We start from the raw sequence: 72089 nt of genomic DNA, 5'->3' as shown, positions 1-72089 counted from the left end.
AGGATACCAAGACAAATACTTAAGTGGTTGAACCAAGAGGCAATAAGAGATATTTTGGGGTAAGGCTCCTAAGTGTACGACAGTGGCAAATGACCAGAGGTTTTTTGAAAATTGATATGATTCCAGTACCGATGAAACGAGAAACAAAGAAATTCAATGACCACAGGACAATTAGCGGTATTTCACATGCAGCGAAAGTTAATGATAGTGGCTAAAATACTCGGAAAGCTGATGGAGGAGAACTGGAGAGCAGTTTGGTTTTTAGAAGGAACACAGGCGAAATAGACTCAACAGATCTCTTCAGAATTTCGGTAGAGAGATGTGTTAAAAAGAAAAAAGACTAAGACACGTTTTATAGATCTGGTGAAGGCATTTGATAATAAAGGTTGGAATATGGTTACAACAACAATGAAAGAAAAGTTCGTCACATTTAAATAAAAAAGCAGCAGCGAGAGTGAGAGGAGAAAGTTTTGTATCAGTGAACTAAAGCTCTGCTTCGAAAGCCACTATCAGGACGAAAAGTGAGTACGTAAATGTTCGTAATGCCGTCTGTGAAAGTTGTTGTTGAAACCAGTAGTAGGCAGTGGATACCACTTAACGTAAATGCTCTGAATGCCGTTTAGAAACAATTATCTAGTTGACTAATAACGGTTTTCCCATAATATCATCATCATGTACAGGATGTTTATAACTAAACTTTCTCTATTTGAGAGGGCTCTTGTGAATAACGAGTGATCTTAGCAATGAAACTTTGTGGAAACATTTTCAAGGACTCTCGGAAGATAAATAAATACTCAAAAATGTTCAAATGTGTTGAAAGGTCTCTGTTGGATTCCTTTCATGTTAATTTCTTAAATCTGTTGTCATTTACGGCATTAATTCCTCTTCTAAATTTACTGTGGTATTTCTGACTATCTGGGAGGAGACTGAGCAGTGAAACGTGTTACTTTTACACATAAACAAGAACGATCTGTCACACTACTACACTTTAAAACACAGTTTATATGTAATTCATGTCACACAGTCTCATACGGAACCTACATCCGCTTTATTTTATATACTGTATATGATAAGATACTGTCATCCCCCTTCCCTTCTGTGTGAGAGGATGAATGAGCAAATGTATTTCTAGTTGCAAGCCTGTCTGCTAGAGAACAGTAGGACCAACGTCGGAACAGGTAGCTACGCTTTCTAAAAGCAGAGAGGTTTCCATTCTTAGCATGTTTCTGTCCATCCCTTGTCATGTTGGCATAGGAAGCTGCCTCTCTGGTCACTTCCGTTTGTATCTGGGAAGCACGCTCGGTAGGAGATCAGGTCAGTCTGTCCGCGGCGAGCGTCTGAAGTGGTAAGATCTCCGGCTAAGCGCGTGTCTGCTAAGTCCGTAGGACAATGGATTTCTTAAGTTCAGCCTAACTGAAAATTTAATAACCTTTATTTCAGGTTTAGCTCTAAAATATCTAATGTTAAATTGCAGCGCAGTGTATTTCGAGTGTGAAGTTCAGAATATTCCGGTAGTTGCTTTGTCTCTGCTTTGTGAGTAAAGAGGAACCACGTGTTGATCAGTAACTAACTAAGATCATCAATCTTAAATGCGAATGTGCGTGAGATTATAACGTCTCGTCTTGTCAATATTTTTCAATATAGAAACTTTTCTTTATGTTCAACCCACGTGGGGTGTACTTTGTGAGACCAGTACCACGTGCTTATACAATTGTTTGACCCATCAGGTTAATAGTAAGACGATAGTAACCAGTTCGAGGTTTTTCTTTTGTAAATTCCTTTTCGATCTAATTTATTTTAATTATCAAAATTATTGTGGAGTTACACTCTAGGTGTAAATCAAGTTGACCACGTGAAGCATGTGGTGTAATCATCAAAGTAGCCCCTAGCTATTCTTTTCGGGAAGATTTCACAGAGAGTTAGTATGAATTTAGTATACCAGTGTGTGGTAATTACATGACGGACAGAATTGTGCTACGAACGTAACTTCTTTGGGTGAAAATTGAATCGGTTGGTTGTGGTTAATTTCCTGTTGCATATGTTCCAACGTTCTTCGTGTGTTATTTTATGAATGCAGTGTTGTATGCAGTCTCCCAATCTTGGCTCCATATTTGATGTCTTCCGTAAGATTACAAACTCACATTTTCACAATCCTAAATTAGGCACCAGTCTAATTATGAATCAAGTTTAATATGCTGAAATTTCAATGATCAATGTTAAAATAAATTTCCAAATATAAACTGATTTTTCTTTTTATTTAAATTCTTATATAATATATAATCACCGGTTATCGTAAGATAAATACTAAAAGATTACAATTAATGTTAGTCTGGTTGGGAATATGGTAAGCTAGACTGGATACCTGGTGAAACAGTTGCTCAGTAATGCAAGGGTAACCTCCTCAGATAGCTCACAGCTTTTAAACCGCTTTTATTGTCTATCAGCACCGCTTTCATAGCAAATTAAAGTAACAACATTACAGTGTGTGAAATCTTATGGGACTTAACTGCTAAGGTCATCAGTCCCTAAGCTTACACACTACTCAACCTAAATTATCCTAAGGACAAACACACACACCCATGCCCGAGGGAGGACTCGAACCTCCGCCGGGATCAGCCGCATTGTCCATGACTGCAGCGCCCTAGACCGCTCGGCTAATCCCGCGCGGCTCAATAAATACTAAACGATTGAAAGAAACACATTTTAATTTCCACATTAGAGAGTTCAAATCTGGTGATCTTGGTCATTTCGCAGTCTGGAACGATCGGCCAACGATTTGATTTGTTCCTCGGAGAGACCGACGGCCAATTGCATCACAAGTTGTTGAAGAAGTTCCTGTTCCCAACGCCGAGAATGCTGGACGCAATGTGCGATCTTCAAGCAGCGCACGAACTGTGTCACGATAGGTGAACACCCCATGGTCCAACGTTCGAAAAGTGCTGCGAATTATTGTGAAATGGTATCCGCACAAAATTCACTTTACTCACAGACTTTTGCCACATGACGCATACTCTTACGCTTCTGACAAGGGTTGACGTTGACAGTGTGTGGCTCAAAAGGTTCAAATGGCTCTGTTCACTATGGGACTTAACATCTGAGGTCATCAGTCCCGTAGAACTTAGAAATATTTAAACCTAACTAACCTAACGACATCACACACATCCATGCCCGAGGCAGGATTCGAACCTGCGATCGTAGCGGTCGCGCGGTTCCAGACTGAAGCGCCTAGAACCACTCGGCCACATCGGCCAGCCAGCGTGTGGCCTTGGAACATTTTGTGGAGTGATGAACCACACTTGACGCTCACAGGGCAGTGAACACTCACAACTGTCGCATATGAGGATCGTCACCGCCAACGAACATTCATCAAAATCTGCTGAATAGCGAAAGCGTCACTGTAAGGTGTGACTTCACGGCACAGTTCATGATTGGTCCATTTTTTATTTTTTTATTTTTTATTTATTTTTGGATGAACTAGGACTCCAAGAACCAAAGACACGCAGTGTGAACGGCATACGTTATTGATCTGCTTCGCCAACATGTAATCCTTGCTCTGCGGGAGGTAGGTGCTTTGGACTCAACTGTTTTGATGCACGATTGACCTCCCCCTCACGTTGCTCATGAGGTCACTCGGTTTCTCCTTAACACATTCGGAGAAAACCGAATCATTGGCCGATCGTTCCAAACAGCGTTAATGATCAAGATCATCAGATTTGAACTCCCTTATGTGGAAATTAAAATGTGTTTCTTTCAGTGGTTTATTCGTTATTCTCTTCTACATGTCTTTACAAATGTCTCCAGAAAGTTTCATTGTCCTACGATCACTCGTTTCTCGTGGAGGCCTACTTAAGTAACGAAAATTTAATCATAATCGCCCTATATACTGTCACCTTGTGGCACACAAGATACACACTTGTTCGTCTTATAAGGCAACTGACCGGTGGCTCATTGTCGCCACATATTGGACTTTACAATACGTGTCATCAGATTTATCGATGTATATAAATAATCATGTTACCCTACATACACTCCTGGAAATGGAAAAAAGAACACATTGACACCGGTGTGTCAGACCCACCATACTTGCTCCGGACACTGCGAGAGGGCTGTACAAGCAATGATCACACGCACGGCACAGCGGACACACCAGGAACCGCGGTGTTGGCCGTCGAATGGCGCTAGCTGCGCAGAATTTGTGCACCGCCGCCGTCAGTGTCAGCCAGTTTGCCGTGGCATACGGAGCTCCATCGCAGTCTTTAACACTGGTAGCATGCTGCGACAGCGTAGACGTGTACCGTATGTGCAGTTGACGGACTTTGAGCGAGGGCGTATAGTGGGCATGCGGGAGGCCGGGTGGACGTACCGCCGAATTGCTCAACACGTGGGGCGTGAGGTCTCCACAGTACATCGATGTTGTCGCCAGTGGTCGGCGGAAGGTGCACGTGCCCGTCGACCTGGGACCGGACCGCAGCGACGCACGGATGCACGCCAAGACCGTAGGATCCTAGGCAGTGCCGTAGGGGACCGCACCGCCACTTCCCAGCAAATTAGGGACACTGTTGCTCCTGGGGTATCGGCGAGGACCATTCGCAACCGTCTCCATGAAGCTGGGCTACGGTCCCGCACACCGTTAGGCCGTCTTCCGCTCACGCCCCAACATCGTGCAGCCCGCCTCCAGTGGTGTCGCGACAGGCGTGAATTGAGGGACGAATGGAGACGTGTCGTCTTCAGCGATGAGAGTCGCTTCTGCCTTGGTGCCAATGATCGTCGTATGCGTGTTTGGCGCCGTGCAGGTGAGCGCCACAATCAGGACTGCATACGACCGAGGCACACAGGGCCAACACCCGGCATCATGGTGTGGGGAGCGATCTCCTACACTGGCCGTACACCACTGGTGATCGTCGAGGGGACACTGAATAGTGCACGGTACATCCAAACCGTCATCGAACCCATCGTTCTACCATTCCTAGACCGGCAAGGGAACTTGCTGTTCCAACAGGACAATGCACGTCCGCATGTATCCCGTGCCACCCAACGTGCTCTAGAAGGTGTAAGTCAACTACCCTGGCCAGCAAGATCTCCGGATCTGTCCCCCATTGAGCATGTTTGGGACTGGATGAAGCGTCGTCTCACGCGGTCTGCACGTCCAGCACGAACGCTGGTCCAACTGAGGCGCCAGGTGGAAATGGCATGGCAAGCCGTTCCACAGGACTACATCCAGCATCTCTACGATCGTCTCCATGGGAGAATAGCAGCCTGCATTGCTGCGAAAGGTGGATATACACTGTACTAGTGCCGACATTGTGCATGCTCTGTTGCCTGTGTCTATGTGCCTGTGGTTCTGTCAGTGTGATCATGTGATGTATCTGACCCCAGGTATGTGTCAACAAAGTTTCCCCTTCCTGGGACAATGAATTCACGGTGTTATTTCGATTTCCAGGAGTGTATATAGAAACAAACGGATTACTGAATGCACAAACACTTCTACGAAATCATAAAGATTTTGGTTTTTAAGAAAACAAATAGTAAAGTAGTGTTTCATTTACATTCGAAAATTTAAATATGTACCCGAATGATGGGTGTAATAGAAACAACTTTAATTGAATTATTTTTCATATGTTCGATTTACTTCCAAACTGTAATTACATTTGAAGTCATTAACATTGAAGCTGTTAATTACAAACTTTTAATACAACACTGGTAAACAATTAAAAATTTTCAAGAATGGAAATGGGTGTTTCTTATGTATTTCGAACCCACAAGCACGAATGTTGTTTGCTTCTCTTTTAGCACCCTCAGTTTTACAAATACTTCATTACGTACGAATGGTTAAAAAACGCAAATAGGTAGATTTCTTAAGAAATGCAACCTATTGAGGCTGCGCTCATGACACGACTACAGGACAGTTTTCTCATAGTTAATCTTTGCTACACGTCAACAGTGTTGCTCCTGAATACCATGTTCTTATCAGTCGTGAAGAAATGTTTCCTTTATTTGGCTGTTTATTCACGAGTATGAGTAGTGCGATCTATACATCCCTTGTGCTGAGTCTTTCGTTATGTTTTAGTGGAGCATTTGTGTTAGTGTTTGTATGTTTAAACCACCCAAATAATGTTTGCAACATATGTGGGGAGTATACTATCAAATCATGCAAACGACATGTGACGTCCATAGCGAAGAAATTATATGCCATTTATTTCGGGTGCAAGTTAGGTGAATAGGACCGAAAACAGACGCCACATATCGTCAGCGGAAAATGTTCGTCTCGAACCTTTTGTTGAAAAAAATTCAATGTAACAGACACAAGTGGCAAATCTGTGCTGACTTCAAAGTAGTTGGGACACTTACAGGATTAAAAAGGCAGTATTCAAAATATTGCTTTTTTTCTTTGCGAATGGGATAGCGGTGATCGGAAGAGTCACTACGACAGTCGGATTTGGCCTGCCCATACACAAATGGAACCTGGTTGGAAGAATGTAGCAAACGTTCCATTCGGGAATTTAGAAGACATTTTGCCATCAACACCTCACATAAAACTTGGGCTTATGAAGTTATTCGTTTGTGCAATGGACGAAGGTGGATCTGGTTTTATGTACTGACGTCAGAAATTCACTGTGTTGAGTGAAGCAAAAAGTGAAAATAATTGTTTTTTGGCCCTCAAATTATACAGATTATTCACGATCCTGATTTTGTCACAGCTTTGAGCTCTCCTGAACTGGATTGCTGGAATTCTTTCATAGAACTTTGTTGCGATTTATTTGGAAACAAGAGAGCAGACGATAATGATATGTTGCTCAGCGGATTACTACAGTCTTACCGTAATTCCGGTTGTAACAAGTCTTGGAAACCGCACGTTCTCCACTCACACATGATTTATTTTCCTGCTGGATCTCTCCGATGAACATATCCCCATTGTAGCAAAGCTATCAGGGGAATTGTGCAACAAATATGATGGCTGACTACTGATGAACAGTACTGCAGGATAGTTGTACCACACATAACAGGCGCAACAAACGTACAAGTTCCAGGTTTCACAGTGGTAATTTTCATTCTACACTTGGAAGTTAATTCAAATTATTCCGTGTAATGAAATCTGCGAATGTAACTACGCACCAATGCACTGCTTTTCTCACATAAATCTCTTCTGAAGAGAAAGTATAATTTCTGATTAGTGTAGCTGTTGGGACTGTCTATAATGAAAAATGTTTAAATTTAAGGTAATGTGGGAACATTGAAATGACCAAAGGTGAAATGAAGATAATAAATAAACAGATGAATGTATTTTAACCACATAGTCTTCTTACCTGAATATAAAAATCTGATCACACTATCTAGACGTAGAAACATTGTTTCAGTGAGCCATGTTGTTCTCGAAAGGCCACCAGAAACAAATGAGTAACGTAGTTTTTATTAATCTTTTGCACTCATATTGGCTGCACTATGCTAGCATTGTCGTTGCTGAAAAGTGCACTTGGATTGAACGACGTCTATAGATGTTTCAGAATTTTGAACATATAATTGTTTTATGCAGCAACAGAAGGGTGGGTCGGAAGAGTAAATCTTTGTTAGATACCGAATTACTTCTGATCCATAATACGTCTAGATCTTCCGCTATGACAGTCCGTACAGTGTTATGAGATCTGGCTTTGGGAAAAAAAGAAAATGGATGGATTTGCTATTAGGATGACGCCTAACGTTACCACTAGCATCAGACTTAATATTTCTACGGAAACGTCCAGTAGTTCCAGAACAAATATCGCATTAATTACGTTCTTTTGAGGAAACTGATTTTATGTACAATAAAAGGAGCCAATAATCAAACTAACAAGCTGATCTTCTTTGAAACAGTGTCAACCCACCACCTGCTACACTCGTGTAACATCAACACGAACAACCAGTCGGCAATGGTACAAAATGCTCCCTCTCTCTATATGATACACCACTTGCTACCCAATCTAAACATTTCTAGGAAGCGGAAATGATTTTGTGCACTGAACCCGGATACCCTCCAACATACAGAGTGACTGAGGTGACCGTACCGTTGTCGTTTTATGCAACCCGCACTGTTATATCTGGCCTTCATAAAACACGAGCAAGATTTTCCTATTCTGTCGCTCGCTATGCGTAAACTATTAGTCCTACAGTACAAACGAACAGACACAGACCTTATTGCAGGAAACTTAATGAAGTTAAATTTTGTGCTGGGATATTCTATTGCTGGAGGCCACGGTTTTCCAGTTATTCAAGAAAACGGTATAAAAGTGACCCTCAAACGCACCTCCACCCTCCACACCAGGTAGGATTTCTAACATATTGTTCGTGGCAGTTCCTCCTACCACTGAACAAAAATTTCCGACTACACAAACTCTTTCCGATAGTGGACCTTTTTGCGTCTCTATTGATTGGGCCTTTCTTTACGCCACCAGCATAGCTGGCTATTTCATTAACACTATTAATATAAACGTGCCCGTGAGGGTAATGAAAGAAAAACGACTTTCGTAAACATGATGCTAAAACTAATTACGTTGACAGTTCAGTGCTAACTGAACCCTTACAGCAGGCCTGACGAACACAATGACGTAATTCACAAAATTGTTAGGTAAAATTTACAAAAACAATTTTACAATTTGTAAGTGCTTGACTGAGGCGTTGGCGTAATAAGGCTAGTCAGTGAAGCACAAAATACGTTGAATGTGGGAAATGATTCGTGTAGGCGCAATTTTTTGTACAACTGTATGCGGAGGTGCCATGAACAACATACTAGAAGTCCTGAACTTTGGGGGCTGAGTGTTGGAGTGAGGGTGCGTTTGAAGGTCACTTTCGTACGTCGTTCTTGAATAACTCGAAAACGATGGCCTCCAGCATAAACGTATCCCAGCTAAAATTTAACGACATTAAATTTCCTACAAAAAGATCGTGTTTATTTTTTTCTGGAACTAATAGTTCGAGCGTAGTAAGCGAGAGACTATCAGAATCTCGCACGTGGTTTAGGAAGGCCAGATATAACTTGCGGCTTGCATGGAAAGACAACAGTAGGGGTAGCTGAATCACCTGTATCACGACAGTCACCTAAAGTCCGACTCTGGCAAAGTACAAATCTGTGTGTACTATCTGTAAAACCGGAGAGACTGTGATATGCAGAAAGGACAAATAGGGTAAAACTTGCCACCGTCATACCTTCGAAGCTCACTACTTGGATATAAAATGTTAAATGTGTCCCGGAACACCACCTACCTCTAGTTCCCCAACTGAAGCTGTAGTGTGCGAAATAATGTCCTCTGTAAGCATATCTTCGCCCATTGTTATTCCGTATTAAGAAACCAAGCACCTGTGTGAATGAATTTTACGCAGGTCAGGCAAACTGTCACTGCTGATTTCTTTCTCTCCTTTCGTTTAGGGGTGGATGCAGTGCCACGTGTAATTCCTTTAGTGTGTACTAAAAACGTCACAATCTAACGTATCCTCATAGTGAGAAGAGCAGTTTAACAGGAAGATACGGAATAAGTACACATTTCAAAGAATTCATAAATAGCGTTGCGACGAATGTAACTAAAGAAAGGTTAGTGAAATACAATGTAATGAAACTACTTGATTGAGCGTCCATCATGAAATGAGCTTTATCTCCATGGAGCAGCGTTCAGAGTACAAGGAAAGAGATAATACAAGTTGCACATGAAAGAACGTCATAGCGAGAAATTGTTTCATACGACACGTGATACATCACAATCAGGCTGAAATTTTAATGGCGGACGTTTGCGGGAATCCGTACTTTTGGGTACTACAGCAGCAGACTTTTATGCTTTTCTGTCTTTGCAGCGGACAGGTGTGAGAAGGCGTTAAGATTCATATGTGTGTCAGTGCCGGCGACCATTTTCGCTACCCATTGCAAGCGTCTCAGGCATGGATGTGTGTGATGTCCTTAGGTTAGTTAGGTTTAAGTAGTTCTAAGTTCTAGGGGACTGATGACCTCAGCTGTTAAGTCCCATAGTGCTCACAGCCAGCCACTGCAAGCGTCAAGGTCCGTGGGCAATGCTGCACTCTTCACAACGCGAGAAAGCACTCTGCATGAAGCAGACCGTTGTGTAAACCAGTAGGTCGCATCACACACATCAGTACAAACTTGCCACCGACATTTAATCCACAAATATACTTTGCGTGGGCCTACGAGCAAGCAAAACCGACAGATACGGTGCGCTTCATGGCGTGAAAGAATGAGCGGCTGACAGTATCCACATACAAATCAGATTTTGTACATTATAAACAATTTTTTGAAAATCTGCGGAAACAATTGGTTTGTTTACAAATTACTTTTCTGCTACCAGTAACGATTTTCCTTTTCATATTTTACACTATGCGCTTCGGGAAATCATTCACATTTTCAAGTGGCATAGAACAAAGAGAAGACACACTTGAAAATGGGAATCACTTCCCGAAGCGCTTGGTGTAAAATATGAATAAAAGAAAATCTTGACTGGTAGCAGAAAAGTTATTTGTAAACAAACCCATCAGATACAGATGTTCAGAGAGAGTTCTGAAGCAGTAGTAGTACAGGTGCGCTAATCGAAGCTTATCCTACTTAATAGGAGTGGGACATAAAATTTTGGCAGAAAAACGTTAAGACAGAGAAACTAACCTACTTGCTCCTGGAAAAAATTCAAAATGGGTGAAACTGGTCACTTGTTCTACGTGAAATTGGCGGAAGTTTCATATTTTGTTGACAAAATAGACGACGCCTGAAAATTTCCAGTAGGCTACGTGCGATAACTTCAAATAGTGTGAAAAAAAAATCAGATTTATGTCATAATGGTGGACAGACTGCTCAAACTATGGCTACCGCCTGATATGCCCTGGGGAACATGACTGCACTCAGAATGGAGTTTGGTAGGGCATACCTTGGACTTTGAAAGCTTGCGTCTCACTACAAGACTGACACGTTGCGTCGTTGCAGAATGGTAGCAGACAAGTAAGACCTAAAACCACTAGTATTTTCATACGTTCGGTTTGGAAACGTTGATACGGAACATACAGTGCACCTGCGAGCGTTTTCATATCTACAGCACTATCTTGACGTCATCCGTGCAAGTTTACGGAGTCTTTTTTGGGCACCAGCATTGTATTCTGTCATGATGTCGGTCACTAATAGCCGCCTATCTTGCGGTAGACACAATGAAAGATATCTTAATAAAATGATATGAATGTTCTTATTTATTAAGTTTTTTTGGATGCCCGTGTAATGGCGTCCATTGTGGAACGCGAGTGTTGGGTTGGGTAAAACATCTAGCGTGATGATTAAAACGACTGATTGCGAATTGTTGAAATTGTACCATCAGGTACTGAAAGTGTGATGTAAACGGCTGCCAATACAGTGTGAAGTTTGCAAATATATTGTAATTTTTGGCGTGTATTCTAAGCTTACGTAAGCGTGTAAACTACTAGAAATTTGAAAACTGTCAATAATGTATTTCACATCTATGGTATGAAGAATAAGGCTTTGATGTACACTAGACAGTAACAAAAGTGGTATATGGGAGGAGAATGTTAGTTCCCTCATCCATCGTCTTCCCTTCATCCAATGGGCGCGACCAATGCCGTTACAGTACACGCAGAAAACTCCAAATCACTAGAGGGTGGATTCTTCGCCCACTGTTTCAAGGTTATGATGTTGGGGTGATACTTGAGCTTACATTGGGAGATTACGCCCGCACTATTGAAGTTCTAGTGATCTGGGAAGCTTTTCGATATGTAACATAGTAGTCAACTGATTGACCACCTGAACATAAAATTAATAAATCAAAAGAAGTTCTTTAAACCATAATGTTTTGCTCACTTGTAATAGATAGGAAGGAAGACGATACAAGGGCAAATCGTTCATAACATAAAATTTATTCAAACTTTAAAAAGTTTTACAAAATATAAGAAACTGTCCCGGTGGAGGTTCGAGTCCCCCTGTAACGCCGGAAATGCATATCCTCCTATTTCCATCTATTGTACTATTATTTTTTTCCTTGTTTTGTTACCTCAAGATATGACATTTCTGTCTCTTTATATATTGTAATTGTTTTACTGTTTGTATATATATATATATTTATGCACTTATGTCGATGTATAATTGGTTTGTTTCGTAAATATTATTTGTATTTTTGCGCTGGGTCTTGCCTAGGGAAAACTGCTATCGAACGATTACATCGATAGGTCGTGTGAAGACTCAAAGTGTGTAGGATCTTTGGTAGTGTTAACTCTGCCGCGTGAAGCGCGGGCGGGGCAGTGAGAGTCTGGCGGGAGTAGCGAGTGGAGCAGGTGTTGTGTGACGCTCCCGCGAGTTGCCGCGCTTTCGGGGTTTGGCAGCATGTAATTGCGCTCGACTCGCGATGATAGTTTCTGACATGGTGTCGCGGACGGGAAGCATTAGCTGGCGCACATCAAGAGCCCGTTTCGCCTGGTGACCGTGTCGAGAAGAAGGCGCGCCAACATCCAGCTTCTGCAACAGCGACGGCCGACAATGAGTGACTGTCGCCACCTCCTCGATCGACGGCTTCAAACCTTCAATCAACCAACAAGGAAGACTAAAAGCACGTAAAGTTTCAGAACTGTATGGCAGACCTCAGCTTTTCAAATTGTTCCATTTGCCTCGCAAAATTACAGCAACTTAGCATGAACCTTTGTTGCTCATTGCCCCAATTGCATTGCCAAGCAGGGTCCCTTCCTTTTCCGAAATGAACCCGAGTGTCGTTGAAATTCAAACGCCAGCATTAAAATAATATAATTAGATTTCACTGCTTTAATTTCAAAGTTCAGTAGCTGGCTACAATATTTAGGTTACACGAGCACAAATTTAGAGTGCGAGTTTTGTTAGCATATTTTAGCTTACCTGTGACTGCAGCTCAGCTTGGTACGTACTAAATTTTACTATTGTTAATAGTTCAGAATCATTTAATTCAAGTTCAAAGTTAAATCTCTTGTTTCTAAATTGCGTAGAGTCAAGTTGCTTTTGAAATGATTGTTGAGGTAGTCCAAGACTAACCGTATTTTACTGGATTTCGATGTGCTTCAGAAAGAAAGCTTACTATTAACTTCAGTCACTAAATTAACTTTCGATTTTCCGGTTTTATTAATTCTTTTGCTAAATTAAGTCAGAGTGTAGCGAAATTTATTACTTCTGACAAACTTTCAGTTTTCACACTACACGTGTCAACCTTCAGTTGCCACGCTTCTAGTGTTAATTATATGTGTAATAACCTTTCTTTTTCAGTTACTATAGTAATTGTCCTTAGGACTGGCGACCGTGATTTCCACCAAATCTCAAATATCTAATTACCGCTAGTTAATTGTTAACGTAACGGCCGCACATTTACTTTCTTTATTAACTTTACCCCTTTTCAAAATTAATTTCCACCAGTTTCATTTGCATTTTTTTTTTCATTTAGATGTAACCTTTTCCTCCCTCTTTACCGATAGATTAACTTCGGTGACGATTGCTTTTCCCAAATTTCCATTAGGTACACGCGGTTTAATTTTTCACTGTCATTAAGGTCGATAAGTGAGGGGGGAGGTTACACCCCTCGGGCATGGGTGTGTGTGTGTGTGTTTGTCCTTAGGATAATTTAGGTTAAATAGTGTGTAAGCATAGGGACTGATGACCTTAACAGTTAAGTCCCATAAGATTTCACACTCATTTTAACATATAAGAAACTGTCTCTAACGCCGGCCGGTGTGGCCGTGTGGTTCTAGGCGCTTCAGTCTGGAACCGCGTGACCGCTACGGTCGCAGGTTCGAATCCTGCCTCGGGTATGGATGTGTGTGATGTCTTTAGGTTAGTTAGGTTTAAGTAGTTGTAAGTTCTAGGGGACTGATGACCACAGCTGTTAAGTCCCATAGCGCTCAGAGCCATTTGAACCATTTTTTGTCTCTAACGACTGATCACGTCCGCCAGTGCCTCTTTTCTCACATTCCAAAATCCACAGAAGTTAATGCTGCATGCTTTTAGGATTAGCGGTTTTGAAGGAAAGGGTACTGCGAGTAAATGGCTTAAAAACTATCTACTGGATTATTTCCAGAACGGTTTTTCACTCTGCAGTGGAGTGTGTGCTGATTTGACACTTCCAGGAAGATCAAAACTTTGTGTCGGAGCTGAACTGGAACCTGCCTTCCGTGGGCAACTGCACTACGCCGTGAGCACACGAAACTGCAGAGGGAAAATTCATTGTAAAAATATTTTAAGAACTTTAAAATTTTTCTTTTCATCACCTACAAACAAATAAACTGTTATAAATATACGAATAAACGTAGCCAGTTCTGCTGCCTAAAGTTTTCCTTTGGAATTTGGTGGAGCATTGAAACCAATATTTTATAATATTGTAATCTTTTAAGTTTTCTTAAATATTTACAGAGAAACTCTCTTGAGAATGTTCTTGTACGTATATTATTCCAAAATAAGGGAAGGGGACTGTAATTAGTGTATCCGCTCTTCTGACCAGCCGACGTATTATCTTTCCTGCCAGACGTTCAGTGTTGGCAGCTCTCTCACTCCGCGGTGACCGTATAGCTCTCCGGCTCCCAGCATTTTTGCAGCTGCTGGTGGTGACCCAGCTTACCGAAGAAAGTAGTCATAAATGTTTGAACAGGCATGCTTACAGTACTCATTCTGCTCAGTTAGTAATTTATAAGGTTTCTTCCTCTTCGCAACGCAGCTTTACAGAATATTTAATCACTCATTATCTGCTGTGTATAAAATTTTTAGCCCTTTAACGCTGACGTCAGCTTCTCTGTATAATCTCGGAATCGTTCGCGCGAATGGTCCCAACTGCATACGGAAGTGATGTGTCAGCGCACTCGTGACAAAGAGACCAGCCCCGACAACATGACGTACATATCTACCATCCTTCTTTTGGATGCGGACTTCGCGCGGCTCTGGCTATGTTAGAAACACGTGCTGCTGGTGATTGCTATCTCGCAAATTATTGCATGCTGTTGCTTGAAACAGCAAATATAGCTCACCTAACAAAGGCGTGTACATGTTACTACAGTAAACTCTCTATTATCCGTGTGCGTATTATCCTCGGCCTATTTCTCTCACCTTCTTTCTGACAATATTTTGTTAACCCGGGAGGGGTAGCGAGTGAGCGATTGTCTCACGTTACCGCACAAGTTTAGTAAAGCCGGCTGCTGTGGCCGAGCGGTTCTAGGCGCTTCAGTCCGGAACCGCGGTGCTGCTATGGTCGCAGGTTCGAATCCTGCCCCGAGCATGGATGTGTGATGTCCTTAGGTTAGTCAGGTTTAAGTAGTTCTAAGTTCTAGGGGACTGGTGACCTCAGATGTTAAGTCCCATAGTGCTTAGAGCCTTTTTTTTTTTAGTTTAATAAAGAATGTGTTGCGCGAACCCTGCAAGCACTGGACTGTATTTTGTCTCAAAATAGTGAAAGTTAATGTGAAACTGGATTGTACCGTATTCTCTGTAGGTGCCGAATTTTCACATAATACGATGATTAAAGTAGAATATTTATTATGAACATTAGCTGGATGATTTTAATTTCCACATTGTAATTAATTTTTTAAACAAAGCTAACGCATTACTGTGTATTTTAATCGCAGATTATCTGCGGAATTCGATTAGCCGCGGTTTTCAAGTCCCTAATTACCGCGGATAATCGATAGATTACTGTACTTACATATCAATTTTGAAAAGTAACGTGTATCTATGATCAGCAATAAAAATTATTTTCCGCTTTTGCGTCGGTGCTTGCCAGAACATGGTAATGATATTAAAAAAGAAAACACTTCCTGATGTTCTCCAGAATTATATTTATTTGGTCACGAAATGGCTTTTGACTTCTCAGGCCATCTTCAGGTGACAGCTGAATGTCGCAGACACAGATAAACAAAGCGCGGCTTAAACAGGTATTATTTGTACTAAAGATACAAAAATACATTATAATAATTACACTAACTAAAAAAGGTGTAATTAAAGTTTTCATGTGGAGATACATTTACAAGTAATGAGAAATAAGATGAATTTACAGTTTCTACCTAGTATTTGTAACGTAAACTTAATTTAACAAAGAGAATAATGAAAATCGAGTGGGATCATTTAAAACCAGGCTAGATTCTGTCATGTGTTTGTTGATTTCCAGTATTTCTAGCAGGGTCATCTTCCTGCTTTTCTTGGTAGAACGCAAAACTTCACTTTTCTGCTAAAAGATGATCAGCAAAGATCGAATATTTTTTCCTTAATCGCACGCTTCTCTCCTGTTCACGTAGCTCAAGTGCCACAGCTCTGCCTGACTGACTGACCAATATACACTTTTGTCACCTGAAGATGGGCTGAGAAGCCGAAAGCCGGTTCGTGGCCGAATAAGTATAATTTTACAGAAAATTAGGAAGTCTTTTCATGTTTAATATTAATTAGTTTCTGTATTATGTGATGGTTTGTCGAATCACTGTTTATACATTATTATTACTAATCAGCTTTATTTTACATAAATGCCATTACGCTATTGAACAATCCACCGTAACTATAATTGTATTATTTCATTTCACTATGAATCAACAGAAGAAGAGTTAACAGAATTATGACCAGAAATGATCCTTTCAGTAAATTTGCGTTTATATATTATTTCACTCAAAACGCATCCTGAGACTTCATTTTTCTCAAACATAGCATAATATTATAAAACTTATGTATTGCAATTAGATATTTTGGTTGTCTTATTTTTGTTAATTAGGCTGACAGCTCGTAAAGGTTGCTGTTGTTGTTGTGGTCTTCAGTCCTGAGACTGGTTTGATGCAGCTCTCCATGCTACTCTATCCTGTGCAAGCTTCTTCATCTCCCAGTACCTACTGCAACCTACATCCTTCTGAATCTGCTTAGTGTAATCATGTCTTGGTCTCCCTCTCTTTCTCCTGATAACGACGTCCTCTTGAGTAGTCCCCGCCCGGAGATCCGAATGGGGGACTATTTTACCTCCGGAATATTTTACCCAAGAGGACGCCATCATCATTTAATCATACAGTAAAGCTGCATGTCCTCGGGAAAAATTACGGCTGTAGTTTCCCCTTGCTTTCAGCCGTTCGCAGTACCAGCACAGCAAGGCCGTTTTGGTTAATGTTACAAGGCCAGATCAGTCAATTATCCAGACTGTTGCCCCTGCAACTACTGAAAAGGCTGCTGCCCCTCTTCAGGAACCACATGTTTGTCTGGCCTCTCAACAGATACCCCTCCGTTGTGGTTGCACCTACGGTACGGCCATCTGTATCGCTGAGGCACGCAAGCCTCCCCACCAATGGCAAGGTTGCTAAATACATCTATTCTTGCAACAGAACCTAAACAGAACATCAGATCACATATTATGTACCAATTGCGTCTTAATATATCATTCTTTAGTATCTTCATCGTGTAATATAAACCGCGAAAGTCGTAAATCCATTTGAAACGATTAATACAAAACTATCCAAGCTAAAGCAAAATTACCGAACTGATTTTTGCAGCGTGAACGCGTATGCTCAGTGATAAATTTAGATTTATTGTTGCGTTTAAGATGTATAAATTATAATTAAGATGTAACTTTAACCGACACTATATATCTCTGCAAAATTACGGACGAATGTGATTTCGATGAGAATCAGAAACCACCGCATTTTCCCCTGAAATGATCGTTATCTTCCGCTTCTGATTAGTGTGGAAGGCTTGAAATAGAGTCTTCGAAGAGTCTGTGAGAAGTTAGTCGACTACCTTGGACTTGCCCCGTCGGGGTGAGAACTCGATGCCCCTAAACTGATATGGGGAGCATCACGTCAGGGACTACCACTATTTCAGTGGTATACACAAGCCGTTTCTTTAACTAAGCAACCCTCCATCCACTCTAGATAATCACAGGGAGGATCTAAAACTTTAATGGCAGCGTATCGTTTTATAATTCCGCTTGGAAAATACTGAATGACTTAAATCTTCGTTTCGTCTCATAGCGAGGTCACTGTCTCATTGGTTGTCATATGGTGGGTATCTTACTTAAAGGGTTAAATGTTCATTGATGCAACCTACATTATACTCTTTTTCTATGAGAAACCTGAGGCTATCATATTACTTGCACAAGAGAAATTAGTCTAAAGATTATCCTGTCCCAACGTACTCTTTCTTGGAATCGTGACACAAAAGTCTGCATATTCCAAATGTTTTAGCCATTTTTCTTTTCTATAATAATATGGCGTGATCTCCTTTAGTTCGGTTGGCTTAAAGGTAATTTTAACAACATCCTTGCGACACATGTTTACGACCTTGTACGAAGAGGGCACCCCTGGATATCATTCCTTTAGAGCCACCTGTAAATAAGGGCAGTACTTGTTGATGGGATGTGTTTTGGAGTTTCCAGCTGTTGCGTGCTATTTCCTGACGTTCGGCTGCTATGTGTTCAGTTTTCAAACACGAGCTGTAAGTTGCAGACAAACTCGATCCTTAGCGGCTCGCCACAGGACGCTCGTGGAAGTGGTCTCACAGTGTGGAGGTCAAACAGTTGGCGAGCCTGTTACTGAAGCAGGGCGGGCCTCGTGCTTTACCGCAACAGGACACGCGAGTGGTTAACACGCTAGCGACTCAGATTTAACGCTATTTTTAAACAGACTTCGAGTTACCTGTGGAGGCCGGGAATTCAGCTGACCAATCGATTTACAAAGAAAGAAAAAAAATGTAATCTCTTCTTAGAAAGACATGAACACATACTGATAATTAGTTCTTTTTACCTTTATTTTAGACGTGATTTCCTGACTGATAATATATTTCTCCTTTCCGTGTCACACATTCGTGCAAACATACTTAGTGTACCCCGAGACAAAGGAGCAAAACAAGCAATTGGAAAATGTAGATACTTCGCCGCCGAGGAAATTGAAGATACGATCGTCAGCGTGCAAGGTGTCGGGTAGTTGTTTGAACTGTCATGGTGTACTGCTAGCAGGTTATGCTTGTAAGGAGCAAAACGTCACAAGAGCATACTACAGAAATCTCCTGACTAAGGTGAAAGGGGTCACGTCTTTCGCCATCTTTCATAGTTTGTGGTTTCATGGGCGGCTAATATCATAAGTTTATTGCTTTTGCTGTCTAGCTGAACACGTGCCGATACTTGGGAACAGAATACAGAGGAGGGATACTGCTTTATTTCTTTCGAGATCAGCAAAATTTTCATTTCCACTTGCCTGGCCATGTGTGTCTGTCTGTACGATAAGGATGCGTGAGTAAGTATTTTCCAATGGGATGGGGCACTTAAGAGAGGTTTATTTCCCTCAGAGCGCAGCAATAATAACTTACCCATTTCCGCTCCACAGATGTCCAGCAGCACAGCAGGTTGCAAATCCAGAGCTTTCCAGCTTTTTTCATTTTCGCTCCATTGCCTAGTCCAACGGCGCCCTCCTCTCAACCTCTGCGGAGGCTAGTTTCTTTAGACATTCTTGCTGCTGTCGTATATGTCTGTCACGACGGAACATGGTTTAGTCCAAGTCAGGTTGCTTTATATTTGTTAGAATGTTTTCAGAGATGGAAGAATCTGCAATTTTACTTCCCGTTAGTAATTAACGATGTTTTTCGAGCGATGCTCTTGTTGAAATCTATAAGTAGTTTTGGGTATAAGGTATAGTCTTTTGGTAGTGCTTTGTCTTTAAGTCTGTTTGGACCTACTATGTTACTCAATTCAGTGTTTTATGTCTTACTATGATCATTGAAGGCAACGGCCTTGCTGCAATGGGTACACCGGTTCCCGTGAGATCACCGAGGTTATGCGCTGTCGGGCGTGGCCAGCACTTGGATGGGTGACCATCCAGGCCGCCATGCGCTGTTGCCATTTTTCGGGGTGCACTCAGCCTCGTGATGCCAATTGAGGATCTACTCGACCGAATAGTAGCGGCTTCGGTCAAAGAAAACCATCATAACGACCAGGAGAGCGGTGTGCTGACCCTACGCCCCTCCTATCCGCATCCTCCACTGAGGATGACACGGCGGTCGGATGGTCCCGGTAGGCCAATCGTGGCCTGAAGACGGAGTGCTACTATGATCATTCAACATCTTTGCTTTCGTGGAGTGCTAATCTGGCGTGTACTCAATTTGAATTTGCTTTTATAGTGTAACAAACAAATTTGAATCTGTGTTTTACCGTTATAAATCCTTTCTGTTGAAGAGAGCTCAATGCACTGAGTATAATGAAACTTTATGCACGTGATAATTATCTCCTGTAGCAGATTTTGGTGGCATTAATGTGTTTTATTTTCTGGGGTTGGCTCTCGTTCCCTTATCTATTCACTACAGGTGTGTGATTTTCTCTGGATCAGATTTCATCGAAATAATTTCTACTTACTATTAGTGGCGGACTTGGGTTTCCCCTTCCTCTCGAGTACTGATTATCTGACGTAATTCAGAATTATCCTTTTTTCATTCATCCCAAGGAATCTTATTCCATGTCCTCCCAATCCTTGCCCATTAATTTAGTCAGCTAGATAAATATTTCCAGTGTGTGTAACGGACTCTGCGATGTATTGACTGTCTTTCTGTGTGAAAGGGGAGTTCTATACAATAAATGTCCACTTCATTGGAGCTGACATCCATTTGATTCATTCTCTTTCCACGCCACAATACCGTTATAATTCCGTATGTATTTGACAATCACAACGTGTCATCCCCCAAGAGACATTCTTCTAAGATGAGCAACTGAGTGGTGTGTTTATTCTCGGTATGAGACTATATGAATTCATAAAGAATCTATCACCACCCTACAGTCGCACAGAAACCCAAGCGTTCTTTTCCGTTGCGCCTACTTTAATTACCAATTCAATTAGGGTTTAATATACCATTGTAATTTAGATTGTGCCATAAAAGACTCTACATCTCTGAAAATTAGTACAAGCTTGTTCATACAACATACAGATTTAGTCTTGGTGTCATCTCGAACGAAAATATTGATAGCTCAAGTATTGACTCACGTGGCGCGATAGTACAGAATAGCGCCACCGCAAGCGCTAGTGGCAGTTGCAGTTGCAGCAAAGATGACTTCCTTTATCAGTCCCGACGAATATGCTCGCTGTTTGGTTTGGTTTAAATAGGCGAAGTCTGTGACAAATATGCAATTTAATTTTCGTGCGGAGTATGGTATGGGTACCTCCCCGCCCCCCCCCCCCCCCCCCCCAACCAGCATTCTCCAGTAGCACTACTGTTTATGGGTGGCGTAAAAATTTTATTGAAGCTGAAAGTTTGGTTAGACATGACAAATCCGCGGGGCGTCCCCGTGCACCTGACAACGTCTTAGTTTAAGTGAGACAAAGCTTTATGAACAGTACGAGAAAATCGACCCAGCGTGCTTCTCGAGAGCTGGACGTCCCACATACGACCGTTTGGCGTGTGTTGAGAAGATGGTTGCATCTTACAAGGGGAGGCCGCCAATTGTGAAATTCAGATCCGATTCATACTGCGCATAATAAAAGCTCATGGCCAGAGGTGTAATGTGGCAAAGCACCAAGATGCACTTCTCAGCCGTTGTCGAGAAAATCGACAGTTAAAAGAAACCGTTACAGTGAAATACTCTCTACGGTCAAAAATTTTATACAGCGTAGTAGCGCAGCGGTAAGCGCTCGGGTTCGTAATCCGAAGGTCGCCGGATCGAATCTCGTGCCATGCAACATTTTTTTTATTATTAGTTTTTTGTAATTCAAATTTATATATATATATATATATATATATATATATATATATATATAACTATTAATGAATTGCTTATGCATGTTGGTGAAGGCGGATCGCTCTCCAATTGTACCGCCTCCATTTCTCCGTTTGTTTAACATGGTGTACCAAAGCTCTCACGCCCGGACTGATTTTCGACGATGTTATAAGTTGCGCTAGGGACCGCATCTACCTTCTTTCGAAGTTGGCAGGCAACTACGCTGTTATGCGGCGGCTCGTTTCGGCCCATTCAACATCTGTCCTTCAAGTGTAACGAGCGAGTAACGGTGTTTATATTTCATACCTGCCACAGCAAATTTTTGTTCGTGGGGTTTCTATTCTAATTCGAACGTTTGACTTACGCTATACGTATTCGTTTCGGAATATCGTTTCTACGACTTCCGTTAACTATACGTGGTTAACATTATGAAGACAATTAATAACATTTGTGAAATACAACTTTGTTTGCGGAAAACATAATGATATTCGAAGTCGCCAGTTTTTCCACGACAAACGACTTTCAACAACTTACTATATGCATAATTGTTGCAACTGATCGCCGGGAATTTTTTTTATATATATATTATCTTCCCTGCATAATGCAGTCTCCATTTTTTGCACAAAAAATGGCTTCCTCTCATGTTAAATCAGTGTCCAGAGGTAAAATAGTCCCCCATTCGGATCTCCGGGGGGGACAACTTGAAAGGAGGCAAAAATTCAAAACGAGAATTGGTACCTGGAATGTCAGGACTCTGCTACAAGCAGGAAAACTAGAAAACCTTAAAAGAGAGATGGAAAAGAATCATATGGACCTCGTAGGAGTTGCTGAAGTAAGATGGAATGGACATGGAGAGTTGCAGTCAGATGAATATGTATTCTACTACTCAGGAGGAGAAGTAAAAGGAATTAATGGAGTAGGAATGATTATGACAAAGGAATTGGCTAAATGTGTGGAATATGTAGACTATGCAAATGACCGGGTTATTGGTGTAAGGCTGAAAGGAGCACAAAAAGATTTACTGATTGTCCAGGTGTATATGCCAACTTCAGAACATGATGACCAAATTGTAGAGGAAACGTACAATGTAATAGAGAGAATAATGGACGAAAATAAAAAATGCTGCAAAATAGTAATGGGAGACTGGAACGCCATTGTGGGAGAAGGGAAAGAGGGAAACATAGTAGGCAGTCATGGTCTTGGAAAGAGAAATGACAGAGGTGAATGGTTAATTGACTTCTGCAGGGAAAGGCAGCTGATAGTGGCAAACACATGGTTCAAGAACCATAAGAGGAGGCTCTACACTTGGAAATCACCAGGGGATAAATATAGAAACCAAATCGATTTTATACTGGTAGAAGAAAGATACAGGAATGGAATCAAGAAGGTGCACACATTACCAGGTGCAGATATTAATAGTGACCACAACTTACTTATGGCAGAAATAGAAATAAGAATGAAAAAACTGAAAAAGGCGACAATGGTGAAGAAATGGGATCTAGAGAAGATAAGGTCCAACAAAGAACAAATTACAGAAATGCTGTCTCGGGACTTTCTAAACACATTATGAGACAAAGAAGCACCTGATAATGCCAACGAGTACTGGAATATGCTGAAAGAAGGAATCATTAAAGCAGGACAGCAAAATATAGGATATGTAAAAGGGAAAAGTTCAAAAAAACCATGGGTCACACAAGAAATGATTTCCAAGATGGAGGAGAGAAGAAAATTGAAAAACAAGGACACTGAAGATGCAAGAAAGATATACCGAAGGTTAAATAACGAACTGCGAAGAGATTCAGAGCAGGCTAGGAAAAAATGGCTAAAAGAGGAATGTGATGAAATTGAAGAACTGGACAGGAAAGGAAGATACGACTTACTATACAACAGAGTAAAGACTATGACATGGGAACAAAACAGAGCAGGAAGTGCTACTATGGAAATTTTGAGTAAAGGCGAAGAGGTAGTGTATAAAGATCGTGACGATGTCCTCCAGAGATGGGAAGAATATATAAAAGAGCTATATGACACAAATAGCAAACCAGAAACTCTGGAACTTGAATCACACAACAGTGTAAGTGATGAAGAGAAAGGACCGACCATCATAATGGAAGAAGTAAAGTCTGCTATTGCTGCAATGAAAAATGGCAAAGCAGTAGGTACAGATACAATACCGGGAGAAATACTAAAATGCTTGAACCACAATGGAATAAGAGAAATATTGAGGTTATGTGATAAAATATATGACAGTGGTGAATGGCCTGAGGACTTTTTGACAACAGTAATGATTCCATTGCCGAAAAAACAAGGAACCAAGAAATGCAGCGAGCACAGGACAATCAGCCTCATTTCACATGCAGCCAAAGTGATGTTAAGAATAATTAATAAAAGACTTGAAAAAGTAATAGAGGAGAATCTCGGCGAGGAGCAGTTTGGCTTTAGACGGAATACGGGCACCAGAGATGCAATAGGGCTCCTACGAATCTTAGGAGAAAGGTTTATTGAAAAAGGAAGAGACCTATATATGTGCTTCATCGATTTAGAAAAGGCATTTGACAATGTGGTTTGGGACAAGCTGGCGACTATTATGAGGGAAAAGAGAGTGGACTGGAAAACCAGAAGACTTATAAACTCATTGTACCTTAATCAAAAAGTTTCAGTTAAAGTGAGAGGAGAAAGTACGAACTGGATCAGACTAGGGAAAGGAGTAAGACAAGGATGCTGTTTATCACCTACTCTTTTCAACCTGTACTTGGAAAATATGATTGACCAATGCTCATTAGATGACAAAGGAGTAGAAATTGGAGGAAGAAGAGTAGGGTGCTTGAGATTTGCTGATGACATGGTCCTTCTAGCCACAGGGGAAAAAGAATTACAGGATTTGGTGGACACCATTGCAACTAACGGAAAAAAATATGGAATGAAAATTAACACAAATAAAACAAAAGTATTGGCAATAGGAGGAAATAAGGAACTAAAAATTGTGCTGAATGGAGAAAAACTAGAACAGGTGCAAAATTTTAAGTATCTTGGAAGCAGGATAGACACCGACTGGAAGTGCACCACAGAAATTAAAACAAGGATAGCAATGGCAAAAGAGGCGTTTTATAAGAAAAGGAGAATCTTCTGCAGCGGTAAGGACAGAGAACTCAGAAAGAGACTCATAAAATGTCTTGTATGGAGTGTTCTTCTATATGGCTCTGAAACATGGACTATGAGGAAAAAAGACAGAGAAAGGCTGGAGGCTTTTGAGATCTGGACATGGCGGAAGATGGAAGGAATAAGTTGGATGGACAGAGTAAAAAATGAGGAGGTACTGAGAAGAGTGGGAGAGAAAAGGCAGTTACTAGATGTAATAAAGAGAAGAAAAAGAAATTAGATTGGGCATATATTAAGAAAGAATGACGGACTGATAAACACAGTTTTAGAAGGTTATGTAGAAGGGAAAAGAAAGCGAGGAAGGAAGAGATTCCAGATACTGGATGACATGATGGACGGTACAACATACAGCAGCCTTAAGAAGGAAGCAATGGATCGCAGAAAATGGAGAGGCAAAGGACCTGCTAATATAGCAGATAACTGATATATGTGTGTGTGTGTGTATACACACATTCAAATTACAAAAAACAAATACAAAAAAAAATGTTGCATGGCGCGAGATTCGATCCGGCGACCTTCAGATTACGAACCCGGGCGCTTACCGCTGCGCCACGACGCTGTATATAATTATTAATCGTTGAGAGTATTTCACCGCAACGGTTTCTTTTAACTGTCGATTTTCTCGACAACGGCTGAGAAGTGCATCTTGGTGCTTTGCCACATTACACCTCTGGCCATGAGCTTTTATTATGCGCAATATGAATTGAATCTGAATTTCACAATTGGCGACCTCCCCTTGTTAAATGTCCGCTTTCCAGGTAAGTGGATGGCCTGTGGTGCAGCAATTGCGTGGCTCCCACATTCAAACAGACCTGACATTTTTGACATTTGGGGATTCTATATTTGGCCCACAGTTACCGACTTCTCTACCAGAGATCAGAGCTAGAATCTACTTCGCAAGTCACACGTGATATGGTTGCACGCGTTCGGCAATAAATCCACTTGAGATAACCAACAGAAGTTAATTGAACATGTTTAGGCACAAGTTAAAAATAACTTGTCATAGTTTGCTATACAATGACACCAGAATTATGTCTGTAAGTTAAATAAATAAATTAATACATATTTTCGAAGTTGTAAAGTTCCTTATGACACTGCCCATGTTGGTTCAGTACGATCCTGCATGTATGATGAGTCGCGATACTGTTTAATTAAAGGTAACAGAAATAAAGTAGTTCGTCACGCTTGCGTGAGTAAGGTCTTCAATAGAATGAAATTCTTTTGATATGGTGAAAGAGGAGGCTAGCTAGGAATTGCGGTAGAATATTACAAAAAAGGAAAAAAAAACCTTGGTGATCTCCAGTTACATATCAGCGAAGGAAAGTAGCTAAGGATCGTTTTTCATTACACAATCATTTTAGGTATCGCCTTCAAAATGTAATGGAACTCATTTAGGGTTTAAGGGAAGTTGCCAAAGCGAAGCATTGCTGGGAACCTCGTTCATGACAACTGCCCAATTCATTCTGCACATGATTCAGTGATACACGTTGCTTGTTTGGGCCAACAAATTTTGCCTCGTCCATCCTATTGTGCTGACATTGAACCCACTGACTTCTATCTCTTTTCTCAGATGAAGGTTGGTTCATTCGAGGAAGGGGACCAAACAGCGAGCTCATCGGTCCCATTGGTTTAAGGAGGGATTGTGAAGGAAGTCGGCCGTACACTAATGCCCTTTCAAACGAACCACTCCAGCATTTGCCTGAAGCGACTTTAGGGAAATCACGGGAAACCTAAACCAGGGTGCCCAGAAGCAGGTTTGAACCGTCGTCCTCCAGAATGCGAATCCAGTGTACTAATCACTGCACCGTCTCGTTCGTTTTTCTGAGATGAAGTGACCAATAACGATGAGGTGATTTTCAAAAAAGGAACGTTTCCTGAACAGCCCAAATGCAGACATTGACAACCATGGTCTACAGAAAGTCATACATTTTGGGCAAAAATTTGCGAACATGAAGAGGGCATCGTCACATTGTTTCACTGTCGCAGCTTGATTTTTTTCTATACGGTAACTAAGCAGGCATGGCTAGAGGACAAATGTAAGGATGTAGAGGCTTATCTCACTAGGGGTAAGTAGATAATGCCTACAGGAAAATTAAAGAGACCTTCGGAGAAAAGAGAATGACTTGTATGAATATCAAGAGCTCAGATGGAAATCCAGTTCTAAGCAAAGAAGGGAAAGCAGAAAGGTGGAAGGAGTATATAGAAGGTCTATACAAGGGCAATTCACTTGAGGACAATATTCTGTAAATGGAAGAGGATGTAGATGAAGATGAAATGGGAGATATGATACTGGGTGAAGAGTTTGACAGAGCACTGAAAGACCTGAGTCGAAACAAGGCCCCGGGAGTAGACAACATTCCATTAGAGCTACTGACAGCCTTGGGAGAGCCAGTCATGACAAAACTCTACCATCTGGTGAGCAAAATGTATGAGACAGGCGAAATACCTTCAGACTTCAAGAAGAATATAATAATTCCAATCCCAAAGAAAGCAGGTGTTGACAGATGTGAAAATTACCGAACTATCAGTTTAATAAGTCACAGCTATAAAATACTAACGCGAATTCTTTACACACGAATGGAAAAACTGGTAGAAGCCGACCTCGGGGAAGATCAGTTTGGATTCCGCAGAAGTATTGGAACACGTGAGGCAATGCTGACCCTACGACTTATCTTAGAAGCTAGATTAAGAAAAGGCAAACCTACGTTCCTAGCATTTGTAGCCTTAGAGAAAGATTTTGACAATGTTGACTGGAATACTCTCTTTCAAATTCTAAAGGTGGCAGGGTAAAATACAGGGAGCGAAAGAATATTTACAATTTGTGCAGAAACCAGATGGCAGTTATAAGAGTCGAGGGACATCAAAGGGAAGCAGGGGTGGGGAAGGAAGTGAGACGGGGTTGTAGACTCTCCCCGATGTTATTCAATCTGTATATTGAGCAAGCAGTGAAGGAAACAAAAGAAAAATTCGGAGTAGGTATTAAAATCCATAGAGAAGAAATAAAAACTTTGAGGTTCGCCGATGACATTGTAATTCTGTCGGAAACAGCAAAGGACTTGGAAGAGCAGTTGAGCGGAATGGACATTGCCTTGAAAGGAGGATGTAAGATGATCAACAACCAAAGCAAAACGAGGATAATGGAATGTAGTGGTGTTAAGTCGCGTGATGCTGAGGGAATTAGTTTAGGAAATGAGACACTTAAAGTAGTAAAGGAGTTTTGCTATTTGGGGAGCAAAATAACTGATGATGGTCGAAGTAGAGAGGATATAAAATGTAGACTGCCTATGGCAAGGAAAGCGTTTCTGAAGAAGAGAAATTTGTTAACATCAAGAATTGATTTAAGTGTCAGGAAGTCGTTTCTGAAAGTATTTTTATGGAGTGTAGCCATGTATGGAAGTGCGAAGTGGACGATAAATAGTTTGACAAGAAGAGAATAGAAGCTTTCGAAATGTGGTACTACAGAAGAATGCTGAAGATTAGATGGGTAGATCCCATAACTAATGAGACGGTATTGAATACAATTGGGGAGGAGCTTGTGGCACAACTTGACTAGAAGAAGGGACTGGTTGGTAGGACATGTTTGAGGCATCAAGGGATCACCAATTTAGTAGTGGAGGATAGCGTGGAGGGTAAAAATCGTAGAGGGAGACCAAGAAATGAATACACTAAGCAGATTCAGAAGGATGAAGGTTGCAGTAGATACTGGGAGATGAAGAAGCTTGCACAGGATAGAGTAGCATGGAGAGCTGCATCAAACCAGTCTCAGGACTGAAGACAACAACAACAACAACAACAACAACGGTAACTAAGACCGTACGACTACCCTCTTAGTACAGGGACAAAATCAAAGGAGTGAAAATGTCGAATATTTTAGTAATTCTTATCTAGGTTGGTATCCTTGGCACCATTCCATCTACAGAGATGCATTAGAGTATTAAAAAGTTTTTGTTGCTTGATGTGGCCGAGAAAAGATAGATAGGTTCATCAGTGGCATCCTCTAAACTCCAAGGGGAAGGCTGTCATTTTGCTTAGGGGTGACGAGACCGATTTCACACAGCGGGTGATAAATGCTTTCCGTCTGTCTGAAATCTTCAGAAACTGTGGCGATCATCGGTGTGTAGCTGGCGCTGTCGCCCTAGGCTCGGGCAGCCGGCAAGCAGGAGCTGCAGCGGACTCACCCGAGCTGGCGGTGGGGGCCGGCCTGGCCACGGCGCCGACGCTCACCCCGGGACTGGACGCCTCGAGCGGGCTCGACGGCTCCGACCCCGACGGCGACGTCACCTCCTGCTTCACGCTGCAACACCAGAGCGGCGCGCGAGGCTCGTTAGTGGGCCGACACAGCCCAGGGTTTGTGGTAGACATATTGTGGGGGAATGAGCTGTCTCATACGTCACCATCGCGATAAGTCGCTGTGCTGAGGAATATTTCATCCAGTTTGTGAAAACAATAGCACTTAAACCAAACAAACCGTTTATTTCAGCACAAACGCATGGCTATAAACACCGATAAAATTGTCTCAAACTTCCACCTGTGTCAAGTGGTTAAATGTCCATCAGCCTTAGACTGAGCGCTCCTCGCTCATTCTCAAATGGTGACTATCTTGTGTCTGCTGCTGCCGTCCTTAAATATGAGGGCCAATCAGACAACAAGGTTACAAAGCCTGCAATTAAATGTATACATTTTATTCAAAAAAAAATACCCAAATGATAGCACATATATTATTTTATTTTTCGTTATAGCCAGCACATAGTTTTACGCACTTGTTATTTCGTGAGATGAGTTTGAATACACTGTCTGTGTAAAAATTCTACCCTTGCGTGTTCAGACACGATGCCATACATGTCGCCTCTCACTTTCACAATTTTATTAATGTTCCATATCATTTCACGGTCGGAACGGGCCGAATAAGGTTATTGTAATGATAGCTCAAAGTACTTTTCACTTGATTGTTGTTCATGTTGGGAACTGTATGTGATCTTGCTTTTACACTACTGGCCATTAAAATTTGCTACACAAAAAGAAGAAATACAGATGATAAACGGGTTTTCATTGGACAAATATATTATACTAAAACTGGCATGTGATTACATTTTCACGCAATTTGGGTCCATAGATCCTGAGAAATCAGTACCCAGAACAACCACCTCTGCCCGTAATAACTGCCTTGATACGCCTGGCCATTGGGTCAAACAGAGCTTGGATAGCGTGTACAGGTACAGCTGCCCATGCAGCTTCAACACGATACCACAGTTCATCTAGAGTAGTGACTGGCTTATTGTGACGAGCCAGTTGACCAGACGTTTTCAATTGGTGAGAGATTTGGAGAATGCGCTGGCCAGGGCAGCAGTCGAACATTTACTGTATCCAGAAAGGCCCGCAAAGAACCTGCAACATGCGGTCGTGCATTATCCTGCTGAAATTTAGGGTTTCGCTGGGATCGAATGAAGGGTAGAGCCACGATCGTAACACATCTGAAATGTAACGTCCACTGTTCAAAGTGCCGTCAATGCGAACAAGAGGCGACCGAGACGTGTAACCAATGGTACTCCATACCATCACGCCGGGTGATACGCCAGTATGGCGATGACGAATACACGCTTCCAATGCGTGTTCACCGCGATGTCGCCAAACATCGATGCGACCATCATCCGAAAAAATGACGTTTTGCCATTCGTGCACCCAGGTTCGTCGTTCAGTACACCATCGCAGGCGCTCCTGTCTGTGACGCAGCGTCAAGGATAATCGCAGCCATCGACTCCGAGCTGATAGTCCATGCTGCTGCAAACGTCGTTGATCTGTTCGTGCAGATGGTTGTTGTCTTGCAAACGTCACCATCTTTTGACTCAGGGATCCAGACGTGGCTGCACGATCCGTTACAGTCATGCGGATAAGATGCCTGTCATTTCGACTGCTAGTGAATCGAGGCCATTGGGATCCAGCACGGCGTTCCATATTACCCTCCTGTACTCACTGATTCCATATTCTGCTAATAGTCATTGGATCTCGATCAACGCGAACAGCAGTGTCGCGATACGATAAACCGCAATCGCGATATGCTACAATCCGACCTTTATCAAAGTCGGAAACGTGATGGTACGCATTTCTCCTCCTTACACGAGGCATCACAACAACGTTTCACCAGGCAACGCCGATCAACTGCTGTTTGTGTATGAGAAATCGGTTGGAAACTTTCCACAGGTAAGCACGTTGTAGATGTTACCACCGGCGCCAACCTTGTGTGAATGGTCTGAAAAGCTAATCATTTGCATATCACAGCATCCTCTTCCTGTCGGTTAAATTTCGCGTCTGTAGCACGTCATCTTCGTGGTGCAGCGATTTTAATGGCCAGTAGTATAGTTTCCTCTGTTACTCCCCTGGGTGGCCTGTTGCGAGGCGAGCACCAGAGGACGCGGCACACTGCTTTTCCGTAAGGGGTGGAGGGAGAGTGGGAAGGGGGGGGAGGGGGCTGCACTTCCACGAAGAATACTGAGAGGGTGATACGTCAGTGAGCTTGAGCGCCTGGTGGAACGACTGACCGCAATGGAGTTCCGCTTATTGGATGCAGGGCCAAACGACCTGTGATCCGTCTGAGTGTCGCTGCAGTTTATGTGTTTACCGTTCCGGAGTGTTTGGAACGAAGACTGCTGTCACCGACTGACTGTATTGTTTTCATGATTCTGAGAATACTTGTGGACCGTGCCCTGATGGGCACGACTGTCTGTGGTCTAAGCATGTTGCTTTCACAGCCGGTAAAACGGAAAGTTCAGTGCCCGCAGCTAAATAGCAGAGGCATGATTGGTCAACTTAAACTGAGGCCCTGCTCGAAATTGGAGGGAACGGTCGTTATTGGCGTTAATGATGTTCTGAGATAGTGTGGAGGAACTTTGGAATCAGCGCTGAATGCTGATTTGCGGTTTTTCGAGGGTAGTGGGGAGTTGAATATAGTTGGCCTCGATCTTGCGTTGCCCTGGCGCAGGGTATTCTGGATCTGGTCTTCGTCGGAATCAGGTGATCTTGCGACTTGGTCGCACTTTTTTGGAATCGTTGTGGAGCATGACTGCAGTCATACTCCAGTTTCATTCTGCGACTTAAGACCCAGATTCTTACTTTCTGTCTTCGCACCTGTAGCGACATGGCGAGTAACAGAGTTGCTGCACAGCAGAAGTCGGCGCCTACATCATCAGAACGCTGCCTACCGACGACGAGCTGCAGGTTTCAGGACTGGTAAAGTATTGAGGCTCCGGCACTGTAGGACCTATCATTTTTATGCTGAAGTCCTCAGCAGCGTGCGCACTCGCTTTTCTACAAGTCCACCTTCCTTGCTTCCCCATGTGATCCTATTTGAGCTCTCACTACTAATCGCAACACTGCACTATAGTCGGGGGAGTAATATTTGATTTATTAGGACCTCCAGTCATTAACGTTAGTCTATTGCATCAAAGAGAGGAGGAGCCCCTTGTTCTCGAGCCAACTCTTATGCTCATAATAGTTCAGTATAACCTACCTTTTAGCTTACTGTTTGTATTGACAATCAAGTACCTTTGTGTTCAGATTTATAATAAATCACATTGTAATATTCAATCCGCATACCATTTCATAGACAGATGCAGAATTCCATTTCCTGTCTTTATTATGAGAAAATTCCCTTTCACATCAGCGCACACTTCGCTGCAGAGTGAAAATCTCATTCTGGAAATATCCCCCAGGCTGTGGCTAAGCCAGGTCTCCGCAATATCCTTTCTTTCAGCAGTGCTAGTTCTGCAAGTTTCGCAGGAGAGCTTCTGTATAGTTTGGAAGGTAGGAGACGAGGTACTGGCAGAAGTAAAGCTGTAAGGAGGAGGCGTGAGTCGTGCCTGGGTAACTCAGACGGTAGACCACTTTCCCGCGAGCGCCAAAGGTCCCGAGTTCGAGTCTCGGCCCGGCACACAGTTTTAATCTGCCAGGAAGTTTCAGATCAGCGCACACTCCAATGCAGAGTGAAAATCTCGTTCTGGAAATCCCGTTTTTCTTTACTGAGTATATAATGATTTTTATTAAATTATTGTGAGTATGCACTACTTATTTTACCAAATAGCAGTGTCCACGATCATTTCCTTTCGTTACTGTTGTTCACACAATCAATTAGGTAGTAGGTGAGGAAACCCCGGCACCTCACAGTACAGTGTGTGTCACCGCCTTGCCCGAGGCGAATCATTGACCACGCAGGTGCTCGTTGAAGTGAGGAGAAAGGTGAAACTCGCTTGGAGCGAGGTACGGGCGGTAAGGAGCTAGGTCGATGATGTGCTGGCGAAACTGCTTCAACAGAGTGCTGATCTTCTTCGCTTTATGAGATCGCGCATTATCATGAAGGAAGATGTCGTCCTCGGTGAGGAATCTTATAGCCTTTATCTTGCTTTGTGGACTCATGTCAAGGTCTCGCGGTATTGGTGAGTGGTGACTGTTTTCCTCTTTCCAATACCTCTACGAGTCTGATACCTGCTCTCTCCCAAAACATTGTGACCATCACCTTCCCTGCAGCTTGCGTCATCTTAAACTACATTGTCTATCGAGAGGAGGGGGGGGGGGTGTTTCAACTCCGTTGATGACCGCCTATTGCTGGGGGTATAGTGGTGGGACCATGTTACGTCACCTGCGAAAATGCGATGAATCAAACTGTTCCCTTACGTGGGGAACCGATGCAAAAGTTGCAGATTTACCCCCAAGCACCTGTCCTTCTGTTGGTTGGTCATGTTTCATGGAACCCATGGGAAACAAACTTTCTGATACTGCAGGATGTCATGAACTATGTGACGAAAGCTTCACAACACATTCCAAATTCTGTCGTCACGTTGTAACGTAATCCTCCTGTTCTGAATCAGCTCCTCCATGCGAGGTCTGTTGATGCCATGCTGGTTTGGCCTCTGATGTTCTCGTCGTTAACGTTTTCTCTACCGGCCACAAACTTTAGACGCCATTCTGCGACATGCTGACGCGACATTGCATTCTCCCCGCAAACCAGCTGCCAGTAAAGTTCAGTCGTGGTTAAATGCTATTCCCACAGAAATCGAGGAACTGAGCCGATTTCATTGCGAGACAAGTTTTCCAAACATGTCGCCATTTGTGTTTAGCTGCAACTAGCGCTGTAGGTGGCGGGTGGCTGCGACTCTACACAGTGCCAGTTGCACGTATCGAAGTTACCACACACTACTAGTTTCTCCATAACAGACGAAACTCCAGAATATCGGCCTTGCAAGCTCAGTTTTTGATCACCCATCGTATCGGCGCTGCCGTCTATGACTTCACTAATGGTCATATTAGTGCCATATACTGCAGTGTTCTCGCAGTGTATGCGCGGCGCCCCGTTCAAACTCCCTGGTCCAAAGCTTGGATTAGCTCCAGTTTGCCGTCTTTATTCAGGGTATTGTCAGAAATCTTAATCTCGTTCGTTTCTTTTATTAGGCTCATCTGTCGTTGAAAGCAATTTGGTGTCCTTTTTCCAAAGCATGTTCTGCTGAATCCTCAAGACAACACCTGTAGTGTTCTATACGACGCTGTTTACTTTTAGTGTTTCCGCTTATGTTATCCTGAGAAATCAGTGGTAGCACAAATGCTCCAGAAAATGAAGACCAAATTCCATCGAGGAGACGTCTGTCATTAAAGGACAGATAGTTTCCGCGACAGCCCTGTAAAAGAGCGATCAAGTTACAGATTTCTCACAACACCCTCAATAAAGACGGCCGACTGCCGCTAATCCCATCCTGAGACTGCCATCCAAAGCTGAAATATGCGACGTGTGTGTTCTACAAGATCATTACCATATATGGCGGCGCAGTGAGCACCATTGACGTGAAGTGCAACAGCGTGGCTGTACAAGGACAGAAGCAATAATCACACGGCAGTCACCATGTGGAGTCTCTTAGAGATTTAATGTGACTCTGGCCTCGTGCAAGTGTTTCAGCTGGACACAACTTCAGCAACGTGTCCCTAATCTTTCCCAATTTTCCAACTGGGGAAAGGAGAACGACAGTTTAAAGTAGAATCCGAAACAACTGTCGTTCCTAGCGACTCCTTACATCGTTGAGAGACGAAGACTAGATTAAAGGCACACTGAAAATTTCTGTGGCCCGACCGGGATTTGATCCCTCGACCTATCGATTTCCAGAAACACGCTTCACCACTAGATCACCAGGAAACAAGTTCGTGAACATTTAACCAGTTGACGGCTCTTTTATGTGAATGTTAATAAATCATAGTTATATTACTGTAATTAATTATTAACGTAATTGTATTTTAACTAATTATTACAAAAGCATAGCGAAAAGACACACAGACACACACACACACACACACGCGCGCGCACCCACACATACATTTTTCTCTCGCCATTATGCATTGCTTTAAAATAAAAAATTAATTGTATGCTTTCAAAATTATTAAAATGGAGGTTATACATTTGTGATATTAAAAGCCATTTGTTATTTCAAAGAGATGTTTGTGGAGCGAAGATGGCGACGCAAAGTACACTCCTGTACTGAGATGCAAAAACCGGCACCATCAAACATTCTAAGGAAATGGAAAGCTGATTCGTTCTGTGGTGGCTTGTGGCGTATCATAACAACAGCGCCTGCAGTTTGATATTTGGGAATGAGTTTATGCGGGATGGTTCGACCATCTTTTCTGGTACTCCTTTCAAATTCATTGCCACAAAGCTCCCTTCGTGACTAGAGTCTCAGATGTAATTATTTACCTCTCCCTGTGTAACAGACTCGTAACGCATCTGTTTGGAGCAGTTATGAGTTACATCTACACCACCCACCAGGCGATAGTGAACAAATTGTGTAACTACTAACTACTGAAGATTGACAAAACTCGTCTGCTATGTTTATCACATTTAATGATCTAATTCTCCTATCATCGCCAGACATATGTTGGTTACAACCTATTATTTTACTTTTTGCTGGTAGAAATAGTAGTGCTTAAGAAAACAAATCCACTCAACGTAGGTCCAAAACGCACACTTTCTGAGATCAGATCATCTGCTCATAAGATAAGACGAGAGGTATTCTCGATGATTTTTGTTTCGTGGACATTAGGCCGTGGTTAACTTCATATTTCTCTGCCTAATGTTTCATCTTTCAGTGCTGAAGACATCATCAGAGGCTATAACGACTCAGAAAGCAGTTACAATCTCATATAAGCTCATCAATCCGAATCTTTCCTACTTATCCACACAACGGTCGGTTTATGACGTCATCAGACTGCTGTCTAAGATCAGTGCCGATCTGAGCTGTGCAGATTGCACTAGAGAACCCGTCCAGTGAAGTTACAGAAAATTTTTTGGGAAAAAATGTGAAGACACAACCCGTCAGATGGCGAGGAGGAAACTTCCATGTTTGTTTCGGTACACTGATAAAGTACTTTAGTTACTGCGACTGCTGTGTTCGGATGCGGGCTGAGTTGTCATCCCTTCGCTCCCAGCTTCAGGCAGTGTTGGCTTCGGTCACACAGCTTGAGGCTGTTGCCAATGGGCATCACTGTGGGGGTCCGGATGAGGGTTTGTCAGAGACGGCCAGCTCGTCCCACGCATCCCCAGATCGGACTACAGTTGTGGCTGCCCGGGATACTGCCCACATTGAGGCTGACCCCTCACGTGTGGTAGAGTGGGAGTTCGTCTCGTGGTGTGGCAGCGGGCGAAAGACATTCTGGAGGGCTGAACGGAAGGCCTCACCAGTTTGTCTGACGAATCGGTTTCAGGCTCTGTCTTCTGGCTGATACTGATCTTCGGCCACACATGGCTGCTTGTCCTGTTCCAGAGGTTGCCCCTCAGTCTGCAAGATCCGAGCGGTCGCAGAGGGTGGGCTTACTGGTAATTGGGAGCTCTAGCGTCAGGCGCGTAATGGGGCCCCTTAGGGATATGGCAGCAAGAGAGGGGAAGAAAACCAATGTGCACTCCGTGTGCATACCGGGGGGAGACATTCCAGATGTGGAAAGGGTCCTTCCGGATGCCATGAATGTGCACCCTTCTGCAGGTGGTCGCTCATGTCGGCACCAATGATGTGTGTTGCTATGGATTGGAGGAAATCCTCTCTGGCTTCCGGCGGCTATCTGATTTGGTGAAGACTGCCAGTCTCGCTAGCGGGATGAAAGCAGAGCTCGCCATCTTAATCATCGTCGATAGGACTGACTGCGGACCTTTCGTACAGAGCCGAGTGGAGGGTCTGAATCAGAGGCTGAGACGGTTCTGCGACCGTGTGGGCTGCAGATTCCTTGACTTGCGCCTTAGGGTGGTGGAGTTTCGAGTTCCGCTGGATAGGTCAGGAGTCCACTATACACAGCAGGCGGCTACACGGGTAGTAGGGGTTGTGTGGCGTGGACTGGGTGGTTTTTTAGGTTGGATGGCTTCGGGCAAGTACAGAAAGGGCAACAGCCTCAAAGGGCGCGTGGCAAAGTTAGGACATGCGGGGAACAAGCAGCAATCGGTATTGTAATTGTAAACTGTTGAAGCTGCGTTGGTAAAGTACCGGAACTTCAAGCGCTGATAGAAAGCACCGAAGCTGAAATCGTTATAGGTACGGAAAGCTGGCTGAAGCCAGAGATAAATTCTGCCGAAATTTTTACAAAGGCGCAGACGGTGTTTAGAAAGGATAGATTGCATGCAACCGGTGGTGGCGTGTTTGTCACTGTTAGTAGTAGTTTATCCTGTAGTGAAATAGAAGTGGATTATTCCTGTGAATTATTATGGGTGGAGGTTATACTCAACAACCGAGCTAGATTAATAATTGACTCCTTTTATCGACCACCCAACTCAGCAGCATTAGTGGCAAAACAACTGAGAGAAAATCTGGAATACATTTTACATAAATTTCCTCAGCATGTTATAGTCTTAGGTGGAGATTTTAATTTACCGGATATAGACTGGGACACTCAGATGTTTAGGACGGGTGGTAGGGACAGAGCATCGAGTGACGTTATACTGAGTGCACTATCCGAAAATTACCTCGAGCAATTAAACAGAGAACCGACTCGTGGAGACAACATCTTGGACCTACCGATAACAAACAGACCCGAACTTTTCGACTCTCTAAGCGCAGAACAGGGAATCGGTGATCATAAGGTCGTTGCAGCATCCCTGAATATGGAAGTAAACGGGAAAATAAAAAAAGGGAGGAAGGTTTATTTGTTTAGCAAAAGTAATAGGAGGCAGATTTCAAATTACCTGAAAGATCAAAACGAAAATATCTGTTCCGACACTGACAATGTTGAGTTCAAGGCAATCGTAAAATACGTTTTAGACAGGTACGTGCCGAGTAAAACTGTGAGGGACGGGAAAAACCCACCGTGGTTCAACAACAAAGTTAGGAAACTACTACGAAAGCAAAGAGAGCATCACTGCAAATTTAAACGCAGCCAGAACCTCTCAAAAAAACAGAAGCTAAGCGATGTCAAAGTTATCGCAAGGAGGGCTATGCGTGAAGCGTTCAGTGAATTCGAAAGTAAGATTCTATGTGCCGACTTGACAGAAAATCCTAGGAAGTTCTGGTCTAACGTTAAATCACTAAGTGGTTCGAAACAGCGTATCCAGACACTCTGGGATGATGATGGCATTGAAACAGAGGATGACACGCGTAAAGCTGAAATATTAAACACCTTTTTCCAAAGCTGTTTCACAGAGGAACACCGCACTGCAGTTCCTTTTCTAAATCCTCTCACGAACGAAAAAATGGCTGACATCGAAATAAGTGTCCAAGGAATAGAAAAGCAACTGAAATCACTCAACAGAGGAAAGTCCACTGGACCTGACGGAATACCAATTCGATTCTACACAGAGTACGCGAAAGAACGTGCCCACTTCTAACAGCCGTGTACCGAAAGTCTATAGAGGAACGGAAGGTTCCAAATAATTGGAAAAGAGCACAGGTAGTTCCAGTTTTCAAGAAGGGTCGTCGATCAGATGTGCAAAACTATAGAGCTATATCTCTGACATCGATCTGTTGTAGAATCTTAGAACATGTCTTTTGCTCGTGTATCATGTCATTTCTGGAAACCCAGAATCTATTCTGTAGGAATCAACACGGATTCCGGAAATAGCGATTGTGTGAGACCTAACTCGCTTTATTTGTTCATGAGACCCAAAAAATATTAGATACGGGCTCCCAGGTAGATGCCATTTTCCTTGACTTCGATACAGTTCCACACTGTCGCCTGATAAAGTAAGAGCCTACGGAATATCAGACCAGTTGTGGGGCTGGATTGAAGAGTTTTTAGCAAACAGAACACAGCATGTTGTTCTCAATGGAGAGACGTCTACAGACGTTAAAGTAACCTCTGGCGTGCCACAGGGGAGTGTTATGGGACCATTGCTTTTCACAATATATATAAATGACCTAGTAGATAGTGTTCGATGCGGCTTTTCGTGGCTGCTGCTGTAGTATACAGAGAAGTTGCAGCATTAGAAATTGCAGCGAAATGCAGGAATATCTGCTGCGGATCGGCACTTGGTGCAGGGAGTGGCAACTGACCGTTATCGTAGACAAATGCAATGTATTGCGAATACATACAAAGGAGGATTCCTTATTGTATGGTTATATGATAGCGGAACAAACACTGCTAGCAGTTACTTCTGTAACAATCTGGGAGTATGCGTACGGAACGATTTGAAGTGGAATGATCATATAAAATTAATTGTTGGTAAGGCGGGTGCCATGTTGAGATTCATTGGGAGAGTCCTTAGAAAATGTAATCCATCAACAAAGGAGGTGGCTTACAAAACACTCGTTCGACCTATACTTGAGTATTGCTCATCAGTGTGGGATCCGTACCAGGTCGGGTTGACAGAGGAGATAGAGAAGATCCCAAGAAGAGCGGCGCGTTTCGTCACAGGGTTATCTGGTAAGCGCGATAGTGTTACGAAGATGTTTAGCAAACTCAAGTGGCAGACTCTGCTTGAGAGGCGCTCTGCATCGCGGTGTAGCTTACTGTCCAGGTTTCAAATGGTTCAAATGGCTTTGAGCACTATGGGACTAAACATATGAGGTCATCAGTCCCCTAGAACTTAGAACTACTTAACCCTAACTAACCTAAGGACATCACACACATCCATGCCCGAGGCAGGATTCGAACCTGCGACCGCAGCGGCCGCGCAGTTCCAGATTGTAGCGGCTAGAACCGCTCGGCTACTCCGGCCGGCTGTCCAGGTTTCGAGAGGGTGCGTTTCTGGATTAGGTATCGAATTTATTGCTTCCCCCTACTTATACCTCCCGAGGAGATCACGAATGTAAAATTAGAGAGATTCGAGCGTGCACGGAGGCTTTCCTGCAGTCGTTCTTCCCGCGAACCATATGCGACTGGAACAGGAAAGGGAGGTAATGACAGTGGCACGTTAAGTGTCCTCCGCCACACACCACTGGGTGGCTTGCGGAGTATAAATGTAGATGTAGATGTCACCCTGGAAAAAAATGAACGCGCTGAATTCTGAATGATGTTAACTATGATATAAAGTTCAGTATAGAAAAACAGAAAGAGTCAAATTTTGTTTTTTAATGTACAGGTACTCAGAAAACCGGACGGAACTTTAGGGCACAAAGTCTATAGAAAACCTCCTCACAGCTCGAAAGCCAATAAATAAAAAAAAAAAGACTCACACGGATGAATATATTCACAGAAATTTCAGTCACCACCCCAAGCAGTGAAGAGGAATGGTCAAAACATTTGGACCGGGCTAAAAGTACTTGGAGGACGAACTCGACATTTAAGAAGTGTCTTCAGAGGAACTGATACTCTGACAGAGAGATAAGCAGGGCATTATACCCTAAAAGATCTGGAGCCTCCAGTGAAAAAGAAGCATATAAAGGGAAAGTTTCTCTCCCATTCGTAAAAAAATCACAGATTGCATCAGCGGAGTATACAGATGACACGGTATCTACACAGTATTTAAATCGAAAGTCAGGTGCGCGGGACCTACTTTCACCGCTTGCCAAAGCAGGAGTACATAAAATCTTTTGCATATGCTATCGAGTCTACGTAGGAACTACAATAAGAAGCATCAACAGCAGCCTTAAGGAACACGAGAACAATTGTCATCTGGGTAGCACGGATAACTCAACAGTTGCGTATCATGCATTGGGACATGGGTACCACGAAATTCGTTTCTCCAATACTATATATGTTTTTATTAAGATTCAGCCATTGCTGTGCTAGGATATACAGAAGGGCTATAAAAGTCCAAAGGCACAAAAAACTTGAACAGCAAAGAAGAATGACGGAAATTAAACTAACTGTGGGCCTTTTTTTTTGTGGTTTTAGGGCGCACAACTTCAACGGTCATTAGCGTCCAGACTACATTAGGAATGCACCGCGAGGCAGAAGTTTAAAACAGCAACTAAAAGGGAAAACACAATAAAAGATCGACAGGCATAGGATTAAAAAAAACGGTATAATTAAATGTCCTTAGACAGGTTGGTCAATTTGATAAAATGAAGAACGCGAGCAGCTGCTCCTGGGTCATCCGCTAAAATGGCATCGAGAGTACATGGCAGGCCAAGATCAAGACGCAGTGGAGTAAAATCCGGACAGGACGTTAAAATGTGGCGGACCGTCAGCAAGTGCCCACATGGGCAGAACGGCGCCGGCGCAGCCGTCAGCAGATGGCGATGGCTGAACCGGCAGTGTCCAATTCGTAACAGGGCCATAACTACCTCCTCCCGCCGAGAGGGGCGTGAGGACGTCCAAGCCGCGGGAAGAGGTTTCAAGTCCCGAAGCTTGTTGTCGGTAAGTGCAGCCCAATCGGCATGCCACAGCGATAAAATGCGCCGACAAATGACCCTGCTACAGTCTGATGAAGGGACACAACAAGAAGCTGTCTGAGGCTGGAGGACCGCAGCCTTGGCCGCGGCATCTGCAGCTTCGTTCCCAGGGATACCGACATGGCCAGGAACCCACAAAGCTAGCCGGAGAACCGTCGTCCACCAGCTGCTGAAGAGAGCGTTCGATCCGGTGCACGAAAGGGTGAACCGGATACGGATCACTGAGGCTCTGGATGGCGCTCAGGGAATCAGAGCAGATGACATAAGCAGAATGTCGGTGGCGGCAGATGTAAAGAACAGCCTGGTAGAGGGCAAAGAGCTCAGCTGTGAAGACCGAACAATGGCCATGGAGCCGGTATTTGAAAATTTGTGCCCCGACAATAAAAGAACACCCGACCCCGTCATTGGTCTTAGAGCCATCTGTATAACTGAAGGTCATATTAATGAACTTCGAACGAAGTTCGACAAAACGGGAGCGGTATACCGAACCGGGGGTAACCTCCTTTGGGAGCGAGCTGAGGTCAAGGTGAACGCGAACCTGAGCCTGGAGCCAAGGTGGCGTGTGGCTCTCGCCAATTCTAAAGGTTGCAGGGAGTGAAAAATCAAGATGTTGAAGGAGGCGACGAAAGCGAACTCCAAGGGGAAGCAGGGCAGAGACATACAACCCGTATTGACGATCGAGGGAGTCGTCAAAAAAGGAACGATAAGACGGGTGGTCGGGCATTGACAGTAGCCGACAGGCATACCGACAAAGCAGTATATCGCGCCGGTAGGGCAGTGGCAATTCACCGGCTTCAGCATGAAGACTCTCGACGGGACTAGTATAAAATGCTCCGATCGCAAGACGTAAACCCCGATGTTGTATGGAGTTGAGGCGGCGTAAGATGGACGGCCGTGCAGAGGAGTATACGAAGCTCCCATAATCCAGCTTGGAGCGGACGATCGACCGATATAGGCGAAGTAGGACGGTTCGATCCGCTCCCCACGATATACCACTAAGAACACGGAGGACATTGAGAGAACAGGTACAACGGGCAGCCAAATAAGACACATGTGGAGACCAGCTAAGTTTCCTGTCAAATGTAAGACCTAAAAATTTTGTTGTCTCCACGAATGGGAGAGCAACGGAACCGAGTCGTAAGGACGGTTGGGGAAACTTTGTAGCGCCAGAAGTTAATAAAGACCGTCTTCTCGGCAGAAAAACGGAAGCCATTGGCGACACTCCAGGAGTAAAGATGGTCAAGAGAACGCTGAAGACAGCGCTCCAGGAAACATGTGCGCTGCGCGCTGCAATAGATGGTAAAATCGTCCACGAAAAGGGAGCCTGATACATCAGCTGGGAGGCAATCCATTATTGGATTGATCGCTATGGCGAAGAGAGCGACGCTCAAAACTGAGCCCTGTGGCACCCCATTCTCCTGGCGAAAGGTGTCCGACAGGACAGAACCCACACGTACCCTGAACTGTCGATCCATTAAAAAGGAACGAATAAAAAGAGGGAGGCGACCGCGAAGGCCCCATGTATGCATGGTGCGGAGAATGCCCGCCCTCCAACAGGTGTCGTAAGCCTTCTCCAAATCAAAGAACACAGCCGCGGTTGGGCGCTTCCGCAAGAAGTTATTCATAATGAAGGTTGACAAGGTAACCAGATGGTCAACAGCAGAGCGGCGCCTACGAAATCCACATTGTACATTGGTAAGTAGGCGCCGAGATACGAGCAGCCAAACCCAATGAGAGTGAACCATGCGCTCCATCACCTTACAGACAGCTGGTAAGCGAGATGGGTCGATAACTGGAAGGCAAGTGCTTGTCCTTCCCCGGCTTAGGAATCGGTACAACAATAGACTCGCGCCAGCATGCGGGTACGTGTACCTCAATCCAGATGCGACTATAAGTACGAAGAAGGAAACCTTTACCCACAGGAGAAAGGATCTTCAGCATCTGAATATGAATAGAATCAGGCCCTGGAGCGGAGGACCGTGACCGGGCAAGTGCATTTTCGAGTTCCCGCATGGTGAAAGGGGCATTATAACTTTCACGATTCGAGGAGCGGAAGTTAGGTGGCCTAGCCTCCTCTGCCTGTTTTCGGGGGAGGAAGGCAGGGTGGTAATGAGCGGAGCTCGAAACCTCTGCGAAAAAGCGGCCGAAGGCATTGGAGATATCCTCAGGGGCCACAAGGACGTCATTCGCGACCGTCAAGCCAGAAACTGGTGAGTGGTCCTTAGTGCCAGATAGACGGCGCAGGCTACCCCAGATAACAGAAGAAGTAAAACTGTTTAAGGTGCTTGTGAAAGCAGCCCAGCTGGCTTTCTTGCTTTCTTTAATAATACTACGGCACTGCGCACCTAATCGTTTATAATTGATACAATTCGCCACTGTAGGGTGGCGTTTAAAGGCGCGTAAAGCACGTCGACGAGCACGTAAAGCGTCTCTACATGCTGCGGTCCACCAGGGGACCGGTACGCGACGTGGAGAAGAAGTGGTGTGAGGGATGGAATATTCAGCAGCAGTGAGAATGACTTCCGTGAGGTGTGCGACCTGACTATCGCAGCTTGTGAAGGTTTGATCCTGAAAGGTCGCCCTGGAAGAGAAGAGCCCCCATTCGGCTTTGGAGATGTTCCAACTAGCTGAGCACGGAGAGGGGGTATGATGCAGGAGATGGATGACACACGGGAAGTGGTCGTTCGAATATGTATCAGAAAGGGCATACCACTCAAACCGGCGTGCAAGTTGGGTAGTACATATAGAGAGGTCTAAATGGGAATAGGTGTGAGATGTGTCCGAAAGAAAAGTAGGGGCGCCAGTATTGAGGCAGACAAGATTGAGCTGGTTGAAAAGGTCTGCTAACAGGGGGCCCCTCGGGCAGGATGCTGGAGAGCCCCAAAGGGGATGGTGGGCATTGAAGTCTCCAGTTAACAAAAATGGTGCAGGTAGCTGAACAATAAGTTGAATCATGTCTGCCCTGGTAACGGCAGACGACGATGGAGTGTAAACAGTACAAATAGAAAATGTAAAAGTGGGGAGAGTAATTCTGACGGCAAGTGCCTCCAGGCCAGTGTGCAATGTGATGGGATCGTAGTAAATATCATCCCGAACCAGCAACATATACCTACCACAGGGGGTAGGTCAAAACGCACAGAGGTGTAGTGTGCCAAGGCGGAGCTTCGTTTCCTGGAGGGCTACGACGAGCGGACGGAGCAAGCGGAGCAGCAACTTCAAGTCCTCTCGGTTGGAGCGAATGCTGCGAATATTCCAGTGAATAAGTGCCATCGTGAGAAGAAAAGGAAGATGAATGAAGGGGTCACCTCGAAGGCCGCTGAGGGCCTGGCTTCGAGCGAGTACTGCGCCGCTATCAGTAGGCGGACAGTCATCGTCCATCGGTTCTATAGGTTCATCGGCCATCTCGTTAAGATGGCCGGGAGGAGGAGCTTCCTCCGCCGGTGAACGGCCAGATGTTCGGCTACCAGCGGTGCGGCTAGGCGAAACGGATGACGGCCTGGGGCGGCAACCGCTGGGTGGCGCAGGAGAAGAAATGCGCCGTGGAGGAGAAGGAGAACTGTGCTTCCTATGAGCCTTCTTGGAAGGTCTTTTAGTGGAAGTACTGGTCGACGGCTGGGAGTGCGAGGTACGTAAGAAGTCTGCACAGGACGGTTCCTTCTTGAAGGCCCATGCATCTGATTTCTGGGTCTTCGTCTTGGCAGAAGCTGATGAAGGTGCTTGTGTTGGAGGGGTGACGGGAGGAAGAGGAGACGTCGATCGCGCGATCTGAGCACTGGCCGAACGGACGACCGTGGTGCCGAAGGTCAGATCGCATGTCTGTGTCGCCACCTCCTTGGTAGTCCGAGGAGAGGCGAGGACAGTACTGTACTTTCCCGCTGGGAGCAGCGCGGGCTTCCTACTAGCAAATAGCTTGCGAGCAGCCGAGGTGGACACTTTCTCTTTGACCCGAATTTCTTGGATACAGCGTTCTTCCTTGTAGATGGGACAGTCGCGGGAGGACGCTGCGTGGTCACCCCGACAGTTCACACAACGAGGAGACGGAGGTAGACAGTCACCCTCATGGGTATCCCTGCCACAAGTGACACATTTAGCTGCATTGGAACAAGACTGTCGAGTGTGATTGAAACGCTGACACTGGTAGCAGCGCGTAGGTGTCGGGACACAGGGGCGAACAGAAATAACCTCGTAGCCCGCCTTGATGCGCGATGGCAGGTTAACACTATCAAAGGTCAAGAAAAGTGTCCGGGTCGGTACAAGGTCATTGTTGACCTTTTTCATGACCCTATGGACAGCCGTCACGCCCTGCTCAGCGAGGAAAGACTGAATCTCCTCGTCAGTCAATCCGTCAAGTGATCGAGTATAGACCACACCACGAGACGAATTCAAAGTGCGGTGAGCCTCCACCCGGACAGGGAACGTGTACAGGAGTGTGGCGTGAAGCAGTTTTTGTGCCTGAAAGGTGCTCTCAGTTTCTAGTAATAAGGTACCGTTACGCTACCTGGTACAAGATTTGACAGATCCGGCTATGGCATCTACGCCCTTCTGGATAACGAAAGGGTTGACAGAGGAAAAATCCTTTCCGTCCTCAGATCGAGAAACGACGAGGAACTGTGGGGCAGGCGGTAGTACTTTTGTCACTGGTGGCTGGTCAAGTTTCCGTTTTTGGGCAGAAGTCGAGAGAGATGGAGTGAAATCCATTGCGGAGGAATCCCCCATGATTGCCAGCGTCTCCGATGGCGCGCTCCTTCCTTGTGGGGACCCTCTCAGAGGGCACTCCCGCCTTAGGTGAATGTTTACACCTCAGGTCACACCTCCCGAGAAACAGACGGAGGGACCAATCGGCATGGTCAGAAGGTATCAGCTCAGGCAATCACCCCTCCCTGGGCCTGGCCTTTACCAGGGGGTACGTGCGTGCCTTACATGTCTACCCAGGGCGGGGAATTACGCGTTACCCCGTCACCAGCTACGCGTGCGAACGCGTGGGTCGGCCTTCAGGCGCGCACAGGGAGGAAGGAAGAAGAGGAAAAAGAAGAGAGAGAGGGAGAGAGAGGACAGACTGTCTCAAACGCCGAGGCGGAGACCAGAGAAGGCAAGGAGAAGAAGGCAATGAGAAGGCAAGGAGAAGAAGACAAGGGAAAGAGTAAGGAAGACAGTGAGATGGAGAAGAGCAAAGAAAGGAACCAACCAAAGGAAGGAAGAAACGAGAAGTGAAAAAGCAAAATGACCGCAAATAGAGGTCGTGGAACCGTCCGTCTCCGGACGCAGGCGCTAACTACCCTCTTGAGGGGGAGGGACTCCTTTTAGTCGCCTCTTACGACAGGGTCGTCGAGCAGATGCGCAAAACTATAGGCCTACATTTGACATCGATCTGTTGTAGAATTTTAGAACATGTTTCTTGCTCTCGTATCATAGAATCTACTCTGTAGGAATCAACATGGATTCCGGAAACAGCGATCGTGTGAGACCCAACTCGCTTTTTGTTCATGAGACCCAGAAAATATTAGATATGGGCTCCCAGGTAGATGCCATTTTCCTTGACTTCCGGAAGGCGTTCGATACAGTTCCGCATTGTCGCCTGATAAAGTAAGAGCCTACAGAATATCAGACCAGCTGTGTGGCTGGATTGAAGAGTTTTTACCATACAGAACACGTTGTTCTCAATGGAGAGACGTCTACAGACTATGGCATACCACAGGAGAGTGTTATGGGATCACTACTTTTCACAATATACAGTATATATAAATTACCTAGTAGATAGTATCGGAAGTTCCATGCGGCTTTTCGCGGATGATGCTGTAGTTTACAGAGAAGTTGCAGCATTAGAAAATTGCAGCGAAATGCAGGAAGATATGCTGCGGATAAGCACTTGGTGCAGGGAGTGGCAACTGACCGTTATCGTAGACAAATGTAATGTATTGCGAATACATAGAAAGGAGGATTCTTTATTGTATGGTTATATGGTACCGGAACAAACACTGCTAGCAGTTACTTCTGTAAAAATCTGGGAGTATGCGTACGGAACGATTTGAAGTGGAATGATCATATAAAATTAATTGTTGGTAAGGCGGGTGCCATGTTGAGATTCATTGGGAGAGTCCTTAGAAAATGTAGTCCATCAACAAAGGAGGTGACTTACAAAACACTCTTTCGACATATACTTGAGTATTGCTCATCGGTGTGGGATCCGCACAAGGTCGGGTTGACGGAGAGATGGAGAAGATCCAAAGGAGAGCGGCGCGTTTCGTCACAGGGTTATCTGGTAAGCGTAATAGCGCTACGGAAATGTTTAGCAAACTCAAGTGGCAGACTCTGCAAGAGAGGCGCTCTGCATCGCGGTGTAGCTTGCTGTCCAGGTTTCGAGAGGGTGCGTTTCTGGATGAGGTATCGAATATATTGCTTCCCCCTACTTACACCTCCCGAGGAGATCACGAATGTAAAATTAGAGAGATTCGAGCGCGCACGGAGGCTTTCCGGCAGTCTTTCTTCCCGCGAACCATACGCGACTGGAACAGGAAAGGGAGGTGATGACAGTGGGACGTAAAGTGCCCTCCGTTACACACTGTTGGGTGGCTTGCGGAGTATAAATGTACATGTAGAGTTGTTCTGCTGTCATCAGAAATTGCACACGAGGCCGTAACTCCAGGTGTAGATCCATTGTATCTTGCCCTTAGAAGTCTTGGTTGCAAGCTCTCAACTGACCTCCTCGAACCAACACACGGTCATCACTGGCACCGAGGAAGAACCAGTTTTCATCATAAAACGCAACAGACCTCCATCCTGCCCTGCAATGAGCTCTCGCGTGACACTTCTGAAATCGTAATTGCGGTAGTTTTGGGGTCTACGGAATGCGCGCTACGGGGCATCTGGTTCGGAGCTGTCCTTGAAGTAACCGATTTTCAACAGTTCGCTGTGTCACTATGGTGCCAACTGCTGTTGAAATTGCTGCTGCAGACGCAGTACGATACGCCAGAGCCATACGCTGAACACGAAGGTCTTCCTCCTCGATAGTGCACGTGGCCGTATGGAGCCCAGTCTTCTTTCGACCGTGCGTTCTCGTGATCACCGCTACCAGCAATCACGTACAGTGGCCACATTTTTGTCTCTCTGCAGTATCGGAGAAGGAAGATTGAGCTTTTCGTAGACCTACTACACTACCATGTTCAAACGCAGTGAAGTGTTGATAATGGCGTCTTTATGTCTTAAAGGCATTCTTGACTAACATCAGTTCACCACGTCCAGTCTGAAAAGAAACTAACGTTCACGACCGTTGTAGCGTGGAGCATCTTCCACGGGTAGAAACACGCCTACCGACTATCGTTTATGTCACATAACTCCTTCTTAGGGTTGAGATTTTTTCCCGTCAGTGTATAAACATGCATTTCGTAGCTCCACATTCAGTGTTGCTACATGTAATAGTTTTAGATTCCATTGTTCATTGCTTCAGGTTTAGATTGAAGAGAGCATACATTTTCGTTTATGTCCTCTGTGCTCCATCAGTTATTAACAGTGTGGATAATATTCCCTTTTTTTATCAGTTATGTGACGTATTATGATCTTACGACAAATATAGGCTATTACGTCAAAATTCGAACTTCCAAAGTTTATGGAAGTAACAAAATCAATTCTTCCTATTCGTAATATACTATCCTTGATCAAAACATGTATATGGAGAAATTTTTTGTACTCTAGGCCTCTTAAGCTAATTATCATCTAGAAAAACATCGTAACAGACATGTACATCGGTAGCTTCAGTTAGCTCTAATGTAAAACACTCCATACATAATACGAGAATTTGAATGTATTGAATGCTATTCTGTACTAAAAGTCTATAGTGGAAGAGGCAAGCACTTGATGCCTTTTTAAAAGGTTTAAATATTAGTATAGGAACATCTATTAAAGTTTGATTTTTCGTTTATTACTAGTATACAAATTCCGTGCTGTACTTTTGACATGAAAGTCATCAAGCATATATGTCAGAGATACTCGGCACAATATTGTCGCGTGCGTGAGTCAAACATTCAATTAATTCCTTAAAACGCCTTAACGCATAGTTTCATTTTACCAAAGAAATCACTTGTTGAATATTGTTTTGTTGGAATGGTGCTAACTACCATCTATCAGCGTCTGACCAGGTAACAAAAAATTGTTTAATGACCTGCAATTCACTCAGAAACACGTCATTTTATCAACAAAGCGAATAGGTTTCGTTTCAAGATTCCTCTTGACGCCTGAATAACATGAAATAACGATGTCTTGATGGAAAATTTTTATTAAAAATTACAAAACACTTTATAATGATGTCGATCATATATAGATCATCAGATCATGTCACTGTAATGCAGAAAAAGAAAAAACTATTTCCTTAGAGGGTATTAGATGCCAAAATTATACAATCCATCTACACAATACAATATGGATACATTATCGTAATGAAACCAAAGGGTTTTTATATCGTTAGCGGGTCACTGACAAGTGTCGGAAGACACCTCTGGCAATTCCTAACCGTCGTCAAAACGCTGTTTTAAAAAGGGGAAGCTCCGCATTATCTAATCAGGAGCAAATAGGCCTACCATACGATGATAACGTATGTGAAAAGTTAAAGTTTCCATCTAGATGAAATAAAATAGTCTATGACATATTATATAAATGTAAGTTGGCCGCAGTAATCATCTGCAAAAGATAAATCCAATTGTCATGAACAACCAATAAAATTGGTTGTAAGAACAATAAACTGACAATGGACAATGCGTGAAATGACGGCATTTCAGCGTTTTTACAACTAATTTTGTTGGGTTTATTGGTCTGCTGCGGAACCCGTTTTCATCAATGAATGGTAGTGTGCTACAACAACTTTGTGCCTGCAGCAGCATTTTTCTGCATACAGGGCCTATTCTGTCTCAGAACTCTACACGGGGTGGACAAAACATAGAAACTCTGAGAAAAATGCATGCTTGAACGAACGTGCAGATAGTAGCCAAACCCTGCTGCTTGCAATGTTATATCTGACCACGAACGGCTCCTGTGCAATGTCCTCAATACATATCAAGTGTCAGTAGGTGTCAGAACAGTCTATTGTGTAGTTGTTAGTCCATTATGTCGGAGCTAAGTGCATTCGAACGTGAGCGAGTTGTTGCTGCTCCTATGATGGGAACTGTCGTAACCAGCATAGTCAAAGTGTTTGGTGTCTAAGAGGCATCGTATCGAAGATACTGCCTACAGAGAAAAAGGAAAAGTATCATCCGCTAAGTCACAACGCGGACGGAACTGCAGGGCCAGCTGGAATTCCAAAACCATTGATCAGTGATTCAAATAATCGGGACAGGAAAACGTGGTGCCGTAGCCATGAAACCTGGCCCATGGAGCCATCTTAGAATGACATTTGGTCACATGAGACTTGTTTCACACTGTTTCCAGCTTCTGGCCGAGTTTACTTCCCAGATTGAACGTGGGGGTGGTTCGGTGATAATTTGGGCTGCCATATTTTGGTGTTCCATGGGCTGCATGATTACTCTTGCATCACTGCAAAGGGTTATGTGACCATTTTGGCTGATCAGGTCCACCCCACATTACGACGTTTGCTCCTCAAAGGTGATGCTGTGTTCGAAGGCGACAGGGCCGTCGTTCACGCATGTCGCGTCGTCCAGGACGGGTTTGGTTAGCGTGAGGACGACCTTTCGCATCTCCCCTGACTACCAGCGGCACCAGATCTGAATCTTATTGAGCCTCTGTGCTCAACCATGCAGGTGATCGCTATCGACCTCCATGAGCGTTACATGTACTTGTCAATATTTTGCAGGAAGAATGGCATAAGATTTGGTTGTAAACAATATAGGCTCTTTATTCATTCCGAGACGACTGTGAGCTGATTTGAGTGCTAACTGCTCTCCTATACCGCATTAGGCGTGGTAATGTATTGTCTTTGGTGTTTCCACGTTTTTGTTGCTTTGTCTGATGAGGCGTGGTCGTCGTCCAACACCTTGTCGCCTATTCGTGGTTTCAACGTTCTCTAACCACTTTCCATAGACACTGCCGACAGTAAGATGCGAACGCTTACCAAATTCGTCGTTTTCGAGATGCCTGTTCCGAGGCGCCGCACCGTAACAATCTTCCCTTTGTCAGAGTCACTGATGTCAGCGGATTACCACATTTGTGACCTGCATCGTTGCTAGAATGATTGACGGCTCGTGTCTGCTCCGCTTCTATAATTTCTTTACCGCGTCAAGGGCCCGCAACGCCACTTAATCTCGTAGTCAACAATGATTGTAATGTTTTGACTCCTATTGCGTTAATATATGCAGCTCACCAACACGTAAGCAGGTAGTGTCTGAAATTCAGCAATTTTCTATTCAGCATCGTTTCGCGTCATAGAAGTTTTGTTTTTTCCAGTATTTTTCTCGTATGCCTGAGAACTATAGTGCTTGGAAAAGTCTAAAGGATGCCTTTATTCAGCAGTGGATGTGAAATGGCTCATGATAATGATACATGTACATGTGTTGCCAGACGCCACTGGGCCATAGCTAAACATAAACAGTGCCTTTTATCTGAATCGAATGAACCCAGATCACCCCACTACGATCCAGTCGTATTATTAAGCTGCGCGCAACAGAAACGGAAGAAGGGATGGTCCTGCAAAATGAGTCGTGGGTGTGTTTCTTGTTGAAGTTAATAGTGATAACAGGGAGCAACTGGTTCATCTCTAAATACTGAAGTGAAAGGAAACGAACACAAAATGACTAAAATCTTTCCGTGTTTCAGCCAAACAATCATCAGCAATGCTAATTACCCAACACTGCTACAGCACTCATTGGAACAATAAAGCTAAGTAACTTACTTGCTTGCGTTGTAGCAATGGCGTAACGACTAGCAAAAGCTTTCCGCGTTGCCTGAAATCATCTAAGCCTCTGCATATGTCACAACACTGCTATAAGCACCAAACAAATGCACTTCCTACACGACTTGACTATTTACAACCTTGTTTATATTACTCTGGACTCGTCCCACTGTTAGGGATGTCGGCTGCAGCAAACTACGCAGGATACATCTCGTATCCATCCGCCAGCCCTCGAAACCTCCAGAAACGGTGCCTGCGCCCGCACACAGATAACTCGCGTTTCTCAGTCAACACCGCCTCATACCGCTGGTGGCGCACTCTCGCTTCGCACACTCGTGGGTCACCATCGACCAGCTGTTATGTTTTTTTTTTTTTTCATCAATCTTCTGACTGGTTTGATGCGGCACACCACGAATTCCTCTCCTGTGCCAAGCTCTTCATCTCAGAGTGACACTTGCAACTTATGTTCTCAATTAGTTGCTGGGTGTATTCCGATCTCTGGCTTTCTCTACAGTTTTTGCCCTCTGAAGCTCCCTCCAGTACCAGAGAAGTCATTCCCTCATGTCTTAACAGGTGTCCTATCATCACGTCCCTTCTCCTTATCAGTGATTTCCACATATTACTTTCCTCTCCAATTCTGTTCAGAACCTCCTCACTCCTTACCTTATCAGTCCACCTAATTTTCAACATTCGCTTGTTGCACCAAATTCTTCGATTCTCTTCTGTTCCAGTTTTCCTAGAATCCATGTTTCACTACTATACAGTACTGTGCTCCGAAAGTACATTGTCAGTAATTTGTTCCTCAAATTAAGGCACGTTTGATACTAGTAGACTTCTCTTGGCCAGGACTGCCCTTTTTGCCAGTGCTCGTCTACTTTTGATGTCCTCCTTGCTCCGCCCGTCACTTGATTATTTTGCAGCCTAGGTAGCAGGATTCCTTAGCTTCATCTACTTCGTGACCATCAATCCTGATGTTAAGTTTCTCACTGTTCTCATTTCTGCAACTTCTCATTACTTTCGTTTTTCTTCGATTTACTCTCAGTCCATATTCTGTACCCATTAAACTGTTCATTCCATTCAACAGATCACGTAATTAATCCTCAATTTCATTCAGGATAAGAGTGTCATCAGCGAATCATATCATGATATCCTTTCATCTTGAATTTTAATTGCACTCCTGAACCTTTGTTTTATTTTCATCATTGCTTCTTCGATGTACAGATTGAACGGTAGGGGGGAAAAGACATCATCACTGTCTTACACGCTTTTTAATCCGAGTGCTTCGATCTTTGTCATCCACTCTTCTTATTACCTCTTGGATTTTGAACATATTGTATATTACCTGTCTCTCCATATAGCTTACTCCTATTTTTTTCAGAATTTCGAACATCTTGCACCATTTTACAGATGAATTAAATCGTAAATATCTCGTAAGCCATTTTTCGGATCACGTTGCGGTTTTCATGTCCAGCAATGCAATAAAATTATCTATGTAACTGGATATGCTATTAGTTGCTCGTGATTTATTTACTTAACTTGCACGATCTTGGACAATGAGTACATTGAACGTGGGCGGTGGTCACCAATACCACTGCCGTGTCTCAATCTCACACTTTTCACTATTTTTGAGGCAATTGCAACTTTTAGCACCATACAGATATCTTGTCTAAATCACTTGGCAATTGATTTTGATCATCAGATAACTTTACAAGACGGTAAATGACAGCATCATGTGCTAACAATCTAACAGCCCTTCTCAGATTGTGTCAATTGAAGATGAGACCCACGCTAAAAAGCAAGTAAACAGTTTATTGATGGCAAAGTAATTACCATTACTGTTAATGAGCTTATCCCATTGTGAGATAAGATGGCAGTACCTTCATGGAAAAAAGTTTGCAGTTGTCTATGGAATGTGATTGTATCCAGGCATGTGCCTCTTCGCCCAAAACAAATCGACGGCTACGAGTGTCCTTCTTCAGAGTCCACAAATAAGAAAATCTCTTGGGTAGTGATCAGGATTCTATGGAGGGTGTATTAGGCCTTCCCAGCGAAACTTCCGTAGTGTAGTCGAAAAAATCTTGGAAACATGTGCGCCCACCCATAGTTTTGGAATTCATGGAGAAACATATTTGCCCGTAGATTTGTTGCGGACAAAGAAGTGGACACTTGGGTACAATCATGGTTCTGTAGACAATCGCAAACGTTTTTCCATGTGAGCACTGACCGTCTTGTTTTGTAGTGGAATAAATGTATTAACAGTTATGGTGATTACTTTTGAAACAATAAAAAGATTACTTCATTTCTTTTTCTCTGACTCATTTTCATTTGACTGCTCCTTATAGATTAGGAACAGCGGAAGACTTCCAACCCTTCCATGGGGAATGCCAGATATCGCTTCTGTTTTGCTCTGTTTTTCCGTCGATTATTACGAAGTGTGACATTTCTGACAGGATATCACGAATCTAGTTGCACAGCCGAGATGATGCACGATAGGGAAGCAGTTTGTTTAGAAGTCGCTTGCGAGGAAAGATATCAAAAAGCTTATGGAAATATAGATATATGGAATCAGTTTGAGATCCACTGTCCACAGTAATCATTACGTCATGTGAATAAAGATCTAGTTGTGTTTCACAAGAGCGATATTTTCTGTATCAGTGCTGACTGTGTGTCAACAAATCGTTTTCTTCGAGTTAATTCATTGTGTTCGAAGACACTACATGTTTCAAAATCTTACTGCAAATCGAAGTTAATGATATGAGTTTGTAATTCAGTGGGTACCTCCTATTTTCTTTCTGTAGTATTGGTTTGTGTATGGTTGCTAAGTATAGAGCTGTAAGATGCTCTGAAAGGAACTTAATTGGTATAAGGTCTGGTCTAGGACACTTGACTTAATTAACTGGTTTAAGCTGCGTTTAAGTTACTCATGTCGGCAGGCGTTCTTCATTCAAATTCTCGAATACTTACTTCGTCTTCTTTGCTGAAGGAATTTCGGAAAACTGTGTTTATAACTCCGCTTTAGTGGTACTGTCATCGGTAACATTATCATTGCTATCGCACATTGAAGCTATTACTTTTGCGATTTTCTTTTTACGGGCAATGGGCTGTGATGTAAAGCCTGACGGAGACATGATCAGAAGCTATAACGGCCCAGAAAGCAGTTTCAAACTCATAAAGCTTAACTATTTGTACGTATCCACGCAACGTTCGGTTTGAAACGTCAGCAAACAGCTGAATACGACCACGGAATAACATTGCCTTGTGGTATGGAGTTTGTAGAGGGGAAGAGTTGGTGCTGTTTGCATTACTTAGAAACAAGGCCCCCAGTCCCCCCTGCGGGTCCGGGGATTAGAATAGGCCCGAGGTATTCCTGCCTGTCGTAAGAGGCGACTAAAAGGAGTCCATCCCCCTCACGGGGGTAGTTAGCGCCTGCGTCCGGAGACGGACGGTTCCACGACCTATAATCGTGGTCTTTTTGGTTTTTCCCTTCTCGTTTCTTCCTTCCTTTTGTTGGTTCCTTTCTTTGCTCTTCTCCACCTCACTGTCTTCCTTACTCTTTCCCTTGACTTCTCCTTGCCTTCTCATTGCCTTTTTCTCCTTGCCTTCTCATTGCCTTTTTCTCCTTGCCTTCTCATTGCCTTTTTCTCCTTGCCTTCTCATTGCCTTTTTCTCCTTGCCTTCTCTGGTCTCTTGAAAACTACCTGTGCTCTTTTCCAATCATTTGGAACCTTCCGTTCCTCTAGAGACTTTCGGTACACGGCTGTTAGAAGGGGGCACGTTCTTTCGCGTACTCTGTGTAGAATCGAATTGGCATCCCGTCAGGTGCAGTGGACTTTCCTCTGTTGAGTGATTTCAGTTGCTTTTCTATTCCTTGGATACTTATTTCGATGTCAGCCATTTTTTCGTTCGTGAGAGGATTTAGAAAAGGAACTGCAGTGCGGTGTTCCTCTGTGAAACAGCTTTGGAAAGAGGTGTTTAGTATTTCAGCTTTATGCGTGTCATCCTCTGTTTCAATGCCATCATCATCCCAGAGTGTCTGGATATGCTGTTTCGAGCCACTTACTGATTTAACGTTAGACCAGAACTTCCTAGGATTTTCTGTCAAGTCGGTACATCGAATTTTACTTTCGAATTCACTGAACGCTTCACGCATAGCCCTCCTTGCGATAACTTTGACATCGCTTAGCTTCTGTTATTTTGAGAGGTTCTGGCTGCGTTTGAATTTGCAGTGATGCTCTCTTTGCTTTCGTAGTAGTTTCCTAACTTTGTTGTTGAACCACGGTGGGTTTTTCCCGTCCCTCACAGTTTTACTCGGCACGTACCTGTCTAAATTGCAATTTACGATTGCCTTGAACTTTTTCCATAAACACTCAACATTGTCAGTGTCGGAACAGATATTTTCGTTTTGATCTTTCAGGTAGTCTGAAATATGCCTCCTATTACTCTTCCTAAACAGATAAACCTTCCTCCTTTTTTTATTTTCCTGTTTACTTCCATATTCAGGGATGCTGCAAGGGCCTTATGATCACTAATTCCCTGTTCTGCGCTTACAGAGTCGAAAAGTTCGGGTCTGTTTGTTATCAGTAGGTCCAAGATGTTGTCTCCACGAGTCGGTTCTCTGTTTAATTGCTCGAGGTAATTTTCGGATAGTGCACCCAGTATAATGTCACTCGATGCTCTGTCCCTACCACCCGTCCTAAACATCTGAGTGTCCCAGTCTACATCTGGTAAATTAAAATCTCCACCTAAGACTATAACATGCTGAGGAAATTTATGTGAAATGTATTCCAGATTTTCTCTCAGTTGTTTGGCCACTAATGCTGCTGAGTTGGGTGGTCGATAAAAGGAGCCAATTATTAACCTAGCTCGGTTGTTGAGTGTAACCTCCACCCATAATAATTCACAGGAATAATCCACTTCTATTTCACTACAGGATAAACTACTACTAACAGTGACAAACACGCCACCACCGGTTGCATCCAATCTATCCTTTCTAAACCCTGTCTGTGCCTTTGTTAAAACTCTCGTGGTTATCCCAAACACTCTCACTGCAAATTTCTACGTCAATCTCGTAAATCGACCTATTTTGTTGCCCTTCATGAACAGCATTCTAGGGGGTGTCTTCCAACAGGATGACGCTCGCTCACATACCATTATTGTAACCCAACTCCCTCTACAGTGTGTCGACATGTTGCTTCGGCCTGCTGTCTCCAATCGAACATATATGGAACATTATCGGACGACAAATCCAGCGTCTTCCACAACCAGCATTAACCGTCCATATTCTGACCGACCAAGTCAGACAGGCAAGGAACTCCATCCCACAAACTGACATTCGGTTTCTGTGCAACACAACGCATTCACGTTTACCAGCTCGCATTCAGCATTCTGGCAGTCGGTTATTAATGTACCAGCATTTCACATCTGCAATGGATTATCTCGCGAAGGCATTAATCTGTGAAGTTGCAATGTTAATCACTTAAATATGTTACCTAGGCGAATGTATTCCCGACATTTCGTTACTCTACATAAATTATTTGTTTGGTGTTGAGATTTTTTCCGTCAGTATATGTGAAAATCACTGATACTAGCCGAATTCAAACTTAAAATAAAGGAGCTTTCCGTTGCGACTGAATCTTCTCACGAAATTCCAATCACCAACAAGAATGCGAAAATATTTTGTTGACACCGATCTGCATAGGGAGAAACGATCACCACGATAAAATAAGGCAAATCAGAGCTCGTACGTTTTTTTTTTTTTTTTTTTTTTTGTGGTTTTAGGGCGCACAACTTCAATGGTCATTAGCGCCCTGACTACTCTAAGAATGCACCGCGAGGCACAAGTTGACCACAACAACTAAAAGGGAAAACACGATAAAAGACAGACTGACAGGCATAGGATTAAAAAACAGCATCATCAAATGTCCTTAGCAAGGTTTGTCAAATTGATAAAACGAAGAACACGAGCAGCTGCTCGTGGGTCATCCGCTAAAATGGCATCGAAAGTATTTGGCAGGTTAAGATGGAGGCGCAGTGTGTTAAGATCTGGACAGGACATTAAAATGTGTCTAACCGTCAGCAAGTGCCCACATGGGCAGAACGGCGCCGGCGCAGCCGTCAGCAGATGGCGATGGCTGAACCGGCAGTGTCCAATTCTTAACCGGGCTAAGACGACCTCCTCCCGCCGAGAAGGGCGTGAGGAGGACGTCCAAGCCACGGGAAGAGGTTTTAAGGCCCGAAGCTTGTTGTCGGTAAGTGCAGCCCAATCGGCATGCCACAGAGATAAGATGCGCCGACAAATCACCCTGCTAAAATCGGACGAAGGGACGCAACGAGAAGCTGTCCGAGGCTGGAGGACCGCAGCCTTGGCCGCGGCATCTGCAGCTTCGTTCCCAGGGATACCGACATGGCCAGGAACCCACATAAAGCTAACTGGAGAACCGACGTCCACCAGCTGCTGAAGAGAGCATTGGATCCGGTGTACGAAAGGGTGAACCGGGTACGGATCACTGAGGCTCTGGATGGCGCTCAGGGAATCTGAGCAGATGACATAAGCAGAATGTCGGTGGCGGCAGATGTAAAGAACAGCCTGGTAGAGGGCAAAGAGCTCAGCTGTGAAGACCGAACAATGGCCATGGAGCCAGTATTTGAAACTTTGTGCCCCGACAATAAAGGAACACCCGACCCCGTCATTGGTCTTAGAGCCATCTGTATAAATGAAAGTCATGTCGATGAACTTTGAACGAAGTTCCAAAAAACGGGAGTGGTAGACCGAACCGGGGGTGACCACTTTTGGGAGCGAGCTGAGGTCAAGGTGAACGGGGACCTGAGCCTGGAGCCAAGGTGGCGTGCGGCTCTCGCCCACTCGAAAGGTTGCAGGGAGTGAAAAATTAAGGCGTTGAAGGAGGCGACGAAAGCGAACTCCAGGGGGTAGCAGGGCAGAGACATACAACCCGTATTGACGGTCAAGAGAGTCGTCAAAAAAGGAACGATAAGACGGATGGTCGGGCATTGACAGTAGCCGACAGGCATACCGACAAAGCAGTATATCGCGCCGGTAGGCGAGTGGCAATTCGCCAGCGTCAGCATGAAGACTCTCTACGGGACTGGTATAAAATGCTCCGATCGCAAGACGTAAACCCCGATGTTGTATGGAGTTGAGGCGGCGTAAGATGGATGGCCGTGCAGAGGAGTATACGAAGCTCCCATAATCCAGCTTGGAGCGGACGATCGACCGATATAGACGAAGTAGGACGGTTCGATCCGCTCCCCACGACAGACCACTGAGAACACGGAGGACATTTAAAGAACGGGTACAACGGGCGGCCAAATATGACACATGTGGAGACCAGCTAAGTTTCCTGTCAAATGTAAGGCCTAAAAATTTGGTTGTCTCCACGATTGGGAGAGCAACGGGACCGAGTCGTAAGGACGGTGGGAGAAACTCTTTGTAGCGCCAGAAGTTAATACAGACCGTCTTCTCGGCAGAAAAACGGAAGCCATTGGCGACACTCCAGGAGTAAAGACGGTCAAGAGAACGCTGAAGACAGCGCTCCAGGACACGTGTACACTGGGCGCTGCAATAGATGGTAAAATCGTCCACGAAAAGGGAGCCTGATACATCAGCTGGGAGGCAATCCATTATTGGATTGATCGCGATGGCGAAGAGAGCGACGCTCAAAACTGAGCCCTGTGGCACCCCATTCTCCTGGCGAAAGGTGTCCGACAGGACAGAACCCACACGTACCCTGAACTGTCGATCCATTAAAAAGGAACGAATAAAAAGAGGGAGGAGACCGCGAAGGCCCCATGTATGCATGGTGCGGAGAATGCCTGCCTTCCAACAGGTGTCGTAAGCCTTCTCCAAATCAAAGAACACAGCCGCGGTCGGGCGCTTCCGCAAGAAGTTATTCATAATGAAGGTCAACAAGGTAACCAGATGGTCAACAGCAGAGCGGCGCCTACGAAATCCACATTGTACATTGGTAAGTAGGCGTCGAGACTCGAGCAGCCAAACCAATCGAGAGTTAACCATTCGCTCCATCACTTTACAGACACAGCTGGTAAGCGAGATAGGTCGATAACTGGAAGGCAAGTGCTTGTCCTTCCCCGGCTTAGGAATCGGGACAACAATAGACTCGCGCCAGCATGCAGGAACATGTCCCTCAATCCAGATGCGATTGTATGTACGAAGAAGAAAACCTTTACCCGCAGGAGAAAGGTTCTTCAGCATCTGAATATGAATAGAATCTGGCCCTGGAGCAGAGGACCGTGATCGGCCAAGTGCGTTTTCAAGTTCCCGCATGGTGAATGAGGCATTATAACTTTCACAATTCGAGGAGCGGAAGTTAGGTGGCCTAGCCTCCTCTGCCTGTTTGCGGGGGAGGAAGGCAGGGTGGTAATGAGCGGAGCTCGAAACCTCTGAGAAAAAGCGGCCGAAGGCATTGGAGACAGCCTCAGGGGCCACAAGGACGTCATTCGCGACCTTCAAGCCAAAAACTGGTGAGTGGACCTTAGTGCCAGGTAGCCGGCGCAGGCTACCCCAGACAACAGAAGAAGGAGTAAAACTGTTGAAGGTGCTTGTGAAAGCAGCCCAGCTGGCTTTCTTGCTTTCTTTGATAATACGACGACACTGAGCACGTAATCGTTTATAATTGATACAATTCGCCACTGTAGGGTGGCGTTTAAATGTGCGTAAAGCACGTCGACGAGCACGTAAAGCGTCTCTACATGCTGCGGTCCACCAGGGGACCGGTACGCGACGTGGAGAAGAAGGAGGGTGAGGGATGGAATATTCAGCAGCAGCGAGAATGACTTCCGTGAGGTGTGCGACCTGACGATCGCAGCTTGTAAAGGTTTGATCCTGAAAGGTCGCCCTGGAAGAGAAGAGCCCCCAGTCTGCCTTGGAGATGGTCCAATTAGAGAAGCACGGAGAGGGGGTATGCTGCAGGAGATGGATAACACACGGGAGGTGGTCGCTCGAATATGTATCAGAAAGTGCATACCACTCAAACCGGCGTGCAAGTTGGGGAGTACATATAGAGAGGTCTAAATGGGAATAGGTGTGCCATGTGTCCGAAAGAAAAGTAGGGGCGCCAGTATTGAGGCAGACAAGATCAAGCTGGTTGAAAAGGTCTGCTAACAAGGAGCCCCTCGGGCAGGATGCTGGAGAGCCCCAAAGGGGATGGTGGGCATTGAAGTCTCCAGTTAACAAAAATGGTGCAGGTAGCTGAGCAATAAGTTGCATCACGTCTGCCCTGGTAACGGCAGATGACGATGGAGTGTAAACGGTACAAAAGGAAAACGTAAAAGTGGGGAGAGTAATGCGGATGGCAACTGCCTGCAGGCCGGTGTGCAACGTGATGGGATCGTAGTAAATATCATCCCGGACCAGCAACATAACCCCGCCATGAGCTGGGATACCTACCACAAGGGGTAGGTCAAAACGCACAGAGGTGTAGTGTGCCAAGGCAATTTGATCGCATGGGCGTAGCTTCGTTTCCTGGAGGGCTACGACGAGCGGACGGTGCAAGCGGAGCAGCAACTTCAAGTCCTCTCGGTTGGAGCGAATGCTGCGAATATTCCAGTGAATAAGTGCCATCGTAAGAAAAGGAAGGTGAGAGAAGTGGTCACCTCGAAGGCCGCTTAGGGCCTGGCTTCGAGCGAGCACTGCCGCCGCTATCAGTAGGCGGACAGTCATCGTCCATTGGGTCTATAGGGTCATCGGCCATCTCGGGAGGATGGCCGAGAGGGGGAGCTTCCTCCGCCAGTGAACGGCCAGATGTACGGCTACCAGCGGTGCGGCCAGGCGAAACGGATGACGGCCTGGGGCGGCAACCGCTGGGTGGCGCAGGAGAAGAAAAGCGCCGTGGCGGAGAAGGAGAACTGTGCTTCCTATGCGCCTTTTTGCAAGGACGTGTAGTGGAAGTACTGGTCGAAGGCTGGGAGTTCGAGGTACGGAGGAAGTCTGCACGGGATGGTTCCTTCTTGAAGGCCCGTGCATCTGACTTCGATGTCTTCGTCTTAGCAGAAGCTGAGGAAGGTGCTCGTGTCTGTGGGGTGATGGGAGGAAGAGGAGACGTCGACCGCGCGATCTTAGCACTGGCCGAACGGACGACCGTGGTGCTGAAGGTCAGATCGCATGTCTGGGTTGCTACCTCCCGGGTAGTCCGAGGAGAGGCGAGGACAGTACTGCATTTCCCCGCTGGGAGCAGCGTGGGCTTCCTACTAGCCAATAGCTTGCGAGCAGCCGAGGTGGACACTTTCTCTTTGACCCGAATTTCTTGGATACAGCGTTCTTCCTTATAGACAGGACAGTCGCGGGAGGATGCGGCATGGTCACCCTGACAGTTCACACAACGAGGAGACGGAGGTGGACAGTCACCCTCATGGGCATCCCTGCCACAAGTGACACATTTAGCCGCATTGGAACAAGACTGTCGAGTGTGATTGAAACGCTGACACTGGTAGCAGCGCGTAGGTGTCGGGACATAGGGGCGAACAGAAATAACGTCGTAGCCCGCCTTGATGCGCGATGGCAACTTAACACTATCGAAGGTCAAGAAAATTGTCCGGGTCGGTACAAGGTCATTGTTGACCTTTTTCATGACCCTATGGACAGCCGTCACGCCCTGCTCAGCAAGGAATGATTGAAGCTCCTCGTCAGTCAATCCGTCGAGGGAGCTAGTATAGACTACACCACGAGACCAATTCAAAGTTCGGTGGGCCTCCACCCGGACAGGGAAGGTGTACAGGAGGGTGGCCCGAAGCAGTTTTTGTGCCTGAAAGGCACTCTCAGTTTCTAGTAATAAGGTGCCGTTATTCAACCTGGTACAAGATTTGACAGATCCGGCTATGGCATCTACGCCCTTCTGGATAACGAAAGGGTTGACAGAGGAAAAATCCTTTCCGTCCTCAGATCGAGAAACGACGAGGAACTGTGGGGCAGGCGGTAGTACTTTTGTCACTGTTGGCTGGTCACATTTCCGTTTTTGGGTCGAAGTCGAAAGAGATGGAGTAGAATCCATTGCGGAGGAATCCCCCATGATTGCCAGCGTCTCCGATGGCGCGCTCCTTCCTTGTGGGGACCCTCTCAGAGGGCACTCCCGCCTTAGGTGAATGTTTACACCTCAGGTCACACCTCCCGAGAAACAGACGGAGGGACCAATCGGCATGGTCAGAAGGTATCAGCTCAGGCAATCACCCCTCCCCGGGCCTGGCCTTTACCAGGGGGTACGCGCGTGCCTTACATGTCTACCCAGGGCGGGGACTTACGCGTTACCCCGTCACCGGCTACGCGTGCGAACGCGTGGGTCGGCCTTCAGGCACGCACAGGGAGGAAAGAAGAAGAGGAAAAAGAAGAGAGAGAGGGAGAAAGAGGACAGACTGTCTCAAACGCCGAGGCGGAGACCAGAGAAGGCAAGGAGAAAAAGGCAATGAGAAGGCAAGGAGAAAAAGGCAATGAGAAGGCAAGGAGAAAAAGGCAATGAGAAGGCAAGGAGAAAAAGGCAATGAGAAGGCAAGGAGAAGTCAAGGGAAAGAGTAAGGAAGACAGTGAGGTGGAGAAGAGCAAAGAAAGGAACCAACAAAAGGAAGGAAGAAACGAGAAGGGAAAAACCAAAAAGACCACGATTATAGGTCGTGGAACCGTCCGTCTCCGGACGCAGGCGCTAACTACCCCCGTGAGGGGGATGGACTCCTTTTAGTCGCCTCTTACGACAGGCAGGAATACCGCGGGCCTATTCTAATCCCCGGACCCGCAGGGGGAGAGCTCGTACGGAAAGATATAGGTGTTCGTTCTTTTCGCGCGCTATACGAGATTGGAATAATAGAGAATTGTGAAGGTAGTTCGATGAACACACTGCTAGGCACTTAAATGTGATTTGCAGAGTATCCACGTAGATGTAGATGTAGATATCTAAATCATTCAGTGGCTAAACGACAGCTTGATAACGACGAAGAGTTAACGTATGTTTCATTCTGAATATTCACTGTTGTACCATGAAAAAGTAACTTGTAATATTCACTTGTGCCATTTTTCTCTGTATGTGATTACATGTGCTCAAATTTCTATATTCTGTGACAGTATAGACGTATGTATGTCTGCTCCGCTCTTTCTGTCTTCAGAAACAGTCTGAAAGGTTTATAAGAGTCCTGCAGGAGACACTGTGCTGAGAAATAATTATTAAGGAAAAGAATTCGATACGTTGCGCCGTTTCCGAGTAATTAGCATTGTCAATCGTCTGCGTAAATTCAAGCAGCCTGGCGGAGACAGTGTCGCCAAACGCGTTCTTCGTTTGGTTTCCTCAAACAGAACAAACGTACCTTTTGGTCATCTAACCGGTATAGGCACGTTTTAGCTAGTAATGAACATATGAACAATTGTTAACTCACGGGCCCACAGATATCAACGCTTTACCGCATTTTAGCACGTGCAAGTTCTTGAATTTGCGCGCACAGCGAGGTGATTGGCTAACTTCAACGGCAGTTACATCGGAAATGGCGCAGCTCGTCGAAGTTTGTTCTTGACATTTATTTCTCAGCACAATATTCCTTGCGGCACCCTTAAAAGCTTTATACACTTCTTCTGACCACCCTGTATATTCACGGACTACAGCATTAAAATAGTGCCACGTAGTTTAGCTGCCACCGGCAGTTGGCGCAACGTCTCACACCCCTCCTCTGGTCGTTACGTGGGCGACCCCCTAAGGCGTTAACAAGCAGCTCGCCTCTCCTCGTCGGTTCAGCCACCTGCGTCCCGGGAACGGCGAATCGACTTTAGGTCGAATGGTTCACAAATGTCGACAAAGACCGGCTGCGTACTTCGGAGGAAAAAATTCCTTTTTTTATTTGTAGTTATATCGTAGTTCTTTACTGCTTGCTCAATATACAGATTGAATAACATCGGGGAGAGGTACAACCCTGTCTCGCTCCCTTCCCAACCACTGCTTCCCTTTCATGCCCCTCGACTCTTATAACTGCCATCTGGTTTCTGTACAAATTGTAAATAGCCTTTCGCTCCCTGTATTTGACTCCTGCCACCTTCAGAATTTGAAAGAGAGTATTCCAGTCAACATTGTCAGAAGCTATCTCTAAGTCTACAAACGCTAGAAACTTAGGTTTGCCTTTCCTTAATCTATCTTCTAAGATAAGTCGTAGGGTCAGTATTGCCTCACGTGTTCTAATATTAAAATCCGTGGAGAAGTAATAAAAATTTTGAGGTTCGCCGATGTCATAATTCTGTCACAGACAGCAAAGGACTTGGAAGAGAAGTTGAACGGAATGGACAGTGTCTTGAAAGGAGGGCATAAGATGAACAACAACAAAAGCAAAACGAGGATAATGGAATATAGTCGAATTAAGTCGGGTGATGCTGAGGGAATTAGATTAGGAAATGAGACACTTAAAGTAGTAAAGGAGTTTTGCTATTTGGGGAGCAAAATAACTGATGATGGTCGAAGTACAGAGGATATAAAATGTATACTGGCAATGGCAAGGAAAGCGTTTCTGAAGAAGAAAAATTTGTTAACATCGAGTATAGATTTAAGTGTCAGGAAGTCGTTTCTGTAAGTATTTGTATGGAGTGTAGCCATGTATGGAACTGAAACACGGACGATAAATAGTTTGGAGAAGAAGAGAATAGAAGCTTTCGAAATGTGGTGCTACAGAAGAATGCTGAAGATCACATGGGTAGATCACATAACCAATGAGGAGGTATTGAATAGAATTGGGGAGAAGAGGAGTTTGTGGCACAACTTGACTAGAAGAAGGGATCGGTTGGTAGGACATGTTCTGAGGCATGAAGGGATCACCAGTTTAGTATTGGAGGGCAGCGTGGAGGGTAAAAATCGTAGAGGGAGACCAAGAGATGAATACACTAAGCAGAATCAGAAGGATGTAGGTTGCAGTAGGTACTGGGAGATGAAGAAGCTTGCACAGGATAGAGTAGCGTGGAGAGCTGCATCAAACCAGTCTCAGGACTGAAGACCACAACAACAACAACAACAACATATCGTAGTTCAGTAAAAACACAGGGATTGCAAGTGGCCACGACTTGCTGAATGTACCAGCTCTAGCAACTGCGGATGCGTTTTACGAAAACTGTAGGGAACCTCAACATGGCAAACTGGGATTATTTTTCAGTCTTGCTCGCAAATACGAGTCAACTGTTTCACGGGGATACAGTACGAAGTTCTCTGACTACCACACGTATGCCACTATTGTAAGTGAAATTTTGTATTTGTTGTAGTGGTATTATATTTTTGCTGGTAACACAGTCAAGTGACAACTTGATCAGCTAAATTTTGTACGAATTTTTTAAGTACACTGTTGAAACTGCAACACATTCAAGGCAGCATGCAACAAATGTGAAATTGCCATGAAGTGCTTGGATATGCAAATGATTATTCAGGGAAACCCTACAAAGTAGGGATGGATAAGAAAAATCTACACTACTGGCCATTAAAATTGCTACACCACGAAGATGACGTGCTACAGACGCGAAATTTAACCGACAGGAAGAGGATGCTGTGATATGCAATGTTTAGCTTTTCAGAGCATTCACACAAGGCTGGCGCCGGTGGAGACACCCACGACGTGCTGACATGAGGAAAGTTTCCAACCGATTTCTCATACACAAACAGCAGTTGACCGGCGTTGCCTGGTGAAACGTTGTTGTGATGCCTCGTGTAAGGAGGAGAAATGCGTACCATCACGTTTCCGACTTTCATAAAGGTCGGATTGTAGCCTATCGCGATTGCCGTTTATCGTATCGCGACATTGCTGATCGCGTTGGTCAAGATCCAATGACTGTTAGCAGAATATGGAATCGGTTGTTTCAGAAGGGTAATACGGAACGCCGTGATGGACCCCAACGGCCTCGTATCACTAGCAGTCAAGTTGACAGGCACCTTATCCGCATGGCTGTAACGGATCGTGCAGCCACGTCTCGATCCCTGAGTCAACAGAAAGGGACGTTTCCAAGACAACAACCATCTGCACAAACAGTTCGACGACGTTTGCAGCAGCATGGACTATCAGCTCTGAGACTATGGACGCGGTTACCCTTGACGCTGCATCACAGACAGGAGCGCCTGCGATGATGTACTCAACGACGAACCTGAGTGCACGAATCGCAAAACGTTACTTTTTTCGGATGAATCCAGGTTCTGTTTACAGCATCATGATGATCGCATCTGTGTTTGGCGACATCGCGGTGAACGCACATTGGAAGCGTGTATTCGCCGTCGCCATACTGGCGTGTCACCCTGCGTCATGGTATGGGGTGCCATTGGTTACACGTCTCTGTCACCTCTTGTTCGCATTGATGGCACTTTGAACGAGCAACTGGCTCGTCGCAATATGCCAGTCACTACTCTTGATGAACTGTGGTATCGTGTTGAAGCTGCATGGGCAGCTGTACCTGTACACGCCATCCAAGCTCTGTTTGACTCAATGCCCAGGCGTATCAAGGCTGTTATTATGGCCAGAGGTGGTTGTTCCGGGTACTGATTTCTCAGGATCTATGCATCCAAATTGCGTGAAAATGTTATCACAGGTCAGTTCTAGTATAATATATTTGCCCAATGAATAGCAGTTTATCATCTGCATTTCTTCTTGGTGTAGCAATTTTAATGGCCAGTAATGTACATTCTGCTAGTAATGAAGGATTAATGAACAGTTTTGTCAGTCAGAAATAGCATTTGAATGTTGACTGTTTCTGTTAATATCCTCCCACACGTGTAAGAAGGAGAACAGCACGTGTCAGAGTTCGACAGCGGCGGGATAGTAGCCTATTACAGTTTACTGTTTCACGACATTGCTTTTCTCGTTACTCTGCATCCCACGACTGTCATGCGAGTATGGATTCGACGATAAACTTTTGAGGACTATATTCAATGCTATGCGTGATGTCTACGGCTCTACGCAATTAGAGCTAGAGAGGACTGACCTATTATTTTTTCGGATCTTGTGAACAGTGTACTCACGTCGCGTCACGTAATTCGAGTCAGAAAACAGTCTTTACTGCAGAAAATCCAGGGCGAAAGGATATCATTAAGAAGATTCGCTGATGACATTGCTGTTCTCACTGAAAGTTAAAGAGAATTACAGGACCGGTTGAATAGAATAAATAGTCTGCTGAACTGAGAATTTGGCCGAAAGTAAACCAAAGAGAGAGGAAAGTAATGAGATGCAGCAGAGACGAGATTAGCGATAAACTTAACATTAATGTTAACGCAAACACAGCAGACGAAATGGAGACCTGATAACCTGGAAGCAATGCAACATATGATGGACGGAGCAGGAAGGATATAAGACTAGCACAGACAAAGAAAAGCTAACATGCGCAGTCTGCGAGGAATCTACTAGTATAAAAAATATTCAAGGAAGAAATTTTTGAGGTCGCACTTCTCGAGCAAGGCATTGTTCGTTAGTGATTGATGAACTGGAGGAAAACAGCTGAAGTAGTGAATAGAAAATCTAAGCGTTTGAGTTATGGTATTACAAACGGAATGTGAAAATTAAATGAATCAATAAGAAAAGAAGCCCTCCGCAGAATCGGCGAGTAAAGTAATACATGGGAAACAGTGAAAGAAGAAAACAGAATAAGCGCGTTATCATGAGATACTTTTCAAGATACGTTATGTGATATTTTTGTGTGTATGGGGGGAGGAGGGCGAGGGGATGGCGCGCTTGTAACTTCGAGATTCAGGCGGCTTCCGCCATGCTGAAATTTAGAGCCACTTAGCTCATATCTTTTCTAAATTAACACAATCCTTCTGAGAGGAGACTAATTTCCATAGCACCGTGAAAAATGGCCCCATAATTTTAATAACTTCGAGACTTTTTCAGTTCATGGAATCTTTATTTCAGTACAGTATATAAAAAAAAAACGAACGAGAAGCTGCGCTCGCACACACACAAACAAGCCCACATACGTTCGTCGTGAGACGTACAATGAGGTGACAAAAAACACGGAATAGCGATAGGCACATATACAGATGTTGGCTGTAACACTCATTCAAGGTATAAATTGGTACTACAGTGGGGGGGTTGTCATTTGTATTCAGGTGGTTCACGCGAAAAGATTTTCGACGTGATAAAAATGGACGCACGACGGGAATTAACAGACTCCGAGCGGGGAACGTTAGTTAGAGATAGGCGCATGGGACATTCCATTTTGGAAATCGTTAGGGAATTCAGTATTCTGAGATCTACATGTGCCGAAAATACCACATTTCAGGCATTACTGTCACCATGGACACGGCAGTGCCCGCGTCCTTCACTTAACGACCGAGAACAGCGGCGTTTGCAGCACAGCGTAAAATAACCATAGAAATCAATGTGTGGCGTATGACAAATGAATCTGTTAGGACTGTGCGTCGAAATTTGGCATTAATGGGCTATGACAGCAGACGACCGAAGCGAGTGCCTTTCTTAACAGGCCGATATTGCTTACAACGTCTCTCCTGGGTTTGTGGCCATATCGGCTGGACCCTAGCCCTGGCCGGCCGAAGTGGCCGAGCGGTTCTAGGCGCTACAGTCTGGAACCGCGCGACCGCTACGGACGCAGGTTCGAATCCTGCCTCGGGCATGGATGTGTGTGATGTCCTTAGGTTAGTCAGGTTTAAGTAGTTCTAAGTTCTAGGGGACTGATGACCACAACAGTTAAGTCCCATAGTACTCAGAGCCATTTGAACCATTTGAACCCTAGCCGTGGCCAGATCAGTTGAGTCCCGATTTCAATTGGTATGAGATGATGGTAGGGTTCGAGTGTGATGCAGACCCTGTGAAGCCATGGACTGCAGTTGTCAACAAGGCATTGTGCAAGATGGTGGTGGCTCCATAATGGTGTAGGCTATGTTCACGAGGAATGCACTGGGCCCTGTTAGTCCAAATGAACCGACAGTTGACTGGAAAAGGTTATGTTAGGCTACCATTTGCAGCCATTCGTCGACTTCAAGTTCCCAAACAATGATGACTTTTTTATGGATGACAATGCGCCACATGACCGGGCAACAAGTGTTCCTGATTGGTTTGATGAACATTCTAGATATTTTGTAGCGAATAATTTCGCTACCCATATCGCCCGCATGGAATCCCGTCGCACAAAATCCTGCACTCACCGGCAACCCTTTAGCTATTACGGAGGGCTAAGGAGGCAGTGTGGTTCAAATGGTTCAAATGGCTCTGAGCACTATGGGAATCAACATCTGAGGTCATCAGTCCCCTAGAACTTAGAACTACTTAAACCTAACTAACCTAAGGACATCACACACATCCATGACCGAGGCAGGATTCGAACCTGCGACCGTAGCGGTCGCGCGGTTCCAGACTGAAGCGCCTAAAACCGCTCGGCCACACCGGCCGGCGGAGGCAGTGTGGCTCATATTTCTGGAGGGTACTTCCAACAACTTGTGCAGTCCAAAGTGTATCGAATTGCTGCACTACGCGGGAAGGAGGAGGTATTGGATATTACCCCACGACTTTTGTCTCCTCTGTTTATACTGTAAGGAAAACATCTTTTGTAAGTCACCGTTAAAAATATACTATTTTCTGCTGTATTACAAAGTGTGAACATCGTGAAACAGAGATCTTATGTTGGCTGACGCATTGCAAGACTTAGTAAAGAACTGTTTATTGTGTGACTTCGTCGTTCGGATGACTACTGAGTTGACCAATAATATTTTTTTTTAAAAGAATAAATTAGAAGTTTGCTTTTGTTTTACAGTATTACTCTTATTGTGTTAATGTTTGTCAACAACACTGGCAGAGAAGTTACACATCTAGATTGAAGGAGAAACGTACAGTAAATATCATCTTTGACAGTGTGGTGGTAATACAATGCAAAAGTAAAAAGTTGAACAGTAAACAAATAAAAACGGAGAAAACAGGAAAAAATTGTAACACAAAACAGGAACAGCAAGCCTACATCACTGTATATATTAATAAAGAAAGCCAATAAAATAAAATTAGTACTAGACAAGGCTGCTTCAGGAGGTAGGCCTATAAAACGTGGAGACTGATACACAAACCAATTAAAAGAAGAAGTAATTATGAATATAAGTACAGAACATATAAGGAACTTAAGCAATATCAATAAGATAAGCAAAAATGAATAAATGCAGGAAAATGAAGGAGTGTGAGGGGACATACAGTAAATGCAACCTTCGAGAGAGTGATAAAGATCAATACACAAATACAAAGGGAGCAAACAGCACTGTACTCAAAACTGCCCGTGTAACAGTTTGCACTAAATAAATGAACCAAGTAAAATAAAAACAATACTTGATGAGACAACTATAAGAAGTATTAAACATGGAACGTAATACAAGTACCAATTGAAAGAAAGCCTTAACAATTGAAACTACAGCCTATATGGATTACATAGACAATTTCAATAAAATAAAAGAACACAATGAATACAGGAAAGTGGGGAAATATGTAGGAACAGACTGTGTGGGAAGCAATCAAAAACAGAGGAGATTATGTAAAGTCTGGTCATTTAGGATTAGATCTGCTCTGTGAGCTATATGTTTGTTAATATCCAGGGCTTGGAACAGGTTGAGTTTATGGCTTTTGGTTGCTAAGTGAAGGGCATAACACTCTGACTGGTTCAAAATGGCTCTGAGCACTATG

Source organism: Schistocerca americana, chromosome 4, assembly GCF_021461395.2.
Source record: "Schistocerca americana isolate TAMUIC-IGC-003095 chromosome 4, iqSchAmer2.1, whole genome shotgun sequence".
In the NCBI taxonomy this organism is placed as follows: domain Eukaryota; kingdom Metazoa; phylum Arthropoda; class Insecta; order Orthoptera; family Acrididae; genus Schistocerca; species Schistocerca americana.
This window is presented reverse-complemented; position numbering follows the sequence as displayed.